Source organism: Lissotriton vulgaris, chromosome 8, assembly GCF_964263255.1.
Source record: "Lissotriton vulgaris chromosome 8, aLisVul1.2, whole genome shotgun sequence".
Taxonomy (NCBI): Eukaryota; Metazoa; Chordata; class Amphibia; order Caudata; family Salamandridae; genus Lissotriton; species Lissotriton vulgaris.
Window position 1 is genome coordinate 875,165,776 of NC_141696.1, and position 72,089 is coordinate 875,237,864.

At 46.4% G+C, this 72,089-nt stretch overlaps 1 long non-coding RNA gene across 1 annotated transcript; it reads right to left on the reverse strand.

Annotated features, from left to right (window-relative positions):
* Window positions 1–19,071: 19,071 nt before the first annotated feature.
* LOC147698127 (uncharacterized) lies at window positions 19,072–20,183 on the reverse strand. The gene is made up of 3 exons (XR_015299179.1): window positions 19,946–20,183; window positions 19,460–19,844; window positions 19,072–19,185 (listed from the first exon to the last, which is right to left on the reverse strand). It is a non-coding gene; the product is annotated as an uncharacterized LOC147698127 (long non-coding RNA).
* Between the last annotated feature and the right edge of the window lie 51,906 nt (window positions 20,184–72,089).

Genomic DNA, 72,089 nt, shown 5'->3' on the forward strand with positions numbered 1-72,089 from the left:
TCTTCTCGTTACTCATTACCTGTTCCACTTTTTGTCCGCATCTTCTTCTGAAAGTGCGGGACCACAGGGCAGCCTCTCCTGTCAATCAATTTTAGAAGTAACTGTGAGCAATCAGCAAGCATGTAGTCAGCAATTCCAGTCCCACTTGAGGGGACTTGTCTACGAGTACGAAGACAAAGTTTCTTTATTCTGCATAATCCAGACATCTGCCTTGAGGGAAATGGATAGGGGGAGTTTGGAGGAGGAGGATAGAGGAGCATGATTGAGTTGTGAACTTGTGAACCTCAGGAATGCAGACTGCGGCACCTTCAAATCAATAAGGAAAGAAGATGAAGACAGTGCTGCTGATGGACTTGTTGTGATTAGGTGATTAGAGTTTTGTTGTGGTAAAAGTTGCAAAACAAAGAAAGACACACAGGAATAAAAATGAATTAAGCCGAAAAAAAGGAAGTCATTTTCAGGCCTCGGTGTCAGGGAAGTAGAGCTCGTCCTCAAACTCTATGAATTGAGATGGGAGTAGGTCAGCTAACAGAGAAGAACTTCCGTCACCTAAGTCGGTGTCCTCTTCTTCCTGCGCGCAGTCACGTATTTTGTAATCTGGTGGTATGAAGTGATGATTCATCTTGATCAGTGATAACCTCTCCACATTTTTGGGTGAGAGGCGGCTCCTTTTTGAAGTTACAATGGCACCAGCAGCACTGAAAACACTTTCAGAAGACAACTTGCGAGTGGGCAAGACAAATAATTTAGAGCCAGGTTGGTGATCAGTCGCCAATGAGGCCTTTTCCGATAATAATACACAAATGGGTTCTGATTAACAAAGACCTCTGTTGGCTGTTGGGTCATCCAGATAGGCCTGCACCATTGACTCAAGGTTCTCCAGGGTTGCTCCACTTTGCGTACCATCTGTGGCCTTCGCATCACTGGAACGAGCAAACCCTTGATGAGTTAGGCAATCTGCTTCCGACAATACTATGGCTGGGCCTGGTGCAGGTGAGGATGATGATACGGTTGCTGGTGTCATTAACGGCTGTGAGGGAAAGTGACTCCCTTCAGCCACAGATTCAGAAGTGGAACTTGACACCGGATGGCCTGCTGATTCAGTTGTACTTCTACCGGCTCCTTCAATTTTCTGCCGCTCTTTTTTGAACCGAGTGGCTGACACAGCTGGCCAATGTTTGTACTTTGAAACATCTTCTTCATCAAAAGGAATGAATGCTTTGCTGGCCACTGCCTTTTTGTACCGTGGATCCAGAATAGTGGCACAAATGTAATGTTGTTCTGTATGTATGTTTTGAAGCCTTTCATTGGCAACTAGGCGGCTTAATAACCTCTCCTCCAACTGATATGCGTCTTGCTTTTCAGCATCATCTCGGAACGTTGAAGACACTGCCTTCAGTTGGTGCTCTAGCATGCGCAACAATGGGATAGCTTTGCCCAAAGAACAGTCCTCCCTGCTGACTTAACGCGTGAAGACCTCAAAAGGACGAAGCAGGTCTATCAGGCTTGCAACTAGCTTCCATTCCTCCAACTCTAGCCTCATGTCTTTCATAGTAGAACCCAGTTTATAGACATACTCATTGATTACCCCCTACTCCTCAGACAGACGCTCAAGCATGTAAAAGGTTGAGTTCCAATGTGTTGCCACCTCCTGGATGAGGCCTTTGACTGGCAGTCTACGTTCATGTTGAATGCTCCTCAGCTCCTTCCGCGCCTTAAAAGAATGGCTGAAATGTGTGCAGGTTCTTAGGCAGGTGGTCAGAAACTTGCTGGCTGTGTTTTCTTTTTTCAAGAAATCTTGCACCACGATGTTAGTACTGTGCGCCAAACACAGCACTCTGAAGTAGTTACCATTTTGCATGGCCTTAACTATATTACTGCCATTATCCGTGGAAACATAACCAATTATGCAATATCTTGGATGCAGCCATTCATTGACATTCCTATCAAACTCCTCCAAAAGGTTAGGTGCAGTATGAGTGTCCAACACCTATTTTTAACTTGTCTTTAACCCCTGCAAAAGAGACCCAGTGTGCAGTGATGCACATGTAATCAAATGCTTGGCAACTGGCCCACATGTCTGTTGTCAGGTGGATAGTATGAACAGCACTATTCTGAAAAGCTGCACCAATCACCTCCAGCACATCTTGATATAGTGCTGGAACAGCAATCCTGGCAAAATAGGACCGGCTAGGAACCTTCCATTTAGGGCAGACTGTTGCCACAAATTCTAGAAAACCCACCCCTTCCAAGAAAGAAAAAGGGAGAAGGTCCAGAGCTAGCATTTTAGCCAGCTTTGCGTTATACAGACGTACCGTTGGGTGGTTGCATTCAAATGGCGCATCCGACCAAAACATTCTGCTAATGGTGGTCTGGACCGTTTTACGTGATGATGATGATGCAGACTTCTTCAAACCAGTTAGGCTCATTGATGTACTTTTTTGCATTGGTGTCTCTCCCAGACTCTTAGTGAGCCTCATTCATGTTGCAGGGGTAGAGGGTGTGGGTGCTACCACTGCAGTGCTGCTGCCAGGGGTACTGGGTGTACCAAAAAAAATGTCTGTCGCTTCTTCACTTCCCCCTGCATGATCAGCCACTCGTCATCATCAGATGCAATATGAATGGATACATTTGGATTTGTTGTACTTTTGGCTCCCTGGATCTTCCTTAGGTGCGCCTCCCAAATGAGAGTATGGAGTTTTTGGAGATGACCTCTCTGGCCTCCGGTACCATAGTTGGTACCATGCTTACCCCGACTAACTACAGTTCTACAAATCAAACAAACAACCATGTTTTCCGCCTTTTGGCCAACACTAAAGAAGTCCCAAACTGGGGACTGGAAATGTCTGCTGGTGGTGAAGGTGCTACTTTCAGTTTCAATGCCAGATGAAGTGGAGGATGGGTGTGGCTGAATTCGACTCTGTTGTGCACTTACAGCACCACTACTTGAGGTAATGGAGGTCGAGCTGTATGGAGGTCCGTTGCGGCCCTTCTGAAGAGAAAATATGGAAGCTGTAGTTCATGTTGGTGAAGTATTTAAATGCGTTGGTGATGGTACCAGTGCCACACCGCCCACATCCCGCTCAGCAGCAATTCGGGATAGGGTAAAAATGTCTGTCTGCTGCATGCCCGCTGGGGCTGGAGTAACATCTGTGATGACTGGGTGGTAGTCAGACTGTTCATCAGCAGCATACACCACTTCTTGCTCGTCGTCATCATCAGCCATAAGTGAAAGCCTTGCGGGAGACTTCCTTTTAGGCTTAGCAACCTTTGTCAGCTCATGGCGTGCCTCCCTCTCAGACTGCATTGCTGGGTTCCAATCAAGATCAAGGTCATCAGAAGAAAGGGTGCTTGAAGAAGAACGTGTAGTGGACCTCCTTGACCTTTTTCTTGCTGGGGATCTGGAAGACAATGGATCATCCTCAGGAGGAGTGGCTTCCTCAGATAATACCCCCGCTTGAATCTCGATTTCCTGATGTGCCCCTACTTCTGGAGGAACAAGCATTGTGGGCAGTTGTGCCGCTCCATGTGCCTCTAGTTGCGCCTCTCCTTGCGCCTCTCCTTGCGCCTCTTCTTGCGCCTCTCCTTGTGCCTCTCCTTGTGCCTCTACTTGCGCCTCTACTTGCACCTTTCGTGCGCCTCTCCTTGCGCATGTACTTGCGCCTCCCCTTGCCCATGTACTTGCGCTTGTACTAGTTGTACCTGTAGTTGTCGTTGCGGCTGTGGTTGTTGAACACTCGTCAGCTGAGTTTCACCCTACGTTGATTGGGTGCTACTTTCTTGCGATGAGCCAACATCACTGGTCGATGGTGATTGAACAACCAAAGTGGCTGCCTCTGCAGCACTCATGGACTTGGACGTAACTTGGAGTGGTGGCACTGAACCCAATGAAGCGGAGGTGCTGCTCCCAGCTTGGTCCCCGGCGGACCCCGCTGCTGCAGGCGTTGTTTTTTTCCCAAAAAAAGTGTACGTGGGCACACCAGTCTCCTTGGTAAGTGGCACCACTTGCTTCTTCTGCTCCTTCTTACTGGCAGTGGCAACTTTCTTTGTAGAGGAGCTACAGCCACCTTTCTTTGGGCCCATCTTCTTCAGATGTCAGAACAGCAGGCCGCAGTTGCACGAGTTGCAGAGTTGTCTGTGGCCACATGTGACGTTATGCTGCACACACCGCTGAGGGACTTGTTTCTGGCACTGGTGGTTCTCTTGTGCACCTAAAACCAAGGGAAGCCAGAGGAACATCAGTTAAACACCCCAAAAAGTTGAAAAACACACAAAAATCAACACAATCCAATGCCATCCATGCCCTCAATGATGTTTAAATTCAAGAGGCCCCACAGAAAGACTTGGTCCATGCACCACTCACTACCCCTGGGCATAATGGGTGAAATCAGGGCAGGCTAGGTGCAGGCCTATGGCTCAAAGCACACTGCCTGGCTTCAAAATGGCCCCTTGTCCCCAGCCACATGGCCAGGCCCTGACACTGAACTACTGATAAGGGACAATTATTGGATTTTCACATTGTCTAGCATTATTATTATTATTATTATTGCATTTATTGAGCGCACAGCTACCCGGAGGTTTCCCGGCGCTTGCCTTGGGAACCCGTCCTGGCTTTTCCCTGTGAGATAGCCCCTACAGGGCATCCCCAAGGTGAAAGCCAGGCATCCCGCCGCAGGGGGGCCGTTGTGGAGATTAAGCAAGCTTATTGCCCAGAGTTGCAGAGTGAAAACCCATGATTAGAGCAGGTACCGAAGCGAGAATTATCGAGTCCGTGGACATTTGAGCTCAAGACCCTGCCGCGTCGGGAATTGAACCCTGGTCCCGGGTCTGACCTCAGCTTCCGGGTCTGCCTGCTCTACACCTTGAGCCACACTTCTCCATGAAACCACATGGTCTGAATGATCGTGTGGAATACTTATGTTACTTGTAATATGCAGTTTTTTCACATTGTCTAGCATGAAACCACATGGTCTGTATGATTGTGTGGAATTCTTATGTTACTTGTAATACGCTGTTTTTTCAGCCAACTGCTCCCAGTAGGCGAATAGTGACTAGCTCAGTCACATCACGATCACACCTTATTATGTCAGTATTGATGAGACTTTTCTCATGATATTTTCTTTATTTTAGTGTATTTCAATACAAATTCACCATGTGATTAGCGGTTTCACTTTAAGGTTACCCCTCATTGTGTTAGCATTAGTTATGACTTTAAGAATTTTATGATATTATGTTAGTTTAACGCTATATTCCCAGTGGCCACCCTCACCAATGGATTGGTGTCAGTACAACGCGTTGTGTTACAACGCATTCCGTTACAACGCAGCTATTACGTCGCAAATACCATTACAATGCATGTCATTACAATGCATGGCATTACATCGCAGATGCTATTACAACGCATGGCATTACATCGTAAGTATAGGTAAGTATACCTTTTTTAAAAAATGTTAATAAATTATTTTAATTAATTTAATTTAATTAATTTAATTAAAATACATTTTAAAATAGCCATTAATTTAATGTAATAAAATAATATCTATTAAATAAATGTAATTTTAATAAAAAAGGAAATAATGTATTTTAATTTAAATAAAGTAATTAATTTAATTAACATATTTAAATAATTGAAATTAAATTAAATTAATTGAAAAAATTTAATTAATATAAATAATTTAATTTAAAAATGTAATTAATGAAATAAAATTAATTTAATTTATTAAATATATTTTAATTAATTTAAAAATGCTAAATATTATTTAATTATCCCAAAACACAAACCTACCCCTGAACCCTACAATACACCTTTACCCCAAAACCCAAACCCTGCCCTAAAACCTAAAAACACCCCTGTACCCCAAAACCCAAACACTGCCCTAAAACCTAAAAACACCCCTGTACCCCAAAACCCAAACCCTGCCCTAAAACCTAAAAACACCCCTGTACCCCGAAACCCAAACCCTGCCCTAAAACCTAAAAACACCCCTGTACCCCAAAACCCAAACCCTGCCCTAAAACCTAAAAACACCCCTGTACCCCAAAACCCAAACCCTGCCCTAAAACCTAAAAACACCCCTGTACCCCAAAACCCAAACCCTGCCCTAAAACCTAAAAACACCCCTGTACCCCAAAACCCAAACCCTGCCCTGAAACCTAAAAACACCCCTGTACCCCAAAACCCAAACCCTGCCCTGAAACCTAAAACACCCCTGTACCCCAAAACCCAAACCCTGCCCTAAAACCTAAAAACACCCCTGTACCCCAAAACCCAAACCCTGCCCTAAAACCTAAAAACACCCCTGTACCCCAAAACCCAAACCCTGCCCTAAAACCTAAAAACACCCCTGTACCCAAAAACCCAAACCCTGCCCTAAAACCTAAAAACACCCCTGTACCCCAAAACCCAAACCCTGCCCTAAAACCTAAAAACACCCCTGTACCCCAAAACCCAAACCCTGCCCTAAAACCCAAAAACACCCCTGTACCCCAAAACCCAAACCCTGCCCTAAAACCTAAAAACACCCCTGTACCCCAAAACCCAAACCCTGCCCTAAAACCTAAAAACACCCCTGTACCCCAAAACACAAACCCTGCCCTAAAACCTAAAAATACCCAAACACCCCAAAACATATACATCAGTACCCCAAAACACATACTCCTATACTCATACTTATTAAAAAAATTACTTAAATTAATATATTTAATTTATAATATTTAAAAACTAAATAAATATTTTTGTTGTAATAAATAATAATTAAATCAATTATAAAATATTAAATAAAATAAAAAAAAATTAAATACTTACCAATACTTACGATGTAATGGTATGCGTTGTAATAGCATCTGCTATGTAATGCCAGGCGTTGTAATGGCATGCATTGTAATGGTATTTGCGATGTAATAGCTGCGTTGTAACAGCATTACGTTGTAATAGTTGCGTTGTAAGAGTAACACACCTCACCAATGCTCCTGATTTGGTATATTCTCATAGATTTACCGTGATACCATGTTTACTCTTCCATGTATATATTTTTTTACATTTCTCTTACATCTTTCTTGCAGAGTGTTTCTTTTTTCTTTTTTCCTACACTGACCAAGTCTTTCTTTAGTGTCACATTATAGACACCCTGCACCTTTAACAACGTGTTTCACGTTGCTCCGTAACCTTTCATTTTTAAACACATCCGGGGTTCAGTCACGCCCAAACCCGGTCGAGAACCACAGCACCCTTGGTTAATACCTTTCCTGCACGTTACGGTAAGCCGCGTACCATTTCAAGTAACTTTTCCTTTTTCACGCTTTGTAAGCAGCATGTATTTTATAAACTCACTATGCTTGTATTTTCACCGGAGCACCTCGCATGTATGGCAGTTTGAATAACCGCATTGATATTCCACTGCGGGGTCCGCCGCGTATCATTACTTTCTTCCGTCCAACTATCAGCACGCGTTTATATACTCGTCTATTTACAACTTTACTGGAGCACCTTATACTTCGCTTTCACCGCACGTTAGTCAACCGCAGATCTTTCACTCTATATAATCACTTTTTGAATGCGCAATACACACCGTTTTAAAATGAAACTCGTGGTCACACCCTTTAACCACCGCTCATTTGCATGGTTTCACACTTTAACCATTTTTTGAAATCATTCAATACCTTGAGAACATCTATATTTCTTCTTTGTTGACAGAACATGTCCCCAGAAGAAGGCATGATCTATATGCCGAAATGCATTGGGATAGTTTGAGTGCATTTACGAACTGAGATGTTATCACTGAATGTATACTTGTGAATACAACGAGGTGCATTAAGAACAAAAGATTAAAAAAACTCGAGTATCATCAATAGTTGAATTTGTCTACTTTTTCTACATGAACTGTTAGAAACCTTTATACAAGGACACTTGAGGAGCCCGGAGGACATTTCTCAAGTTTGAGAGTGCTACCCCCACATATTTACCACGCCTCTAGCCAGAAGGCGATTCTCTGGAGCACCTTACAGAAAATAAACTCTATTAAAACAGCTGTGCGTCTAGTAATAACCCTTTTCATACGTTTTCCAATCTGTCTCTTACTGGACAACATGCATACAAAATGGATGAAATATTCAATCTTACGGAAACTAGAGCAGAAGCATTTGCGTATTCTAATGATGAAGCCAGCAGAGCTTATGCACTCATCAACGAAGAAACCACTGAGCTATCCACGAACCGCACAAAGGAGCAAAACATAAGACAATTGCTATACTTATCAAAGAAGTTAATAAATCAGCGCCTGCATGCGAGCACCATGGTCAAGTACCACAAAGCACAAAGAATCCCAAGGGGTCTCAGGATACCACTAAAGCCCTTGTTGTGTAAAAATGTTCAGAAATTCAAAGACCGATGGTATGCCATCCTAAATAAATGCAGCCTCGACCTTATACTATTAATAATTGAGGAACAAGCCAGCATTCTAGAAGAATTATCGACAGACATATCTCGAGTCAAGGCAGAACTGGAAAGCAGTTATACCACAGAAGAACTTAACAAGATCATGGAAGACATCAACCAACAACTAGCTAAGCACACTGCTGAGGTTAGTGAGCGTAAAATCAGGAAACTAAGGAGAGACACCATAGATTATAAAATGGGAGAGGTATATACATGGGCAGATATTTACGCCAAACGTCAGAACAAACCTTACACGGCTAACACTGAAACCTCATCTTCAGAAGATGACACAACCAACCAACAAGGGAGAAGAACCAGGTTTCCACCACAGAAACCGACATCCAACCTTCAAAACATTCCAGCAACTTCCGAATCTCCTTCAACATCCACTGAGCCTTTTTTAGAGTCAGGCCAAGATTTACACGAAGACCCAGGAGGGCAAAAAGAAAAAAACAAAGAACCTCTGCAAACGAGAACAGTAACGAGCAGGAAGGACAAACCCAAGGCGAAGTAACCGACAATTTGGTTATCAATATCTCTGACTTTCATTTTAGCAAAATACAAATAAGAACCTTACAAAAAGGAACCTCATTCATTCCAACCGCCCACACCAACAGACTGGAGTTGGAAATTTCATTTTACAAACTCATGAGGAAACTCCGTTTAAGGCACTTTTTTCAAAACGTAACACAAACATCCATTGATGTTCAGCCAGATCAACTCAGGGGCCTACGCCCCAAGAGCAATTTCTTAGCACCAGTCTCACACAAGACCCTTGACACTTACGAGACTCTCGTCAGGAATGACTTATCTAAACTCAACTGCAATTCTAGACCCAAGAACAAGAATTATACCATTAAAGACATCAACACCCTCAAATCTATTTCAAACAACGACCAGATCACCTGCGTGAAGGCAGACAAAGGTGGCGCCATTGTTATCCTCAACACATCTTACTACGAAGGCCAGGCATCCCTCCACCTCTCGGATACCAACACATACTTGAAATTACAAAATAATCCTACCACTCAGTTTAAGGAAAGACTAGACAACATACTGAGCATGGCTCTTGAAAACGAAGTTATCACTGATAAAACTACCAAGTACCTTACCACCAAATATCCAAAAAGTCCCAAATTCTTTTTGGTTCCCAAAATACACAAGAATCTTCAGACACCACCTTGCAGGCCCATAGTATCTACGTGTGGCAGCATTCATGAACCTGTGGGGAAATTTCTAGATAAATACTTACAGCCCATTGTCACCTCTTTACCCACGTTCATCAGAGACACTACAGACTTTCTTAATAAACTCAGCCAAGTAAAAATAGAGGATCGTAGTAATCTATCACTGTGCACAGTTGATGTATCATCCCTGTACACGTCTATCCCCCACACCATGGGCATTGAAGCAGTTGAATACTGTTTGTTGAGAACTGAATTGGATAATGACTTGAAACCCTTGTTAATGGAACTACTACAATTCACCCTATTTCACAGTTATTTCACATGGAAAGACAATTGGTACCAACAAATGACCGGAACCTCTATGGGCAATTCGGCAGCACCAGCCTACGCAAACATTTTCATGCATAGATTTGAAGAAGACCACATCCTCAACAAGACAGAATGGACCGATCACCTGAAAATGTTTGTAAGGTTCATAGATGACATCTTTTTAATCTGGCAGGGCCCACAAAACGTTCTGCAGGAAAAACTGTTTCAACTCAATACCATTGACCAGCGAATTCAATTTACTCACGAAATTCAAACAGAATCCATAACCTTTCTCGATGTCAAGATCACCAACACCACCACAGGATTTAAGACTAGTTTATTCCGAAAGGAAACCGACAGGAATAATACATTACATTATTCGAGCTTTCACCCACAACCTTTGAAAAACCACTTGCCATACAGTCAATTGATCAGAGCCAAAAGGATTACATCCGATGTCAATCAATTTGAGAATGAGATTCGCACCACCATACAGAGATTCAAAACCCGAGGGTACCCAGACCAGATCCTCGAGCAGGCCAAACAACGATGTGAGACTAAATCCAGAGATGAGTTACTGTCTAACATGACCACACCCAAAAGGGATTCAATCACCGTTGTTTCTAAATATTCAACAGTCAGTAACAAATTCAAGCAGATCATCAAAAAACATTGGGAGATCCTTAGGATAGAACCCGATTTCAACAAGATTTTTGACAACGATCCTATCTTTGCTTTCACTAGAGCTAAAAATCTAGGAGAACTCTTAGAAACTTCTTACCCCACTATCACTGAATTCAAAGGAACGATTCCATGCAGAAACTGCAATCACTGGGGCGGGCAAGATGGCGGCGTCAGGCTAGACGCTGGTAGCAGCCGCTAACCAGAGCAGCGGAGCATGCCGCTATACCAACCCGCTACTCTAGAGAGAAAGTTGAGATAAGAACTCTACTGCCGAGATTAATATATATCCCTTAACTACTGCAAGAAGATGTCGAGCTCAGACCAAGTTTCACAAGTATCAACACAAGGTGGTTACTCAAGGACCATACCTGCGGATTGCCTGATCCCCGCAAGGGCGACGCTCTCCCTCCTAGCCTCGGCAATCGGTTACTCAGTTCTGCGGCTGCTAATCGGTAACCGCCCCTCATCAGATGATCGCTGGCTACCACGGCGGCTGAACTCCGCGTACTCTGCAAACTCCGAGAACTCTGAAGCCAGCTCCGATCTCGAAGCACCAAGGAACTCCGTTTACTCCGCTGGCACTCAGTGCTCGCAGTGCTCGCAGCACTCACAGTGTTCAATGGCCCCAAAAAATGCATCTGCCGTAGCTTCTGCAGCTGCCAAGACAAGGGCAGCACGACAAGCCTTGCGGGATCAGGAAGCAGGCATTAGGCGTGGTGCTACGCGTGGAGAACAGCATGACACCACAGCTGAGACAGCACCTGAGAAGACACCGGTCCGAAGAGCTACCTCCAGCAAAACTCCAGCAGCGCCTCTATCAGCAAAATCCGCAACGGTGATTACAATGCTACAACGCGCTGCCAGTCAGAAACAAATGACTAAACCGTTGCAGCAAAGTAACCAGAAGAAGCCTTCCTCCATCCCTACTGGAGAAGACACGAGGACAGCAGTCGAAGGGGTTGTGGAAAATAACGTGGAAAATAACGTGGTGGAGGTAGATGTAGCAGATTTGACAAAGACTAATGAGCAAAATGTGGCTGAGCCGCCTGAGTCGCCTGAAGAGCAAGCGACTGATTCTATTCTCGAGAGACCCGAGAGACCTGCTACTACGACCACGGAGGTAAGCCGGGCACTTCATCTTGCTCCTGTTTCTTTTGATACACCAGCTCTGTATAATCAGGGGGTTGGCGGTATTTCCATTGATACTACAGCGAGCGTCGACCCTCTAGAGAGGAAAATAAAAACGCCCGCGGCTACAGACATTGCTGTTGACATTGTTGATGTTATTGAACTTGCTGGGTCAGCTAACACTCCCACCCCTACTGGCAATGATAGCAATAGAGACGCTAATTATGACCCCGAGTTGAATGCAGAACAAAACAGCGAAATGTTCTTAGATACTCTGCCTTTGAATGCGGCATCTGATTTAAATGTGGACCTTAATATTGACCTGCACTTAGAATTACAAGCACGGCCTGATAAACCACAAGCTACTGCTAAGGGGACCGAGCTTGTAGAGGATATCGCAGAGGCCGCAGAGGCTGCAGAGGCTTCAAAATCACACGTATTGCATGAAGATACATCAAAAGCCAGTTTGGTGGGAAATGATCATCCATTAGACTCTAATGAGGTATTGGAAGCCGACAGGGATATAACTGATTTCTACTCCTTTTCAGAAGACATTAGTTGGTCTGGGGACATGGATGAACTCGATGAAGTAGATGAAGTTGAGAATGATATAGACTCCAATATAAGTTCTGACTCAGACCATACCCCCCCAAAAGAGCAGCGCGATAGGAGAAGAACTATACTCAAAAAGAAGAAGGCTGGACATCATGGAGCTAATGAGCTGTCATGGGACTATACCCGACCATTTTGACCCTTAACCAGACTCAAATCCCTGTCACAAAATCTTTAACATTAGCCGCAGATCAGATTCCAAATAGAGAGCAATCTGAGCCGCCAGGAGCTACACTGACACAAGTGATGGAAACAGTTTTGCAAGCTATAGCATCTCACCGGAAGGAGACTTCAAAAGACAGCCGCAAAGCCCGAGCAGGTCTGCAGAAGGTTCAGAGTGTAATTCGTAAGCTCTCTAAGACAATGGGTGCTTTCACAGAAAGACTAAATGACATTGAAGATCGGATTGTAGTAAACTAAACAGAAGCAGCCGCTACAAATGAGCGAGTTGAAGCAAATGAAACACAGCTTCACGATATTAGATGGAAGCTAGAAGACTATGAAAATCGACTCCGTAGAAATAACCTACGTGTTCTTGGGGTGCCAGAAAAAGTGGAGGGTGAAGACTGTCGCTCCTTTATTATACAACTCTTTCGTGACACCCTTCCTGAGCTTAATACATGGGACTGGAGCTAAGAGGTGCAGCATGCTCATAGGGTTCCTATATCTATAAAACTTACGGCACCTACAGGCAAATATCCACGAGCAATCCTAGTATATTTTGGGAACTTCCTGCTGCGACAAGCCATATCAGAAAAAGCTACACCCGATAAGCATCGTAGCAAGGATTCTATATCCTACTTTGTACGCCCTGACTTTTGCCATTGGACAGTTGAAAGGAGATGGCGTCTCAGACAGCTCATCAAGCCCTTTCAAGAAAAGAAGGCTGTGGTATACTTGAACAATCCAGCAAAGTTAAAAGTAATCTACAAGGGTCAAACAATTTTTTTTTACATCTGAGATCAAGGCTAAAGAGTACTTAGAGAGTTTATGAAAGATTCAAAAACAACACATCAAGCACAATTAGTCAATGATGTGGGGATATTACTGGATTATTGTAATGTTTTCTCTGGCTCTAGTAACCATTTATGAATTAGCTAAGATATGATTCATGGTATTATCTTCTCTTTCTCTTATTATATTTTTCCTCACTTTTGATTTTTTCCTATATTGTTATATTGAACACTATTGATTGCATGCTTCGCGGGCTCTGGTTGGAATATGCTATTCCATCACTACAGACTCTTATGGAGTCTCATTGCCCTGTTTGGGAGGTCTGGGAGTGTAAGGGGGGGAGGGGTAGGGAAGTGTGTTGGGTGGGACACAGGGTGGACAGGCTAAGGGGGGAAAAAAGCAATTTAAAATGAGCAGGCTCGAGTTTACTAAAGGAATATTGAGGAATAACCCAATACTATGTAAGGTTCACAAATACAGCCCAAATCATAAAACAATTAAATGGGGAAGCTAAACTTAGGATGCTGGAATGTGGCAGGTCTCAACGACAGAGGAAAAAGGGCCCAATTTACCCAGCTAATGGTCCAAAGCTCCTGGGATATCATATGTATACAGGAAACCCATATTCCCATAGGAGAGATAAACCACCTAAAAATACCAGGCTTTAATTTATTGGTTTCAACCACACAAACTTCGAAAACCAGAGGAGTGGCAATTTTAGCAAGAACAAGGCAAGGCACCGCAACACTCAAAAAAGCTGATATCCATGGTAGATGGGCCATTGTTCAACTAGATGTGGGCATTACTATTTGTTCTATTTATGGCCCTAATCCTAATGATCCTGCACTATATATTGAATTAGAATTAGAATTAGCATCATGGTCAGGCACTTTAATTCTCTGTGGAGACTTTAATTTAACATTCACTCAACCACAATACCATCAGAGTCATCACAACTATACAGGTCGAAAGCCGAGAGTATTCAGGGCGGTACTAAATTTGATTCGCAGTTATAATCTTCGAGACATATGGTCCTTAAAAAATATAAATGACCCGGGATACACCTACTTCTCGTATCCCCACAGGAAATATGTACGCATAGATTTTATATTCACAACCATGGATATTGCCCTGAACGCTCTTATTTTTAAAGCCCCCAAGACAATTTCAGATCATAATTCTCTCCATATTACATTCGAGGCTCCTGGATATAACCGAGTTTATCCACAATGGACATTTGATCGAAAACTACTGGCTAATCAAGAATACAGAGCACATATTACACAATGGACACAGGAGTTTTTCAACATAAATCAATATAGTGCTTCACGTATGATCGTCTGGGACACCTTCAAGGCTGCATTAAGGGGGGAGACAGCCACTTTTGTTGCCAGCCATAAAAAACAACGTAAACAGATACATACGCAGCTAACTAATAAACTAATAAATCTAGAACACATACATGCCAATCAACTACACCAAGGAGTACAGGCTGATGATACTCTTATAAAGATCTTAATACTCAAAGCCGAGATAAATAACGATCTAACTCAAAAAGCAGCGGAAACTCTCCAAGCCAATCGAGATAAAATCTATGAGACTGGGGAAAATGTAGGGAGACACCTTGCTTTAAGAACTCGACAAAATCAATCTCGAAACTTCATACAAGGTATTGATTACGGTAATCAGAGATACACCACCCAGAAAGATATAGCTACATGTTTTCAGGATTATTACCAAAAACTATATCATAATGAAGATAAACGATCGATTGATGAAACTAAAGAGTTCCTAGATAATTGGCTCAGAGAGACAAATATGGTAGAAACCCTAGATAAAAACTCAAAGAAAGAACTAGATAAGGAAATAACCAGAATAGAGGTAGAGCTGGCAATAGCCGAATTAGCCGCAGGGAAAGCAGCGGGACCAGACAAGATACCCCTAGATTTATATAAAATACTGGGCAAAGTAATTATCCCATTTCTGTACGATCTTTTTTTAGGGATTCAGTGGCACGGAAAACCCCCTGAATCATGGAAACAAACCAATATAGCTATTTTTTTGAAAAAGGATAAACCACCCGAATTAACAACATCATATCGGCCAATCTCATTGATTAACTCTGATTCAAAAACATATGCCAAAATTTTTGCCAACCGCTTAGGTAAAATTATTGAACATCTAGGGGCCGATTAGGATGGCGGACGGAAACGTGGTCCGTCCGCCGTGGAAGGTGTCAAGATACTCCGGACCTGGCCGCGGAAAAAACGCATTAGCGATTAGGATCAAATGTGACCGAAACGCCGACCGCGGCGGACGGAGCACAACAATCCCCGTCCGCGGCGGTCGAAGTACACCTGATTCCGCGGCATGCGGACGGAACCCACAAAACACCGACCGCCGCGTACGCACATGACCAGGAGAACAACAACCTCCCCCGCGATACCTGCGTACTTTCCGTGTCCGCAATTAGGATAACTCCGCAAGTACCCCGGTAGCCACCGCGATCCACGTCCGCGGCGGTAGCAATGCAATGAGAAACGGGGCACCATAGCGGAAGTCCAACATCCCTACAGTCATTCAAATGGCATTCATACCGACAGAATCCATCACCAAACACAGCAAAATGGATGACAACCCACCTGACACATCTAAACCAAACACAAGACACAAGTACCCACCCCCAAGAACTGCATAGACCACACCTTACAACACACCCACCTATCACCTGACTGCCAATCAACATTCACACAGGGCCAACACACAGACTATAAATTGACTCCCACCCACTCCTGAAATCCTCTGCATCCCAGCATAGCTGACAGCAGGAGACAATACTTGACTTACAGCAAACTATTTGATTCAGACACATAACCCACACCCAAACACACCCTGCACACAAACACCCACCACACCACACCCAAAGACACCCTGCACACAAACACCCACCACACCACACCCAAACAGCACACACCAGCACCTCCGCACTCCACACAAACACACCCCCCGAGCACCATGGCACCCAAAAAGAATCCCAAATTCTCCGACACCGAGCTCAAGGTAATGGTGGAAGAGATCCTTCGTGTGGAACCCCACATCTTCGGGTCCCTCGTGCAGCAGACGAGCATAGCTCGGAAGAACAGCCTGTGGGACCGCATCGTGACCAGGGTCAATGCCTCCAGGAGCGTTCCGCGAACCAAGGCTGACATCCAGAGGCGGTGGCACGACCTGAAGACCCGGGTGAAGTCTATAAGAGCCAAGAACTTCCTCCGGGCCAACCATACCGGCGGTGGAACCCCCCCGGAGCCCCTACCATACACCGAGTGGGAGGAGAGGGTGCTGACCATCCTGCACCCTGACACCCTCGATGGACTCCCTGATGGAGAAGAGGCTGGTAAGTACCAACCAACCACCACAAACACAACAACACGGTGTGGGCCACACAACTCTGAAGACACATCCCACATACCCCAGCCTTGCATGCAGTCCACATACTCACCAACCTCTAAAGCACTCCAACAGGCCCCCATGTCCATAGAGAGGGTGGTGGTGGTGGGTGGGGTGTGTGAGGGGTCGGAACTACAACTTCCAACAGGCCCCCATGTCCATAGAGAGGGTGGTGGTGGTGTTGGGTGGGGTGTGTGAGGGGTCACTAGTCCTACTTCAAACAGGCCCCCATGTCCATAGAGAGGGTGGTGGTGGTGGTGGGTGGGGTGTGTGAGGGGTCGGAACTACAACTTCCAACAGGCCCCCATGTCCATAGAGAGGGTGGTGGTGGTGGGTGGGGTGTGTGAGGGGTCGGAACTACAACTTCCAACAGGCCCCCATGTCCATAGAGAGGGTGGTGGTGGTGGGTGGGGTGTGTGAGGGGTTGGAACTACAACTTCCAACAGGCCCCCATGTCCATAGAGAGGGTGGTGGTGGTGGGTGGGGTGTGTGAGGGGTCGGAACTACAACTTCCAACAGGCCCCCATGTCCATAGAGAGGGTGGTGGTGGTGGGTGGGGTGTGTGAGGGGTCGGAACTACAACTTCCAACAGGCCCCCATGTCCATAGAGAGGGTGGTGGTGGTGGGTGGGGTGTGTGAGGGGTCGGAACTACAACTTCCAACAGGCCCCATGTCCATAGAGAGGGTGGTGGTGGTGGGTGGGGTGTGTGAGGGGTCGGAACTACAACTTCCAACAGGCCCCCATGTCCATAGAGAGGGTGGTGGTGGTGTTGGGTGGGGTGTGTGAGGGGTCACTAGTCCTACTTCAAACAGGCCCCCATGTCCATAGAGAGGGTGGTGGTGGTGGTGGGTGGGGTGTGTGAGGGGTCGGAACTACAACTTCCAACAGGCCCCCATGTCCATAGAGAGGGTGGTGGTGGTGGTGGGTGGGGTGTGTGAGGGGTCGGAACTACAACTTCCAACAGGCCCCCATGTCCATAGAGAGGGTGGTGGTGGTGGTGGGTGGGGTGTGTGAGGGGTCGGAACTACAACTTCCAACAGGCCCCCATGTCCATAGAGAGGGTGGTGGTGGTGGTGGGTGGGGTGTGTGAGGGGTCGGAACTACAACTTCCAACAGGCCCCCATGTCCATAGAGAGGGTGGTGGTGGTGGTGGGTGGGGTGTGTGAGGGGTCGGAACTACAACTTCCAACAGGCCCCCATGTCCATAGAGAGGGTGGTGGTGGTGGGTGGGGGGTGTGCCAATGCCGACTGAATGTCAACCATAAATACATGTACACGTATAGGCAACATTACTCATCATCACATTATTCTTTTGCAGGGGATCCTAATCTGACTTCCGCCATTGACACCAGGCCTCCAGCATCCCCAAACTCCGAGCACTCATGGGACGATAGTGCAGCCAACTCCGGGGCAGAGGATGGTGCCGGACCAAGCACCCAGCCAGGGACCTCTGCCACGCAGGTCACACCTGCAACTACAACAACGGGCACTGGCATCACAACAACACCGGCGACTCGGACCTGCACAGCTGCCTCCAGCACCACCTCGACCACCACCACTACTACCACCACATCTGCCCCTGCCACCCTGCCCAACCCCGCCGCCAACGCTGGGCCAGCGCCATCCCAGCCACGCCGGGAGACAGTCAGGCAACCCACCACTGCAAGGGCAGATCCTGCAGGCAGGAGCAGGGCGGAAAGAAGGGCAGATGACACAACACTGATTGCTGTGCAACAGTGCCATGAAGCACTAGTCCGGGTGGAGGCGGGCTATGCACGTAGCAAGGAACATGCAGACCGGGCCCACCAGGACTTTGTGGAAAACACCGCCATGTTGGGGGCCATCGAGAGGCGGCTTGGCCAACTGGTCGACATTTTCAGCGCCAGGGCATCCGCCAACACCACCCCCCCCCTCCCCCCCTCAAACATCGGCACCGGCCACAACACCGCCACCGCCGACTGCGCCCCTGGCGGCGGATGTGGTACCGGATCAGCCTGCGCCCCTAGCTGACCCCGTCCCGGCACAAAGACGGAGGGGCCGTCCGAGGAACGAAGTCGCCGAGAGCAGTGTTGGAGCACATGGCACACGCTCCAAGAAGAGCCGACAGTGACTCTTTGGAGTACGTGAGCCTCCGATCCTACCTGGAAAGTATCCGGTCCCACCTCCCACAGGCCTGCTGCAGTAGGCACACACCACCCTATGTGGTGTCTGCACGGCCATTTCATCCACCATTACCTTGGACAGTCACTCCCCCACCCCTTCACTCCTTTGTAAATATGCACCTACCCCTATGCACAATCTGTAAATAAATACCACTTACTCACTCAATGATGTGTTGCCTCCATGTTTATTCACATGATTGCATCAGAAACAGACGTAACCAGGTTCAGGGATCCAACAGGTACAGAATCATGCCGCAACGGAGTGACCTAGGGAAACATAGAACCCGCAAACAGACGTTAGTAAACAGCATCACACTCATCCCAACTCACTGCAGTGCAACTTACAACAAACCACACACATCACTACACGAATGGCTGACACTACACACATCATGGAGAAGTGCATGTACTCATAAATGAAGACACACACACACATGCATACATCACATAACAAAACACATAGATGATCCCCAACACAATGACACCAGAGCAGCAAACCTACACAGGGCATACACAAGCAGCACAAGAGGGGCACACTCACAGTCAAGGGAAGTAGCGTTCTATGAGCTGGCGCCTCTGGTCCACACCTTCCTCCTCACCACTATCCTCATCAGTCGACATGGCTGGGTCGGGAGGGCGAGGAACTTGCTGTTCATCTGGGTCCAAGATCAGTGCAATGTTATTTCGCACAGCCAGGTTGTGGAGCATGCAGCAGGCCATCACAATCTTGCATACTTTGCCAGGTGCGTAAGGCAGGGCCCCTCCAGTCTTATCTAGGCACCGAAACCTAGACTTAAGCAGGCCAAAAGTTCGTTCCACCACTCGACGTGTCCTACCATGGGCATCGTTGTATCGCATTTCTCCTGCTGTGGTGGGATTGCGAATTGGACTCAGAAGCCAAGGCCTGTTTGGGTAAGCCGAGTCGCCTGTGTATGTGGGAATTAGAGAGAGAGACAGACATCAGTACTTGAACATGTGGCCACACCAAGCCACCCAGATATCACTCCAGTCACCACAGCATACTCACCAACAAGCCAGGCTTGTGCCGGACGCAGATTTGCCATCAGTCGTGGGACTATGCTGCTCCGCATGATGTGGGCGTCATGTGCAGAGCCAGGAAATCTTGCACACACATGTGAGATAATGTTGTCGGCCTGGCACACCACCTGCACGTTAAGGGAGTGGAAGTGCTTCCGATTCCGAAACACCTGCTCACGTGCCCGTGGCGGGATGATCGCAATATGCGTGCCATCAATTGAACCCACAACGTGTGGAATGCGACCCAGTGCATAAAAGTCTGCCTTGACCGCTGCCAACTCTGCCGCCTGTGGAAAATGTATGTACTCATGCTTGTACAGCATCATGGCTGTTAGCACATCCTTGAGTACCGTGCTGAACATGGCCTGTGACATTCCCCCGGCATGTCCTATAGTGTACTGGAATGTGCCTGTTGCAAAAAAATGGAGTGCCACCATCACCTTTTGGGTGGGTGAAATTGAGCCTGGATAAGTTCTCCGCGGCTGCAGGTGAGGAGACAACTTGTTCACTAGCTCCAGCAATCGACGTCGATCAAGCCTGAATTTCCGGACCACCTCCTCGTCCACCATGTCCTCCAGCACAGTATATGGGCGATGGACATTTTGAGCCCTCCTGTGTGGGAGTAAATGGAATGGAAGTCAATTCACATACAACACATGTCTGTGCAACTCACTGACATGTCACCGCACTCTATCCAACATGTAATTGTCAGTGTACGATTTGCCTATGTGTGACACCTCTGATTGTCACAACAACATGGATTGACGTAGCAATGTGCACCCACCAGCTACATGATGTGTTGCAACATGTCCAATGCGCTCTGTTGCACCTCAACATCACTGCCAACAAGGCATGTGACATGACCCAAAAGTGACGGTCATTAGTGGCACACCGATGGGCATGGTATGGAAACCATGGGATAGAGCATGAAGTGTGGAATCACGCAATCACGCACACAACCCTCATCATGCAGCTGCAGACAATTAAACATAGTGCATCGTGCATCGTCAGCTGACATGCACTCATTGACGCCGCCATGGCGGTGCACTGCTTCCGCTGTTGACGTCTGGCCATACGCGGCCCGCGTTCAACATTCCAATTGTCTGCACGTGCTAGACACCGGGACGGATGCATCATTTGCAACAAACTTGTAAGAGTGGCGCCACCATGGCGGGGCACGTATTCGGCGGGGGAGGTGGAGGCCAATACAGCCATAAGCTGATGTCCATGCACATGCCAGTTCATGACCCCCTTACAGTGACATTGCATCAGGCAGCCTACACCGGCCGGCCCAGCTCTACCCACTACCGCCGTGCCAGGCCCAGCCCATGACCGCCGTTGCGGCCGTGCCAACTACCGCCGCTTCAGGCCCCCTCCACTACCGCCGTGTCAGACCTAGCCCATGACCGCCGTTGCGGCCGTGCCAACTACCGCCGCTTCAGGCCCCCTCCACTACCGCCGTGCCAGACCTAGCCCATGACCGCCGTTGCGGCCGTGCCAACTACCGCCGCTTCAGGCCCCCTCCACTACCGCCGTGCCAGACCTAGCCCATGACCGCCATTGCGGCCGTGCCAACTACCGCCGCTTAAGGCCCCCTCCACTACCGCCGTGCCAGACCTAGCCCATGACCGCCGTGCCAGGGCTGCCAGGGCACGGCGGTAGTGGAGGGGGCCTGAAGCGGCGGTAGTTGGCACGGCCGCAACGGCGGTCATGGGCTAGGTCTGGCACGGCGGTAGTGGAGGGGGCCTGAAGCGGCAGTAGTTGGCACGGCCGCAACGGCGGTCATGGGCTAGGTCTGGCACGGCGGTAGTGGAGGGGGCCTGAAGCGGCGGTAGTTGGCACGGCCACAACGGCGGTCATGGGCTGGGCCTGGCACGGCGGTAGTGGGTAGAGCTGGGCCGGCCGGTGTAGGCTGGCTGATGCTATGTCACTGTAAGGGGGGTCATGAAGAGGCATGTGCATGGACATCAGCTTATGGCTGTTTTGGCTTCCACCTCCCCCGCCGAATACGTGCCCCGCCATGGTGGCGCCACTCTTACAACTTTGTTGCAAATGATGCATCCGTCCCGGTCTCTAGCACGTGCAGTTGCCGGTGTGTGAGCGTGACGGTCTGTGCAAGTGCAGCCAATGGGAGGTGTGGACATGGGCCACGGATGGCCAATTGCAAGTACCGTATGGTGTTCACCGCAACACCAGGGCCAATCATTGGCCCAATTCCAAACACGCTCTCACGGCGGACCAATGGCTGGCGCCGTATGCCACTGACATGGCCACTGGGCCCTATATATGTGTGATGTGCAAAAGCAAACTTTCTACGATGACCACCGACTGCTGCCTGTGACCATCACCTCCACCTGCTGCTGCGGAGCTGACCACCGACTGCTGCCTGTGACCATCACCTCCACCTGCTGCTGCGGAGCTGGCCACCGACTGCTGCCTGTGACCATCACCTCCACCTGCTGCTGCGGAGCTGACCACCGACTGCTGCCTGTGACCATCACCTCCACCTGCTGCTGCGGAGCTGACCACCGACTGCTGCCTGTGACCATCACCTCCACCTGCTGCTGTGGAGCTGACCACCGACTGCTGCCTGTGACCATCACCTCCACCTGCTGCTGCGGAGCTGACCACCGACTGCTGCCTGTGACCATCACCTCCACCTGCTGCTGCGGAGCTGACCACCGACTGCTGCCTGTGACCATCACCTCCACCTGCTGCTGCGGAGCTGACCACCGACTGCCGCTCTAGTGCCATACTCCGTGACCTTGCCATGTCGGGAGTCAAAGAGGTCCGGTCTCGTCCCTTCACCGCCGCGGAGCTGGATGTCCTGGTGGAGGCTGTGCTACGCAACTACGGACGCCTGTACGGCGCACCCGGACAGGCGGTAAGTGTCGTGGGGGATGAGTTGTGGTGCATGAGGTGTGATATGGCACCTGGTCTCTGGGAAAGTTGGCGGTGTGATGTGAGAACAACTAAAGTATCGATATGTGCATGGCTGCTGAGAGTAATGTGTTGCTCCTATCTGTGTGACTGGCCAACTGTCCCCTGACTTCCACCCTTTTGTCTCCCATCATGGTAGGTAAAGCTGCACCTTCGCAAGGACGTGTGGAGGAGCATTGCACGTGAAGTACGAGCAGCGGGGGTGTCCAATAGACGACATACACACTGCCACAAACGCTGGGACGACATTTCCAGACTGAGCAAGAATGTAGCGGAAGTGACACTAGGGCTGATTCCACGGACGGCACGTCTGGCCCGACGCTCAATGACCCCTCTCATGCACCGTATCATAGCTGTGACGCATCCTGACCTGTCCGAGCGGTTGCGTGTGGATGAACAGCAACGTGGCGGTAAGCGTACTGTCAGTGTATGTTGCTTGTGAGTGCAATGCATGTAGGGTTGCCCACACACATCAGGGTCTTCCGTCTATCGTGAGTCTATTACCAATGGCATGTTGGTGACATTGCCACAGTTAACTTTTCACTTGCACATGCGGAATGTTGAGACGCCACCTGCTAAGCTGTTCAGTTGTCATGCACATGCTGTAGTGCTCCGTCACCCCTTGGCAACACTTGTGTGCTGATGTAGTTCCTCATGCCCAGTGTGCATGCTGTACATGTATTACGGCCAACGCCACAGAATTCCTGTGAGGATGACTGCTTGGGGTGGGCTGTGTGCAGGTTGGGGGATCGATGGACAGTGTCATCAGTGGCTTAATGGATTCCGCAGCAGTACTGTACGTGTGTGTGCCCATTACTTACACCCATTTCCTGTGCTTTTCAGCTTTGGCAGAGGGCACTCAGCCACAGACGGCGGAGATTACAGAAGGCAATGCATCCGGATCAGACGTGGCGCACACGCAGACTGACACCGAAGGGGGCAGCGGCGGAGAGGGGGACAGAACCGTCCCGGAGGACTCGCATGTGGAGACAACATCGTCATCATCTTCCGACAGTGTTGGTGAGTCAGCACTGTTGTCACAGACTGGGAGTGGGCAACCAGCACCTTCGGTCGGGACACAGCACACAGGGCCCACCCTGCCGGCAACTGCACCATGTACTGTTCGTGCCCGCAGGAGTAGGGGGAGAAGAGTGGCGTTCGGTGTCGGCACCGCTGCCCCAGCCTCGGTGACCCAAAATTCTCTCTGTGCAGAGGCTGTTGATCTGCTGCGACAGCTGTGTGTGGGCCAGACCAATATGATTAATGCATTCCAAGACCACGATAGGAAGTTGGGGCAGGTGGTGGCATTCATGGAAGGTATGCATGGTGATCTGGCTGGTGTACACAGGACACTGCAGTCATTGTCTAACAGTGTGTCGTCTGCCATTGCACAGTCGCATGGACTGGGTGGTACTTCTGTTCCACCATCTACAACTCTGGATGTGTCAGGGGGGAGTGAATTTTCTGATCTGGACTCTAATACAGGTTATTGCACTAGAAGCAGCGTCAGCCAGCACGTCAAGGCACGTAGGCCTCAGACCCCATCCCCTAGGTCAGGTAACTCTGTTCACAAGGACAACGTCAGATATAGTGGAGTACACACACGTGAGGCAAAAGAGGGGTTTGGTGTAATGGCTACACATGCTGCACAGCCATCCCACACACAAGGTACTACCAGGCCAAGACTCACTCCCGCTTCCATTGACACTACCCTGTACGAGGACAGTGAGAAGACTAATACATCTCTTGAGGGCTCGCATACTCCCAGTGCCAGGGACACTAGGAAGGGAGGTGCCACTCCCAAGGGCAGGGACAGCAGGAAGGAAGCTGACACTCCCAAGGGCAGGGACACTAGGAAGGAAGGTGCCACTCCCAAGGGCAGGGACACTAGGAAGGAAGGTGCCACTCCCAAGGGCAGGGACAGCAGGAAGGATGTAGGCACTCCCAAGGGCAGGGAGACTACGAAGGTAGCTGCCACTCCCAAGGGCAGGGAAAGCAGGAAGGATGTAGGCACTCCCAAGGGCAGGGAGACTACGGAGGAAGGTGCCACTCCCAAGGCCAGGGAGACTACGAAGGAAGGAGCCACTCCCAAGGGCAGGGACACTAGGAAGGAAGGTGCCACTCCCAAGGGCAGGGACAGCAGGAAGGATGTAGGCACTCCCAAGGGCAGGGAGACTACGAAGGAAGCTGCCACTCCCAAGGGCAGGGAAAGCAGGAAGGATGTAGGCACTCCCAAGGGCAGGGAGACTACGGAGGAAGGTGGCACTCCCAAGGCCAGGGAGACTACGAAGGAAGGAGCCACTCCCAAGGGCAGGGACAAGAATAGTCACAAGACAAACGCACCTAAGAGGAGCACGGACAGTCCCAGGGGCAGGGACACATACGGGCAGAAGGGGTGTCCAGCTGATATGTACACCACAGACGACAAGTCTGCTGCCTGGAAGAGGGCACCATCCAGGGAACAGGGCAAGTCCGCAGAGTACAGTACTCCTACGGAAATGGAACATCCAAGGCCCAAGGACTCGCCCATGCACAGTGGCGCTGTCAGGGACAGGCATACATCACCCATAGTTGCTCTGAGACAGCTGTTTTCTGGCAAACGGAATACAGAAGACTCAGCAGTGGAGTCACCCCTTACATCCACTCCCATCATGGCCCGTCAGGGACGGATGCAGGTGGACCCTGTCGTGGCATCCCCCATGACACATGTTGCAGAGGCCACAAGGCAGCCACACAGCAAACGACAAGCAGGCTCCAGCACGTCCCCAGAGACCATTCCCCCCCCAGCACATGCACCTCCCATGGTGGGTGAAATTGCTTCTCAGTCCGGTCGACTTGTGAGTCCTGTCCTGTCCAGGGTGCAGGCACATGTCCAAAAGAAGCGTAGACACACAGCATTGACACATGCCCAATCCGATATCGGCCAATTGCAACTATCCCCCGCTCCCAGGGCCACCCTGCCTCCTGGACCATACAGCCCTGTGGCTCATCATTTCAGTGGTCACAGTGGCGCTGGTGCAGTTGACTCGCATGTGTCTGTTAGTGGCAGGGTATCCGTCGAGACATATCCTGTATCAGGTGCTGCCAGTGTATCTGGGTCCATGGGCCATGTGTCAGTCACTCGGGCTGTGTCTGTGTGTCACACTCCTGTATCAGGTGCTGGCAGTGTATCTGGGTCTGTGGCTCACGTGTCAGTCACTCGGTCTGTGTCGGTGTGTCACACTCCTGTATCAGGTGCTGGGAGTGTATCTGGGTCTATGGGCCATGTGTCAGTAACTCGGGCTGTGTCGGTGTGTCACGCTCCTGTATCAGGTGCTGGCAGTGTATCTGGGTCTATGGGCCATGTGTCAGTAACTCGGGCTGTGTCGGTGTGTCACACTCCTGTATCAGGTGCTGGCAGTGTATCTGGGTCTGTGGCTCACGTGTCAGTCACTACATCTGTGGCTGTGTGTCACACTCCGGTTTCTGGTGCTGCCAGTGTGTCCGATGCGGGTACTTCACGCAATCCACCTGATAGTGTGCTGTAAGTTGCTGTACTGTGCCCTCTGATGTACCTGCTCTGGTGTCCACACTGCCCTGTTGCTGTTCTGATACTGATGTACTGCCTCTGATGTACCTGCTCTGGTGCCCACACTGCCCTGTTGCTGCCCTGTTGCTATCCTCATACTGATGTACTGCCTCTGATGTACCTGCTCTGGTGTCCACACTGCCCTGTTGCTGTTCTGATATTGATGTACTGCCTCTGATGTACCTGCTCTGGTGTCCACACTGCCCTGTTGCTGTTCTGATACTGCATTGTGCCCTCTCATGTACTGCATCTGATGTACCTGCTCTGGTGTCCACACTGCCCTGTTGCTGTTCTGATACTGCATTGTGCCCTCTCATGTACTGCATCTGATGTACCTGCTCTGGTGTCCACACTGCCCTGTTGCTGTTCTGATACTGATGTACTGCCTCTGATGTACCTGCTCTGGTGTCCACACTGCCCTGTTGCTGTTCTGATACTGCATTGTGCCCTCTCATGTACTGCCTCTGATGTACCTGCTCTGGTGTCCACACTGCCCTGTTGCTGTTCTGATACTGCATTGTGCCCTCTCATGTACTGCATCTGATGTACCTGCTCTGGTGTCCACACTGCCCTGTTGCTGTTCTGATACTGATGTACTGCCTCTGATGTACCTGCTCTGGTGTCCACACTGCCCTGTTGCTGTTCTGATACTGCATTGTGCCCTCTCATGTACTGCCTCTGATGTACCTGCTCTGGTGTCCACACTGCCCTGTTGCTGTTCTGATACTGCATTGTGCCCTCTCATGTACTGCCTCTGATGTACCTGCTCTGGTGTCCACACTGCCCTGTTGCTGTTCTGATACTGCATTGTGCCCTCTCATGTACTGCCTCTGATGTACCTGCTCTGGTGTCCACACTGCCCTGTTGCTGTTCTGATACTGATGTACTGCCTCTGATGTACCTGCTCTGGTGTCCACACTGCCCTGTTGCTGTTCTGATACTGCATTGTGCCCTCTCATGTACTGCATCTGATGTACCTGCTCTGGTGCCCACACTGCCCTGTTGCTGCCCTGTTGCTATCCTCATACTGATGTACTGCATCTGATGTACCTGCTCTGGTGCCCACACTGCCCTGTTGCTGTTCTGATACTGCATTGTGCCCTCTCATGTGCTGCCTCTGATGGACGTTTTCAGTGCTATGGACTGTTGGAGCACTTGGCCCCTCTCATGTACTGGCTCTGATGTACCTGCTCTGGTGCCCACACTGCCCTGTTGCTGTTCTGATACTGCATTGTGCCCTCTCATGTGCTGCCTGTGATGGACGTTTTCAGTGCAATGGACTGTTGGAGCACTTGGCCCCTCTCATGTGCTGCCTGTGATGGACGTTTTCAGTGCTATGGACTGTTGGAGCACTTGGCCCCTCTCATGTACTGGCTCTGATGTACCTGCTCTGGTGCCCACACTGCCCTGTTGCTGTTCTGATACTGCATTGTGCCCTCTCATGTGCTGCCTGTGATGGACGTTTTCAGTGCAATGGACTGTTGGAGCACTTGGCCCCTCTCATGTGCTGCCTGTGATGGACGTTTTCAGTGCTATGGACTGTTGGAGCACTTGGCCCCTCTCATGTGCTGCCTCTGATGGACGTTTTCAGTGCTATGGACTGTTGGAGCACTTGGCCCCTCTCATGTGCTGCCTCTGATGGACGTTTTCAGTGCTATGGACTGTTGGAGCACTTGGCCCCTCTCATGTGCTGCCTCTGATGGACGTTTTCAGTGCTATGGACTGTTGGAGCACTTGGCCCCTCTCATGTACTGGCTCTGATGTACCTGCTCTGGTGCCCACACTGCCCTGTTGCTGTTCTGATACTGCATTGTGCCCTCTCATGTGCTGCCTGTGATGGACGTTTTCAGTGCAATGGACTGTTGGAGCACTTGGCCCCTCTCATGTGCTGCCTGTGATGGACGTTTTCAGTGCTATGGACTGTTGGAGCACTTGGCCCCTCTCATGTGCTGCCTCTGATGGACGTTTTCAGTGCTATGGACTGTTGGAGCACTTGGCCCCTCTCATGTACTGCCTCTGATGTACCTGCTCTGGTGCCCACACTGCCCTGTTGCTGTTCTGATACTGCATTGTGCCCTCTCATGTACTGCATCTGATGTACCTGCTCTGGTGCCCACACTGCCCTGTTGCTGCCCTGTTGCTGTTCTGATACTGATGTACTGCCTCTGATGTACCTGCTCTGGTGCCCACACTGCCCTGTTGCTGCCCTGTTGCTGTTCTGATACTGATGTACTGCATCTGATGTACCTGCTCTGGTGTCCACACTGCCCTGTTGCTGCCCTGTTGCTGTTCTCATACTGATGTACTGCATCTGATGTACCTGCTCTGGTGCCCACACTGCCCTGTTGCTGTTCTGATACTGATGTACTGCCTCTGATGTACCTGCTCTGGTGTCCACACTGCCCTGTTGCTGCCCTGTTGCTGTTCTCATACTGATGTACTGCATCTGATGTACCTGCTCTGGTGCCCACACTGCCCTGTTGCTGTTCTGATACTGATGTACTGCCTCTGATGTACCTGCTCTGGTGTCCACTATGGCCATGCTCCATCCTAGACTGTGACTTTGCTCCGAATCTGCGTAAATAAAATTGCGATTCATGTGTCGTGCTTTGTCAGAGTCATTCTTGCGTGTGTGATGCTGGTGTGGATTGCTATTTTCTTGGGGGCGGTGGGTTCTGCTCAGGACCCAAGTCCTGCAACAAGAAGTGGGGTGACGCTGAAATCACGACAGGAAGTGACGACACAAAAGGTGGCTTCCACTCAGTTGCAGTTTATAGTTATCATGCTCCCTGTTAAATTAGTGGGGGGACGCCGTCCACCCGCGTGGTACCCCGACTTGAGCCCTGGTTGTGCTACGTGTCACTCTCCCCTACCTGGGTCACGGCCCTTGGAGGCGTTGCCGTACACAGGCATTTGTGCATTTTGGGACATGTCCCTCCCCCCTCCCTACGTCACCGCCCTTGCCGGTACTCCTCTCCAGCCAGCGAATGCTTAGGTGCCTACCTGCGTCGTCGTCGATGGTGGGCCAAGACGAGGACGTACTGGATCGCGTAGAGTATCGGGTAAGCCTGTAGTGCAGGGTCCATGTCGGCGTGCGGCTCGTGGTGGGTATGGTCGCTGTGGAGCATCCGCCGTGTTCAGGCAGGTTGTTTATCCGCAGCGCTTTTATGTGTGTTTTCCGCCATCTTGATTTGGAGGACGGTCCTAGTCGTCAGTCCGTACGGCGGAGTCTCTGGTACGGTTACGTCTGCCGCGTAGTTGGGTGTGGTGGTGCGGCGGACCTTGTTCTACCGCCGCGGACGGATTTTGCCACGTATTTTGTATCCTGATTTGGCGGACGGAGTGTCCGCGACGGGCGCACGGAAAATAGGCCTGTTCCGCATACTCAGGGTATGCGGAGGCACTTCCGTCCGCCATCCTAATGACCCCCCTAGTGTCTCCCTGGCAGCATGGGTTTATACCAGGCAAAAGCACTACAGACCATACGCGCAGAGTAATTTCTCTTTTTGATATCATGAAAGTAGAAAGGGGTCAAATGTCGATGATTTTACTAGATGCCGAAAAGGCTTTTGACCGGGTTTCCTGACAGTATCTTTGGGAAATATTAGCCACCAATAACATCGGCCCGGGATTTATAAGATCAATAAAAGCCCTTTACGTCGATCCAAAGGCAAGAGTTTTGACTGGTGGTTATGAATCCGAGAACATAAACATTCAGAGAGGCACGCGACAGGGATGCCCGTGCTCTCCACTGTTATTTGCGCTCTATATTAACCCCTTAATTATTAAACTATTAACATCAGCAGCGATTATACCAATCAAAACTGGTAGCTATAGCACTAAAGTCCTTGCATATGCCGATGACGTAGCGGTCGTAACAGCTAGCCCTACAGAGGCCCTAATTGAAATAGAAGAAACCACCAGATCTTTTGGGCACTATTCAGGATACTCTTTAAACCAAGATAAAACTATGGTCATATGCACCGAGAATACATCATTTATAAGTCCATACAGAGTAACAAATGCAAAATACCTAGGAGTGAATATTTCATCAAATACCAACGATATCAATACATTAAATTACGATCCACTAATTAAAAAAATAAAAGCTGACCTACTTAGAGTAAACAACCTTCACTTATCCATAATTGGTAGGAGCAACTACGTCAAAATAACAATATTCCCAAAGATATTATACTTGTTTCGAGCCATTCCCCTTTTAATTAATAATACCTCTGTGAAGACATTAAACCAAGCAATATCCTTGTTTATTTGGAATTACGGAAAGATAAGAAGAGCCCTACCTAAGCTAGCATTACCAGCGTCTAGAGGTGGTCTGGCGGTCCCAAATTTATCATATTATCTATGGGCAACTATCTTACAGCAAATGACATTCCTGCTCACATCTAGTCGCAACGACCATAATGAATTACCACAACACATACCAACCATCTATGAATTAACACTGGGAAGTACAGCTAGAGGCCTACTTCTAAGACAAATTGAACCATCCTATTTCAAAAAGATAAAATTTAAAATTATTACAGATGCTTATAAAATTTGGACTAAAATTACTAAATCAATGACTATCCCTAAATATACCAAATATACACCACTATGGCACAGTTCAGTAATACCCCAACATCTCAACGACAACATTACTAAACGTTGGGAGAACTTAGGCCTAATTACTATTGGGGACTTCTTAAATCTAGATGGCAGAATAACATTTGACGAACTACATGCTAAATACCATATCAACTCTACAGACTACCTAAAGTATATTCAAGTCTATACATCACTGAGACAAAATTTTTTAAATATAGACTTAAAATCCATACCACTTATGGATCTACTACAAAAACAAGCAACCAGGATAAGTGATCTATATGACATTCTTCTGAGTAATCACCCCGACGACCTAGAAACTATAGAAACTAGCTGGGCCAACAAATTAAATAATTCTAATGTCGACATAGATATGTTTCTACAATTATCCTCTAAAGTCATATTAGCAAGTAATTTAAAGGCCCAAATCTATAAAACCATATGTAATTTGTATTATACACCCTCCAAACTGTTTAAATGGGGTAAAATTGCTCAGGATAAATGCCCCAGATGTACACTTGGTCCTGCAAATTTGATACATATGTTCTCTGACTGTCCAGAACTAGATCAAATCAAGGTAAGTATTACAAAATACTGGGCTGAGATTTTTGGCCATGACATCAGAACATCAACAACTTTATTTCTGCTAGGATATGATAGCTCTCTAGATTTAAGCAACCCAGAAATCTTCACTACTTACATAGGTACCGCTATCTATAGGATCATCCTAGCAGCCGGATGGAAGGACTCTGAAGCCCCAGCATTTCAGTGATGACTTAATAGACTTCTAGCTATATATAAACAAGAAGTGGCCATCTACAGAACTAGAGGGAAAAAATCTTGATTACTTGGGGAATTAATTTGGTCACCAATATCTAACTGGTATGAACAACTGAGGGATTAATATCAAAGTCAGTATAATGCATGTAAATGTTAGTATTTTTTAAAATGTGTTTTGGTTCTTAAGATTCAAAAAATGAATGTATCTTATGCTGATCATTAACCGTTATTATGAATTTTGCTATTTTTTTGCCCTTTGTTATCCTTAACACAATACTATCTTTTGATTATGTAACTCATTATGTATTTAATTTTGTATTTCTCGAACCTGCTCAATAAAAACTTAAAAAAAAAAAAAAAGAAACTGCAATCACTGCAACAGTGTAATTCAGGGAACCACCATCAACCACCCTATGAGGGGTAACAAAATTAAGATTAGAGCCACAGCGACCTGTGATACTGCCAATACCATTTACATGCTGAAATGCCCTTGCGGCAAAATTTATGTTGGACAGACGGAGAGGAAATTAAAAATACGTCTTAACGAACACAAGTCCAACATCAGAACCAAACAAACCAAATCATCTGTCGCACAACATTTCTTGGAAGCAGGTCACGGTATCAGCCAAATACGATATTGCGTGTTTTAAACAGTCTCTAAACAAGAAGGCAAAGACAACCACACTGAACTACTGAGAAGGGAAAATTATTGGATTTTCACATTGTCTAGCATGAAACCACATGGTCTGAATGATCGTGTGGAATACTTATGTTACTTGTAATATGCTGTTTTTTCACATTGTCTAGCATGAAACCACATGGTCTGTATGATCGTGTGGAATACTTATGTTACTTGTAATACGCTGTTTTTTCAGCCAACTGCTCCCAGTAGGCGAATAGTGACTAGCTCAGTCACATCACGATCACACCTTATTATGTCAGTATTGATGAGACTTTTCTCATGATATTTTCTTTATTTTAGTGTATTTCAATACAAATTCACCATGTGATTAGCGGTTTCACTTTAAGGTTACCCCTCATTGTGTTAGCATTAGTTATGACTTTAAGAATTTTATGATATTATGTTAGTTTAACACTATATTCCCAGTGGCCAACCTCACCAATGCTCCTGATTTGGTATATTCTCATAGATTTACCGCAATACCATGTTTACTCTTCCATGTATATATTTTTTTACATTTCTCTTACATCTTTCTTGCAGAGTGTTTCTTTTTTCTTTTTTCCTACACTGACCGAGTCTTTCTTTAGTGTCACATTATAGACACCCTGCACCTTTAACAACGTGTTTCACATTGCTCCGTAACCTTTCATTTTTAAACACATCCGGGGTTCAGTCACGCCCAAACCCGGTCGAGAACCACAGCACCCTTGGTTAATACCTTTCCTGCACGTTACGGTAAGCCGCATACCATTTCAAGTAACTTTTCCTTTTTCACGCTTTGTAAGCAGCATGTATTTTATAAACTCACTATGCTTGTATTTTCACCGGAGCACCTCGCATGTATGGCAGTTTGAATAACCGCATTAATATTCCACTGCGGGTTCCGCCGCGTATCATTCCTTTCTTCCGTCCAACTATCAGCACGCGTTTATATACTCGTCTATTCACAACTTTACTGGAGCACCTTATACTTCGCTTTCACTGCACGTTAGTCAACCGCGGATCTTTCACTCTTTATAATCACTTTTTGAACGCGCAATACACACCGTTTTAAAATGAAACTCGTGGTCACACCCTTTAACCACCGCTCATTTGCATGGTTTCACACTTTAACCATTTTTTGAAATCATTCAATACCTTGAGAACATCTATATTTCTTCTTTGTTGACAGAACATGTCCCCAGAAGAAGGCATGATCCATATGCCGAAATGCATTGGGATAGTTTGAGTGCATTTACGAACTGAGATGTTATCACTGAATGTATACTTGTGAATACAACGAGATGCATTAAGAACAAAAGATTTAAAAAAATCGAGTATCATCAATAGTTGAATTTGTCTACTTTTTCTATATGAACTGTTAGAAACCTTTATACAAGGACACTTGAGGAGCCCGGAGGACATTTCTCAAGTTTGAGAGTGCTACCCCCACATATTTACCACGCCTCTAGCCAGAAGGCGATTCTCCTGAGCACCTTACAGAAAGGAAACTCTATTAAAAAAGCTGTGCGTCTAGCAATAAGCCTTTTCATTAGCATTAACAGAAGCCATCCTGTATTTAGAAGTTATCTTATCCACTTTGTGAATCCATTTTGTATTTCTGGAAGCCATTTTGTTTGCCATGTGCTCTGTCCTACCTTTCTGTTAACTGCTTTTGAAATCTGCCTAGAGACAAACTATATTCAGCATCTTCCACCTTCGCACATGCCCAGAAGGACCTAGATAGGAGAATGCACCTGCTTCTCTAGTATAATTGTCAGGCTATTTTTGCTGCTGTATGGAGAAGTAACTCTTCTCCCACTTTGTTGAGCAAGCAGATCTTGTATGCCCATCTTAGTCATTTTGCCAAAAGGAACCTTTTTTTGATTTCTTCAGTTGGCGCTCCAACGTGGACCTCATCAGAGAAGTGGCTATCTGAGGGAGTGATCTTGTCAGGAGACAGCAGTCTACTGAGGAGGACAGGACATGACTCTACTAAAGAGGTACTCTCTGCACGGAGATTCTGGGGATTCTCTGTCTCTGCAGCCCAGTATATTTCTGATCTTCCTGATTTTGATCCTCCACATGAGGTCACCCCTGACTGAGAACCTTTTTGGCATGAGTATTCTAAAAAGACCGTTAGGTCATTCAGAACTTGGCAGTTAGAATTTGGACAACCTTTTGATTGGTAAGAGTCGTTCTGCGGCACTTGCTGTGGGTTTGATGCCTTGGATTGGTAAGGTAGTTTAGTAACACTTACTGTGGCTTTCGAATTTTGGCATTTGTGTTGGCCAACTTTGGATTTGTATGGGATAGATATACGAATTGCAATTTGTGTAGGCAGGTAAAGAGGAGACTTTTCTCTACTTTGTATAAGATTTAAACGGCGCAACGTACGAAGAGTACCTTAAGCACTACTTTGATTATAATATTTGCATATTCTGCAATATTTTCGGCATGCCTGTTTCAAGCACACATGGAAGAATGTGTTGCTTTTTGGAGGTACCATAGTGAGATGTAAAGTGAATTAGTCGGCTCCCTTCAGGGAATAGCTATATAGGTTTAGGTATAAAAGCATATTTCTTCCTTGGTGATTTTGTATCCCCATGGAATTCAAATATGAAAATACTACAAACAAGGATCCTTTTTTATGCGCAATTTTATGAATGGAGATATGCAGAGCGATTTTTTACTGTTCTGCCAGCCAAAGCTAGTGAATTGAGTGTATTTTGGCTTCTTGGAAATAAAACAGTTTGTTGGGCTGTTTTTTTTGCAGCCTTTTGGAATATTATTGAGAAGCGCTGCTTGTAAATATGACTTACAACTAGTATTTACAAATGGTTTGGTTTGAGTACAAGAATCAAAAAAAGGGGGGGGGTCCCTATTTTCCAAACCTTGGAAATGTCATGACCGTTCCACCTTTAGCGAACACTCAATCCCTCGAAAATAAAGTAAAAACCACAATGTTTTACAATCATATTCAGTTAGATGAGATACTCAAAAACCAATATCCAAAAGTGATTATTTTCTTAAAAAATTGTACAATTTATTCAATATAAAAATAATACATTCATTAACAATTTTAGTGCCTTAACAATATAGTGTTAAAAATAACATGAAGAGCAGGTTAAAAAACTTTTCAGTAAAAAGTTGTTGACGCAGCGTTTCGGTTTTATTATATCACATTCATCAGGACAAAAGCTCTGGTCAGAAAGAAACATACATACCGTTAAAATCATATACTGTTTTATCTTACTTATATATTGTTAGTCAAACATTCACATTAGTCCATAAGGGATTTTTATACAGTTGACACAAAACATCTGGGGCACTTTATTTATATCAGGAACATGTGGTTTTCTAGGGTTGAATTGTCGCGGAAGGGGATGTGGTCATTCAAATTTAAATTGGGGGGAAAAGCGCTTAAGGTTTGCACAGCCCAGTTATTATCAATGGGCCCGATTCACAGAATGAACTTAAGACTCATTCCTAAACTTACTACTGTTTTGGTATTCACAGATTGCACTTACTACTTTTGGTATTCACAGAATGAACTTACTACTTGTGGCATTCACAGAATGCACTTACTACTTTTGGTATTCACAGAATGAACTTACTCATTTCGGTATTCACAGAAGTTAGGACTCCTAACTTTAGGACTCCTAAATGCCTTCTGTGAATACCGAAAGTCCTAAAATTTAGATTTTTCTCAATTTAGTAGTAGTAAAGTTAGGACTACTAACTTTAGGACTCCTAAATGCCTTCTTTGAATACCGAAAGTCCTAAAATTAGGATTTTCTCAATTTAGTAGTAGTAAAGTTAGGACTACTAACTTTAGGATGCCTAAATGCCTTTTGTGAATACCAAAAGTCTTAAAATTAGGATTTTTCTCAATTTAGTAGTAGTAAAGTTAGGAGTCCTAACTTTACTACTACTAAATTGAGAAAAATCCTAATTTTAAGACTTTCGGCATTCACAGAAAGCATTTAGGAGTCCTAAAGTTAGTAGTCCTAACTTTACTACTACTAAATTGAGAAAAATCGAAATTTAAGGACTTTCGGTATTCACCATTGGATTATTGTCACACGGCAAGGCAACAGGATTAATAGTTTCTGAGATACCAAATAGTGGGAGGCTAAATTCCACAAAGAAATAGAGCTCTCCTTAGAATACTCCGAGTAGAAATTATACAAACATTATCTGAACATCGATCAATGTACTAAAAACTCTAATAAGAGTAGAACCTTGTTGGTTTATAAACTCCATATTAATATTTTAGATCCGGAGTATCAAATATCCTGTATCCAATAGAGACGGATGAAACAGAACGCGTCAATTTATAACGCAATTATCATCAGCATCCAGTCGCATGCCGCCACATTTTTCCACATTTAAGGGTGAGTGAGATTGATGTATCCCCTTTGGGCATAGTGAAACAGCCCGTGTATGTTTAAAGTCAAACAGTAATCATTTCCCGTTTTTCTATTCAGAAACTCCAACCCGGCATTATTAAGGAAACGGTGGCTCCCTCAACTCTTTAAATATAAGAATATATTTACACTTAAAAGGTAACAAACAATCTACCTTTTTTCCTTAATCCTTCATTAATTGGGAGTTCTTTGATAAGATATTTAATTAATTTTTTTGACTCTCTTCGACCCCTAGAAATTCATTCTGCATTACATAGAACCTAGGGACTCCTGTTCTCATGACGAATGCTACTGAGAAGAAAACCTCCTCGAATTGATTACAGAGGATTTTAATTCAGTCCTTTATACTTTAAGGTATGGAAGTATAACATTGATAATAACTGGGCTGTGCAAACATTAAGCGCTTTTCCCCCCAATTTAAATTCGAATGACCACATCCCCTTCCGCGACAATTCAACCCTAGAAAACCACATGTCCCTGATATAAATAAAGTGCCCCAGATGTTTTGTGTCAACTGTATAAAAATCCCTTATGGACTAATGTGAATGTTTGACTAACAATGTATCAATAGGATAAAACAGTATATGATTTTAACTGTATGTATGTTTCTTTCTGACCAGAGCTTTTGTCCTGATGAAGGTGATATAATAAAACCAAAACGCTGCGTCGACAACTTTTTACTGAAAAGTTTTTTAACCTGCTCTTCATGTGATTTTTAACACTGTATTGTTAAGGCACTAAAATTGTTAATGAATGTATTATTTTTATATTGAATAAATTGTACGATTTTTTAAGAAAAGAATCACTTTTGTATATTGGTTTTTGAGTATCTCATCTAACTGAATGTGTTTGTAAAACATTGTGGTTTTTACTTTATTTTCGAGGGATTGAGTGTTCGCTAAAGGTGGCACAGTCATGACATTTCCAAGGTTTGGAAAATAGGGACTTCCACCCCTTTTTTTGATTCTTGACCCTACTCCTTGTCCCCGATTGGAGCCATAAGGAGACCTCCCTTATTCCTTTAACTTGGTTTAAGTACAGTCTGTGGGCTGTCCTTTGTTTCTGTTTTAAGTGTTGATCTGTGGGTTAAATGTGTGTTTAAATGTCAATGTGGTTCGTTGTTTCACATAAGTGATACTTCTGTAAGTAAATAGCGATTGCGCTATTTATGAAATAATGGCTATTAAGTGAGCTGTATTATGTGCCCTGAGTGTTTGACCCCTTCTGTATATGTCTAAAATGAGCTCAATGTGTGTGTTTGTGTTTTTCTTGTTGTCATCAGTCTGTTATGCAAAATGTAATTTAATTAATATTGAATAAAAATTAAATAAAAATCCAGAAATGAACCATATGATATGCTAAATAACTGTGTTATTATTAAATTGATAAGAGTAAGCAATTATGCACATGTACAAACTGCCAATGCTTAAAAGATACAATTAGAATTCACATTCAATAGTAATAAAAAGGCCTCAAAAACGAAATTGTGTGTTTTGTAATAAATAAACAATTATAAAGCATTTTCCTTAGATACATTGTATTAGATATTAACAGGCAAACACTTCATCTGAAGTAATTTTTTGCTGAACTAAAACGCATATTATAGAACATGTTTTGAAAGGCCTCAGTTTTAAATAGACAGTCACCATGCTTCAATTTCAACACTAAAAAAAGCTTAAGCAGCAGCTGTTGTTTTGATTGTAGGCCACGGAGAGGCAGGAATGTTCCCTCAGTCAGGATTTTGTCAGTTAAAACACCGGGTGAAATACTGCATTTCAGACTACTGTTTTTAAAAGTTACAAAAATTAGGTTCATTGTTTTGAATAACAGGAAAACATTTAACAGGATTTTCTTTTTTAAAGTCTTTTACATAAGCACATTCTTGGTTCTGATGTTAAATAATAACTGTCCTTTTAAACAATTGGCGCATAAATTTGTCAAGTTTCAAGTTAGGCTTCTGTGCTTAGGCTTGTGAATGAATGCGTCTAAATATGATAGGCAAGAGATGCAGCTTGATTTTCCTATTTGGAATTATCAAAAATGATTGGTTTTTATTCAAATTTGTTTTTATTAATTATTAAAAATTATTAAAAAAATAAGTGCTTTTAAATTTGTTTTTTAATATTTACAAAGCGTATTACTCATACTGTGACCTCCTAGCATTAACATTAAATTTAAGTTGTGTTGTACCGCATAATGAGGATATTTGAATATGAAATATCACTCTAAGCAGGCGTAATAAACTCATTTTGTAAAGGGTAATTATACTATATTTCAAATTTTTCATTTCTGGGCTATCTAAAGGACATTCTGATAATGAATATTATGCAAAAACATCATAGGATATTCAATTTTAAGTGCCCCAAATATCAAAGTCGAAATTGGGTAAAATGCACTATTTAAACAGCATTTTTTCCATTTACAGTAGCTTTTATAGTGCCTTAGGCTTCAGTAAATGCATACATTTAGGTATAAAACAAAGAGCTGACATTTATATTGCTGCAAAAGTATACTGCAGACTGCTTATAATTGAAAATATGTATAAAAAACACGGCAGAAGTTATTAAACTGACAAACAGGGGAATGGGTCAGCTTTCTGTTTTCAGGGTGATTTTGAATAGAGAAAGCTGCATGGAAAATTTGCACACAGAATAGGACAGCTGGGAAGAGTTAAATGTCAGCTCTATATTTAGAAGCATAGCATGGCTTCCCGAGCAAAGTTTCCTTTGACATTTGGACCTCTGACATTTTTGGAAAGAGGACAGGGGAAAAAAATAAGCACTTTATGCACTCATGTGATAGACAATGATATAATGGTATATGTGAACTTTGATTAACAGATAAGCTTTGCCATATTTCGACAGCACTAATGCTTAAAAGCTGAGGGTTTTGGGTATTCATGTGTTTTAGCCCTTTCAAAAGTGCTATGTACCTCCTAAAACTTTGTTTATGGCCAGTTGCTACAAATAGGGGTTGATTGTGTTGACAGAAGTGAAACCTGTTTCAGGTTTCCTACTGTCAAAATCGGAAAAGGAGGCTAGCTCCTCTACAAATTAAGGCTAGGTAATATGTAGTTCTACAAGTCTTAGGAGATGATACCATTATTGTAGTTTTGCAAGGGCATTGCTAGTTTTTTATTAGCTAGTCTGTGTAAATAAACTGACAGTCCTTATAAGAGCTGATGTGGCATAGTGTGGATCATGAAAAGTAGAACGTAGGGAAGATGCCCATGTGATCCTTAGCAAAAATGTTTTGAAGAAAATGTTGTTTTATAGATAAGAGCCACTGTGAAATTAGCAGTTTTAGATTTTTCCTGCTGCTCCTATAACATGAGAGCATGGTCCTAAAACGTACAATTTAGGTGCTTTTTATTAAGAAGAATCATGTTATAAGTGTCTGCAGTCCTGTACAAGTAATGTAAATTTTTTTAGCAAAAGTGTAGAACATTTCCTTTTTTTTAAAGAGTTTTCAGAAGATGACTTCCCATGTAGCTATCTACCCTTAAATGGCAGAGGATAATGCTCTCACATTGAAGTTAGCGAGGATACCCAATTGAAGAGACTAGAAGTACTGCCTTCTCCTTTGAGAGTGACAGTGCATTCTAGACCGGAGTTGTCTCACGGCTTCTGGCCACTCCTTTGAAGATTGCAGGCCATCTGCCTGCAGTCCCATTGTTAAATACAATTAATTGTTTTTGTACTATATTGAAGGAAACTAACAGCTGTGTCAGGTTCTTATATCACCAGGTTCTGCAGGATCTTCCAGAATAAAAGGAAGAGTCATAATAACCTGCAGAACGATGATTAAGATGAGTCCTAATTCCCATCAGTGACAGCTACAGATGAAAGGCAGACGTCTTGGACCTACAGTCCCAGCACCCAGAAAGTAGCAAGGCTCGACAGCAATCGCCAGCGCGCCATCAATGGCCTCTCTAAAGCATCGTGCTTGCTCCATCAAATGGAGTTGGACATCAGTCAAGAAGGAGGAGCTGGTTCCCTGTTTGCCACAGAACCAGAGTTTCAGTGCAAAAAAGCGAAAGAGAAGGATCCCTGTTGTTGAGGCAGGGCTGGTTTGAGGCTTCAGTTTTCTACCTGTCATGTGCTGGTAACCTCTGACAGCGCGCGGTCCCTTTAGCCCCTTGGCCTGAGTTTTGGCCTTCCCCCTTTTTCTTTGCTTCAACGGAAGGGCTGTGCACCGGAGGATCCAAGATTGGCAAAAGGCACTACATTGTGGTACCCATGTTGAAAGGAAAAATAAAATGAAAGAGCAGCTCGAGAGTTCTCTGACACTGAATAATGAGTGTTGGAGCCTGAAAATATAGCTGAACTAGAAATTGTATTGCTTTTTCTGTTTAAGCAGTACCCGGGTCTGCACGAGATGATCTGTGCCCACGACCAACGAAAAGCACAACATCTGTAGTGCCTGCCGCAGAGGAGAGACACTGGTGCACTGCATTGAGACATTGAGACTTTCGAGTCAGCTGTGAGTGTTTGCCAGGAGGGAACTCCAACAGATACTGAGAAGCATTATTTTCATGGAAGGCCTGGATCGAGAGACCCAACATGGAAGCAGATTTGATGGACGATAGAAGCCTACCAAAGAGGCTTAGAACGGACTTTGGCATAGTTGCACAAGTGATTCCAGTGCAATTGTATAAAGTGGGTGTTGGATGTGTTCCCATTTGACTGAATTGCCATGGAAGAGGAATAGCCTGTAGTGGCTCCGCCCCTAGCATCCAAAATGGTCCACCAGAAGTGAATTTGTGTGACTGTTCTTACTGTTCTGCTGGCATCGTTTTAAAGTAGTGTTCTGTCTGTACTCTGATAAAGGATATTCCCATTTCACCTGAGAGCATTGATAAGGATCGCCACTGTCTCACCTGAGTATATAATTGTCACTGAAATGCAGCGGGAGCCCTGAAAATGTTTACTAGATGAATTTAGGATTTGCTTTTGCTTCTTTGTTGGTTTAAAAGGACCAAGTATCAGTGGGACCCCTAGGAACCTTTTTTTGATTTATTCAGTTGTACCACCAGTGTGGTGGTGCCTGCACCGTCACTGTGGCTACTGTAGTCATAATTAGGCCCTACGTGATCTAGCAGTGCCAGTTCAGTGTATATTGTGCATTTTTTGCCTACAGTTTCATCGCTGTGTAGTATTAATTTGCATAGATGTGGTTTTAAGGTTTTGGATATTTGCATTCTTTTTGAAGAACATCTATGAACTGATGCAGTGTTACATGATGTATGCTTATTGTAGCTTGGAATGAGTTGAGTCAGCCTTCATCAGAGCATTTGGAATGAACTTCTTTCATATGGTGATGATACTCAGCTTATCATCTCCTCTGATAAAGATACAAATAATGCAAAAGCCCTTTTTGCAGCCAGGATGAAGACCATTGCAACCTGGATGACAGAAGATTGCCTCCAGCTGAACCCCAGCAAAACAAAAATTATGATGTTTGGCAGTGCCCAACAGCTCCGGAACCATGACGGACGGCCTCCTAAATTAGGCTCTGTGGCCATTCCCAAAGTGGTAATTTGCAGAAACTTTGAGAAATGCACTAAAGTGAATCTTTTTAGGGAATCGCAAATTAGGAAATGCAAAATGGGATGCATGTACATTTTCTCAAAATATTTGAGAATCGGTAAAAATCGCAATTTTTACCGATTCTCAAATATTATGCGATTAGCAAAGTGCGAATTCGCAATTCCCATTAATTCCTATGGGCTAAAATGCCCATAGGAATGAATGGGAATTGTGAATTCGCACTTAGAATATCGCAAATCCTGATTGCATTTCAAAGGTGGAGAGGGGGGTTCAAATGACCCCCCTCTGCACCCATGAAATGTTGTTTTCCCATCATGTTGCACACACACATGTCCTAAGGACATGTGTGTCCGTAACATGAATGTGTAAAAAATGCTTTTGCAGCGTTTTTAACACTTTTTGCAAATTTACCGAGTGGTTCAACCACTCGGTAAATTTGACACCCTAATTGCAAATTCACAATTATAAAAGTAATCATGCATTGCTTTTAAGAAATCGCAAATTTGCGATTTCTTAAAAGCAATCGCATTTTTAGAATTTGCAAAAATGTTGCGATTTCTAAAAATGCTTGATGCATTTCAAAAAGCATTTTTCGAATCGCAAACGGCCGATTTTAAGGAATCGCACCGTTTGCGACTCCAAAAATGCTTGATGCATGTGGGCCCTTGTGTTTGTGCGGACACACAGCACATCTTAAAATCAGATGTTGACAAGCTGCCCTGCTCAAAGAGGAGCACCAATGTCTGTTTCTGTATTTAATTTAAAAATGTAAAAGAAATAGAAAATATATTTTTGTATGTGTTAGTTTAAATAATCATTCATATATTTAACACTTTTTAAATTATGGTTACTTACAATTTAGAGTTTTCTTTCTTTAGTTTTAGTTGCTCTACAGTTTGGGGCATTCATTTAGTTATTTTTTTCTTCATTTTTTAAATGATAGAGAAAATATATTTGGTGTTATTTTGTTGATAATTATATTTTAGAAATAGGTTTGTATATTCTTTGGCTAATTGCACTTACTTTTTGTAATGGATTTCTAGTTATATTTGGGCAGTTTGGCAGACTTCTGTATTTTTGGCAGAGTGCAGGCACAAATGCTATAATTTTGCCAGGTTCAGTTCAGTTCATAATACACTTTATTCAGCCAAAAGACCATAAACGCAAAGCATCAAATATTGTCATTAATAATTGAAAACCATCATACATAACAGACCGATAGGATTTAAAAAATAATATACAACAAGTTCTAAAAATCATTAATATAAAATGGAAAATACAGTACTTTTAGTTTGATATTAAAAGCTAATCTTATAAAACTTATTTCAGAATAACACAGTTCCGGAGAGTTCAAGGATTGCAAAACTATTAGCCATCTTTAAAAGATCTTACTTTATATTTACAGAGGGCTAAGACTAAAAAGGCACATCTCGGCTAGAGATACAGCCTACAAGATAGAATAAAGTGAATTGTGCTATGGGAAGAAATTCCATCAAAACAACATGCTTGAAGATCCCTACTCCAGACCCCCGTTATAGGAAAGGCAAATTTAAAGTGCAACGTTTTTAGTCTACAACGTATCAGCCAATATCTATGGGTTGGATTTTCTACCCAACATAGGTAAGGTTCTATGCTGCTTGTTATAGAGATGGCAACATATCTAATAATAGATACTTTAGCTTGAGCAAGGTCTAAGCGTTTTTTGAGCAATAGCCAGTTAGTGCTCTTTCATAAAAGATTTATGGTTGCGCTTAACACAAGATGGATTTTTATACAATTCCGGCAGTTGTAATAAACAGAAAGTATTTTTGATATAAGACAGCTTGGGGATCTGCTTCTCTTTATTTAATGACTGACAATCAATTATAAAAGATCTTGTGACAGCAAGTTCGGATGTAACTCACATTGTTGCCCAAAGCAATAACGGGGCCAAAACAATTAGGTCTTCCACAGAGGTAATGCCTAATTTTTCATGGCAAAATAAATTAAAAGTACTGACTGGGACTGGGCGGCGAAGCTTCCCTGACTCCAAGATGAAAGCGAGTTAAGGGAGCTTCACGGATAGCCACCTTTATTCGTCATAATCTGGGTGCATTTTGCAACATTCGCTCTCCTCTGAGGGTGTCTCATCGTGCCAACTGTCAAAGTGACTCAAGGAGCCCGACGATTCTGGGACCAGTGCATGCTGGCAACCACGAATGACAGCAACAGCTGCGTGGCGCTTGCTAACCCGGGGCCTAAGCACTGACGTGAACGAGAAGAGCGCTCCTCCAGGTACCTGCATACCCAGGGACTTGTGACCACGAACTGTAGCTCAGAAGTCTCAAAATAGGTCCCCCGGGAACTGGCGCTGGGTAGGAGATCCCACGGCGGCCGGCAGCTGCCCAGCCCACAACGGAATCTGGAAGGTACAGGGGCTGGAAAGGAAGAGCGCTGCCCTCTCTAGAGACAGTCAGGACTGAACAAGTGTTGCGCAGAGTTGGCCAAATTGAGTCATTGGGGACTACAGTTGAGACGACACAGACAGTGCGCGCCAGCATGCCAGGGCATGTGAAGAAAACTGCAGTGCCCATACTGGTGCGCTCAAATGCGAATGGGCAGTGGGGCGCCCACCCTGAGGTGAGAGGAATGAGCAGCAAGTGCCGCAGCATTAGCTCGATGGGCCCGACTTGGGCAGCAGCTGAGGTCCGACTAGTGTAGTGGTTTGGTGAGGGAGATGCCGAAGACGACAAGTAGGGACTCTCCAGGCTGTTTAAGAAGTTCTTGCCTTCTGGTGGTGATGAGGTCTGGGTGTCTCTCTGAGCATCCCCTTGCTGAGCTGGGTCCTGGAGTGCACCTAAGGTGGGAAACGCACAACATACCCATCTAGAGCGACCCCCTAGTGTGGATCCTGGGTGGCCTCATGGTGGATCATACCAGATTTGGGGGCCCTGTATTGATGCCCTCCCTGTGATGCAGCACTTTGGACCTGCCTAGAAACCCTCTATTCTAGAGCTTTGTGTGCCACAAACCATAGTAGCAGCAAAGTGCAGGGGTTGATTAAGGTGCAACTAGCCACTGGAAGATAAGCAAAACAGACAAACTTCATAAAAAACTACAATTTGACGTACGCAAAACAACCAGAACATGCGAGCCCATCCTATCAGATCCTAGAGCTAGATCAGATGACTAGGAGGCATCAGCTGATGCAGATCTGAAACAAATACTGCGCACCATACAACAAAGCCTATCTAAAATAGACAGCAAAATAGATGCTTTATTGTTCCTCATGGACAGGGTCAGAGCTGATTTGCATATAGCCAGTGTCTAACCCAAAGTGGTGTGGAGTGCAAAAAAATTATGGATTTAGGCCCAGATCCTTGTACTGGGGTGAATGTATGACTTTGTTCTACATTCTGTCCATCAACTGTGTTTTTTGCAATTTTCCCCCTGAGTGTGCTGGGTATACTTAGACGTGAGTCTCAGGCTCTCCACACCACTGGAGTCAAGCTATCCAGGCTGATGAAGGCTGATAGCCAGAAACCGGTCCTTGGATGCTTGATTCCGGTCTGGGAAAGACATGGCTTGGTAGTTCGGACTGGACTGTTCCAATGAGGCACAGGGTCTGCCACCCTCTCTTTCACCCATGCCACCCTCTGTTACATCAATGCCACCCTCTGGTTCATCATCACTGTAGAAGATGAGGGGGAAAAGCAAGCACACCTGCCCTGCTTCAACTGACATGAATTAATTTGGGGTTAGTTTATTAACAACACCTGCCCTGCCCCAACTGACAATAATGAATTAGGGGCTAATTAATGTGTCACTGAATTTGAAGTTCCAGCCTGGCACCTGCTTGTCTGCTCCCTTAGCTGTAAATCAGGACCTTTGTGGCATACAGTTAAGGTCAGAGCAGGGTCACACAATAGTTGCAAGTAGGCAACCGAATTCTGGAGGGCCCCCTCAGGAAGCACTACAGGGAATCGTTACAAATCATGAGATTGAGTTTTGCACCTGCTCATTGGTTTTGCTTTTGCAAAAATCGTTTTTCGGTAATTTCGCGCTATTCGCGAGTCTCTGCGTCATGCGAAACCGACCGCGGAAGCCGCCAATTCGTGCGAATGAGCTTTATATTTTTTTGCGGCGTGTTATTTCGCGATGTTTTTTGCAGTATTCGCGAGCCGCTTGCAGCGCAACACGCGAATTTACCCCAAGGTCGAGTACGGGCGCGGCCATTTTGTTTGCGTGACGTATTTCCGTTTCCGCCCGCTATGTATAATCTCGCGAAGTAAGCGCATTGCGAGTACAAGTTCGCACAAGATTGCGAGGAAAATCGCGTGCGAACTTACTTTCGCGCTCGTGAACGGCGGCCATCTTGTTTTTCATTCATTTCCTGTGTCTGGGGATGGTGTTTATCCTCTTGCTATCTTTGCCATCCTTTGCTTGTTTTCAGTTTTTTTTCGAACGATTTTGCTTCTTATCTATCCCTCTCTTTTCCTAGCTGTATATTTTTGTCTTTTCTGCTATTTTTGTTTACTTTTAAACTACTTTTTTAAACTCTTTTCTTTTCTTCATCCCTATCCTATTCCTTCTTAATTTTCTACTTCCTAACTTACCTGCCCAGACCATGGTGAAGCCAGGCGCCGTGAAGCTGCCCAGGCACTTGAGGGCCACAGCGGCGGCGGGGAGGAGGAGTCCTGGACCCCGTGCCAGGACAGCATGCGGGCGATTGAGGGGGGAGCAGGTGACGCGACGGGAGATCTTCAGCCCGGAGGAAGTGGGCGCGCTGGTCTACTTCGTCCAGCGCCGCCTGCCCAGGACCATCGCGGGAGGCGGCAGGATCGCGGCCGGCTACAACATCCGGGAGCGCCGGAAGCAGTGGCAGAAGGTGTGCTGGGCCATGTCCCAACTCTCCGGGGTCCAGCGCACCTACAGCCAGGCCACCTACCGCTGGACGGACCTCCTGGACCGGGAGCGCGACCTGCTGGACCAGCTCGGCTTGGAGATCCCCGGGCTTGGTGAGTAGTAGTAGCTATTTCATCACTCACTACTATGTTTTCTCCTGCTCTGTGTTGTTGTATTGCAAATATTTGTTTTTTACATGGAGCAAGCCAATAATGCTGCTGACGATTACATTGTAGTTAAATTATATTTCAAAATCTTCTGTGCATTTCAGGTGCACTGCTCTCCTTCTCATTGGCGTTGCTACTATGCTTATTTGTTTTCTATTTTGTGGTCTCATTGGCCTGAGTAACTATTTTGTATGAGTGTACTTTACAGAACTGCGTATTGCTAGACACTAGGGGGCAGATTACATTTACAAGCCCCTTGCGCCACGTTTACGTTGCCTTGCGTGACGCAACAGCGGCGTAAACATGGCGCATCCCTGCGGGTCATTTACAGCGTGACGCATCTAGGGAGATGTGTCACGTTATAAAGCCATGGGCCTGCGCCACAATGGGTGCATTCCTAGTACGCAGGGTGGGCGGTCCGGCGGCTGTGCGCCTCGCAAAAGTGCCTGCGTGAAATCTACAAGATTTGCTTGAAGCAGGCCTAAGGACTGACACAGCATGTTAAGTATTGGGTGGCCCTGAGCATTACTGGAGTTGCATTGCGTTGGCGACGTGACTCCAGAGATGGGCCGCTCTTACGTGACGAGATGCGTCACGCAAGTGCCTACCCTTGCGCCAGGGCGCGCCGCATTGTAAATGAGGCGCATCTGCCATGTCGCAAGGGTAGTTTTGCGTGACGCATTTGATCTGGCGCATCTCTGGAGATGTGCCAGAACGCGTAAGTAAGTATGCCCCTAAGGGGCAGAATTGCAATTACCGTCGCATCCCTGCAAAGTAGCAGTGATGCGCCAGTAATTGTGCAGCCCGCTACCACCACCAAACATGGTGCGCCGTATTTGCAATGCGGCGCACCATGGGCCCAAAACGTCACCAAAGCTTTACTGCTGGAGTTGCATCGCAACGATGGCGCAGCTCCAGCAATGCTCTGGGGTACCCTATCTCCCCAATGCTGGGTCAAGCCGTACGTCTGCTTCAAGCAGGTGCAGCGTTTGTGTGACGCATCATTGTCCTAAAGGTGACTGATTGAAATTTTGTAGATTTCCCTCAGCCACTTTTAGGATGTGTTCCAGTGCAGGAATGCCCTTCCTTGCGCCGGAACGCCCCCTGATGGCGCAGGGCTTTATAACGGGATGCATCTCCCAAATGCGTCACGTTGTTATAATATTATACGCCGCACCATGGCGCCTCTTTTGTTCAGCTGCTGCGTCACAAAAGTCACGCAAGAACGGAGCAAAAGAGCCGCAAGGGGCTTAAATCTGCCCCTTCCTTTGTACCCCTGACAATAAGAAAAATAGTGGCGGTGGATTGATAGTTTGACTATTTAAATGACTGGTTATGTAGCAGGCAACTGTTAGTGTTGTCACTGATCTGACTGAAATCACAATGGAGTTTGTCTGTCACTTTGCGTCTTGCCTGCGGACTGCTGCCTGCCAGTCCTAGGTGAATCTTTCAGTACTTTGTTTAGTGAGTTACGGGACTTTCGAAGTCGCAGGTCCGCAAATCAATGAAAACTAACCCTAATCAATATAATTTCGCGGAAATATTTTGTTATTGTTGTTTTGAAATGTTTGATTTGGTTGACATTGACAAGCAACAATCATCCATGTTTTCTGTTCTTTCTTTCATGTTGTACGTCAGCTCCCCCCAGGGGCGAGGGGACACAGGAGCAGCAGGGGGCGGCGGATGCTGTTGAACAGGGCCAGGATCGGGCAGGCGAGAGCTCCTTTGCTGGCCCCAGTAAGTTTTCATTTTAGACTAGTACCTATTTTTCCTAGGGTTCCTCATTTGATTTTTTCAAAATCGTCTTTGATCTTCTTGTAGACTGTATCTAAATTCTTATCCTGCCTCTACTATGACTCCCTGTGGTATTACTAGATTATTCTTATTAGTCTGTCTGTGTAGCTAACTAAGATTGCACGGTTGGCGAAACTCCCATTCTAGTCAGCAATAGCTCTATCAACTTAGTGCAGTCCTCTGGGATTGTCCATAATGTCTTTTGAAGTGTTCTATCTGCTTTGAAAATTCCCAACTATAAAATGTGAATGACCACCAAGAAAGAATAAGATACTACCTTTTGGTTTGGATAGGAGGACAATCCATACCACTACTGTTGCGGGGACAATTCTTCTGCAGAAACAGAACTATGGACAATAAATAGTGCATTGCTTATCAATTATAATAGGCGCTGTTAGAGTTTCCACATACCTCTGTGATAACAGACTTTGAACCCCCAATGTCCTTACTGACTGACTACATAGTGTGGCACAGTCATTTACCTCCCGAATTCATCGATGATTGATCCCCAATGATGATTATCCAATGTAGCTCAAGAGTACGGAGTCAGAGTCAAGAAGTGTCAGAGGCACGGACTCATGCTTGCAAAAATTGCAAAACCTTTCGCTCAGTCACTCTAGTCTGGACCAAAAAGCACAGAGTCTATTTAGGTTTAAAAGCGTTATTAAAATTAAACACATTTATTAAAATGAAGTCATAATAAAACTAGACGTTTAACTGATAATGGAAAAGTGGTTAGTGCTGACGATTAATTGAAGACATTTCTTGTGGTCGAGCCGAGCTCTCACCTGGTTTCAACTTGATCTGTTGTTAGAAGTCCATCTTCTGTCTGTGTGGAGAAAAATGGTGCGTGTTAAAAAGCCAGCCTTCATCAGTTGTCCCAAAAAGTGCAGCAAGACAACACCCTTCCCTGGAAAAAGGGACATTTTTTTTTACTTTAGAGTAGACAGTCACAAATTACATTGTTTTCACATGTCTTCATTCCTAGACCAAATACTAGTGAGTGGTTTATTCTAACATTCTTAAATGTACTTTGTAGGTGGAACATCTGGTGGCGGGGCCAGCGCGGAGGTGGTGGTGCTCGACACGGAGGCGGAGGGCAATTCTTCAGGGGAGGAGGCGGCGGCTGTAGTGCCACCCTGACAATCATTGCTCGCCCGGCCCCACAGAGCAGAGGCTTTGTTGTATTTCACCTGTTAGCGCCCCTGCATCTCCACTCTGACAATCACTGCTCCCCCGGCCCCCACAGAGCAGAGTGGAGATGCAGGGCCACAAAGAGGTGAAATAGAACAAAGCCTCTGCTCTGTGGGGCCGGGCGAGCAGTGATTATCAGGGTGGAGATGCAGGGGCTCTACAACAAACAAAGCCTCAATAATATGTTAATGGTCTTTTAAAGACCTGTTAAGTACTTTGGTGTGGCTGTCTGTGTGTGCGCGTTGAGGAAGCTGTCTCAGCCCGGGCTGAAGGCTGACACAGACAGACACACACACAGTGAGATGACAGAGGGGGAGGGAGAGGGAGGGCAGGAGGGAGAGAGAGATGGAGAGGGAGGGCAGGAGGGAGAGAGATGTATGTAAATGCTGGGTCTGGTGGCACAGTGGATGAAGGCATCTGCTGCAGGGACCTGTGTGCAACCTCATGGTTACAAGTTTTCGTTTTGCTTTAGCCCCGCCCCCTCTGACTCCGCCCCCACCAGTGCGGCCCTCGGCCACAAACTACACTGTAAATTTAGCCCCCGAGAGAAAGTTTGTGAGTACCCATGATCTAGAGAGAGTAGACGGTCAGTGGATGAACTAAGTGTAACTTTGAATAGCATGTAACACTGCACCCGCACGTCCGTTCCAGTGTAGGAAAGGCAAGGAAAAGAAGTTGTAATTTTGTCCAAATACTACCATCAATAGTAGCAGTAGTTTGTATTGCAAGCACAGCATAGATCCGGTTATTACGGTGGCCACTCCCTACCTCTTTTAATAAGTTTAGTAGTACTCAGTCATTCATGTGTGGATGTATCACTGGTCACTCAATAAAAAGCAAAGCACCTAAAGTCATCCCATATGTAAGCAAAAACATCCCATGTGAAGTGATAGATAATCAGATTATTTATCTTCTTCATTTTCCATTTCTAGTACTCATTTGCACTGTAGGGTGAAGGTTAAATTAATTAAGCAGTAGCCCTTGTAACAGAGTATTCTCAGTGCCACCCGTAATAGAAAAGTAAGAGCTTCACCACCTGCATGTACTGGACCGGTACAGTAACGCAAGTCTAGGTCACTCATCATGGCGTGCGTCTCTTTTTCTCGGGTGCAAGTTCACTGCGCTGGCATTATGCCGGCTTGCAGAAGATAACGTACCAATTTTCCTAAACAAGAGACAAGAAGAAGAATAAGACTGGTGTACTTTCATAGTCGACTCCAATGGAAGTCCATAGTGCTCTTAGAATTTGTTCCTTAAACTCCCACTAATGTTAGAGCAAGGATGAAGAAGTGGGAGGTTAGATAGATACTGGCCTCAATAGTTATGTAATGCGCTTGCAAGTTTCTAGTTGTACTGTAACACACATTTCTGCTGAATGATTGAGTTAATCTTAAAGAGCATTGGTTACAGACTATGTCTTTCTTTCTTCATATAGATGCTCCTTCCAAACCAACAAGGAGGAAGGAGCTGGCTAGAGCGGCCCGGCAACGGAGGATCGATGCCACTGTTGCTGAATATCGGCGGCTGGTGGCCCTGGAGGATGACGAAAGTGCGCAGTCGACCACGACAACAACGTCGGCTGCATCGGCCTCCGTGCCCCCACGGGCTGCCACCCAGCACAGTGCTCCAGCCAGACCGAGCCGGGCTGCCAAAGCCAAACGCCGAGCAGCAAGGACAACAGCTGCCTCTCACAGCCATTGCAACTACAAGGCACGCCTGCGGAGGAGTACCCTGAGGGTGTCCCGCCTTCAGCAGGAGCTCCACCACTTTACCAACGTGTTGGAGGGTCTCCGCTTAGAGCACGCCTTCGTCCGCGAGGAGTTTGATGCCCTGGGCCAAAAAGTCAACAGCATCCACCCATAGTGTCCCTTGCCCCTTTTTTAGAGACTTTTGGGGGTGGGAATCAGGATTTGGGTTTGGGACTTTTAAAGGACAACCGTTGGGGTTAGGGAGGGTCTTGCGGGAGATTATTTTGTTAGGGATATAAATATACTTTTTCAAACTTTATCTGAGCATACCTGTTTTTTACTGCTTTTGAGTCTGGTGGGTGGGGGTTTAACAGTAAGTTTGTTTTCCTGAATAGTCCTAGGACTTTAGTAGTACTACCGTCAATCTCTCGTCTCTCCTAATACTCCATTATACTACCTCCAACCAAACGCTTATCTTACCTGTAATTTGTGTTTGAAAGTAGGGCTAGGCCCAGGGCTGGCTCCACGGGAAACAGCGAATAAGGTTGGCAATCCAGAGCAGATGAAATGTCCTCACTGCAGTGGTACTAGTGGTGTGACACAGTGGCAGTTGCATGCCTATGGAAAAAAAGAAAATGAAACCTGGTTTGTCCTTACTGTAGCATTAAAACGGTACGATAGAGAATATAGCAGGTGACAGTACACTAGACTACAACAGTGCCACAATGTAGCCTAACAAATGGTAAAGTATTTATAGTATAACTTGTACTTGCGTAGGATTTCTTTGACATTGGCTAATACTACAAGAAATAGTACTGAAGCTGAGTAAGTCTAGAATATATCCTCGGATTCCTTCACCAGCCTGTTGCCATGACCTTATCCTCCCCAGCAAGTGTGTGGAATTATTGATGTCAGTTAGTCACACATCAAGCAAAACCACACAACCCGGGGGAAGAGGGTTAGGGTTTGTAAAATGGATAGGAATGGGGGTTTCTTTTTGGGTAGGTTTTGTTGAGAGAAAAAAAGATAAAAAAGCACAGCATGGACAAACAATAATTGAACATAAAGAAATTTTTAGTTACAAAGCTAACCATAAATCTTTTACGTGACATAAAGGAAGTACATGCACTACTGAATGCATTGTTACAGAAAAGTAAGTAGTACTTTCGACAACCGTGAATGCCAGAATGCGACAGTACAGGGCTACATTAAATTAGATTAAAAAAATAGCCGAAGGAAACCATATAGAATGGCTGTAGGGATCAATTTAGAAGCAGAGAGAGATCCAAGAAATGCAGTCACACACACTCATTGAATAAAATAATGGATACTGTATCTGTATTGTTGTAGTTGTCCTGTTGAATTTGGTAAGTAAGTTGCATGCAGCAAACAATTCCTCTTATTAGCGGCACTCCTCCATTCCAGCTGACGCTTCGTCCATCAATGTTGGTGACCAGAAGACACCCTGTACACTGCCTGCCTGGCGGAGGCTGAATTGCGGCTCGCTAATGTGAAGCCTGACTCCATCCTTTTTTCCCCATTGCAGACTGAAACCCGGCCTGTAATTATTGAACAAAAAACAGCACAGATAAATAAATATAAGGTATGTACGCTGTGTAGTGCAAAAAGTCACACTTTGATTTTCCTAATAGACAGTACAACATTTTTGAAAGTGCGTACTCTGTCTGAGTCACTTTTTCAAGGATAAATAAGTATGGGCGAATTAATTTAGCGGATCTTTTCCCTCAAGCTAGGTGTACTGTAAACTGTGTTTTAGAGCAAAATCAGACCTTACCAGCAGTGCTTCCACCCAGACCCTTACTAAAGCCAGTTGCAAAAATGTAGAAGACCCCCAATCAGATCTCAAAAAACGAGGCCTAGCAGAAAACTGGTGACAAAACGTACTTCAAAAGTAAAAGTAGGCCCAAATACCCCCTTACCCACCGTGGATTGTATTCAAACCACTTGCAAGCAAGCAAAAGTATCCGTAGCCAGCATCGCTCCAAGACTCGAAACCCCCCCCCCACCCAAACACATGCAATAGAAATACTGCTAACCCTAACAAGCCCTAAGTTAAGAATAGTGGCAGAGGCTTTCTTTAACTATGCCAAATCCCCCCTTTCCTACCATGGATTTTCTTCAAATGACTTGCAACCAAAATTACACATTCTCACGAGTGCTCTAAGACCCCAGAACTCAGTTGCAAAAATCTAGAACACCCAAAAACACATGCAATCCTGCTGCTAGGGCTAACCCTAACGAACCCTAAGTTACAAAAAGTGCCAAAAGGCTTTTCCTTATGGATTTTGTCACAACCACTTCTATCCGGTATTAGACCTTCACAGGAATGCCCCAAGGCCTGCCAACCCACCCGCCAAAAAGCACAACACACCCAAACAGCCCAAAAGCACAATCTCATACTTACAATATTTCTCGGCCTTCGGTCCAAACGCGCTGTGTAGCTAGGCCATATTTCCGGTTTACCACCACGGATTTCCTGAGAAGCAAATGCAATCAAGATTAGAGTGTCCCAGCAGTGCTCCCAGACCCTGAAACTCACCCACAAACAGCGGGAACCCCCCAAAGAGCTCCTCAAAGGCAAGCAAGTCAGCAAAAACACAAAATAAATTCCGCCTCCGATTTGGTCCAAACCACTTTTATCCGGTATTAGAGCTTCCCAGCAATGGCCCCAGAGCCGTCAACCCAGGAGAAAATGAGTAGAAGGCCCCCAAACAGCCAAAGAGCAAAAGTACAAAAATGGGGACTTAGTCATTTTTTGGCCAATTTTCCAAATCACTCGCCGCGCGCTCTGCAGCTAGGCCCTAACTCCCCTCTGCCACCATGGATTTGCTTCAAACCTCTTGCAAACTAAAGTATCCATAGCCAGCAGTGCTCCCAGGCCCTGAAACCCACCCACAAACACCAGGAAGCCCCCCAAACAGGCCCCCGAAAACGCTACATTGAGCAAAATGTCAGAAATAGCACAAAAAAAAAATCCTTATGGATTTTGTTCCAACCACTTCTGTCCGGTATTAGACCTTCCCAGGAATGCCCCAAGACCCGCCAACCCACCCGTCAAAAAGCACAACACCCCCAAACAGCCCAAAAGCAAAATCTCATACTTACAATATTTCTCGGCCTTCGGTCCAAACGCGCTATGTAGCTAGGCCATAACTCCGGTTTACCACCACGGATTTCCTGAAAAGCAAATGCAATCAAGATTAGAGTGTCCCAGCAGTGCTCCCAGACCCCGAAACTCACCCACAAACAGCCGGAACCCCCCCAAAGAGCACCTCAAAGGCAAGCAAGTCAGCAAAAACACAAAAAAAATTCCGCCTCCGATTTGGTCCAAACCACTTTTATCCGGTATTAGAGCTTCGCAGCAATGGCCCCAGAGCCATCAACCCAGGAGAAAACGAGTAGAAGACCCCCCAAACAGCCAAAGAGCAAAAGTACAAAAATGGGGACTTAGTCATTTTTTGGCCAATTTCCCAAATCACTCCGCGCGCGCTCTGCAGCTAGGCCCTAACTCCCCTCTGCCACTATGGATTTGCTTCAAACCTCTTGCAAACTAAAGTATCCATAGCCAGCAGTGCTCCCAGACCCCGAAATCCACCCACAAACACCAGGAAGCCCCCCAAACAGGCCCCCGAAAACGCTACATTGAGCAAAATGTCAGAAATAGCACAAAAAAAATCCTTATGGATTTTGTTCCAACCCCTTCTGTCCGGTATTAGACCTTCCCAGGAATGCCCCAAGACCCGCCAACCCACCTGTCAAAAAGCACAACACCCCCAAAAAGCCCAAAAGCAAAATCTCATACTTACAATATTTCTCGGCCTTCGGTCCAAACGCGCTGTGTAGCTAGGCCATAACTCCTGTTTACCACCACGGATTTCCTGAAAAGAAAATGCAATCAAGATTAGAGTGTCCCAGCAGTGCTCCCAGACCCTGAAGCTCACCCACAAACAGCCGGAACCCCCTCAAAGAGCTCCTCAAAGGCAAGCAAGTCAGCAAAAACACACAAAAATTCCGCCTCCGATTTGGTCCAAACCACTTTTATCCGGTATTAGAGCTTCCCAGCAATGGCCCCAGAGCCGTCAACCCAGGAGAAAACGAGTAGAAGACCCCCAAACAGCCAAAGAGCAAAAGTACAAAAATGGGGACTTAGTCATTTTTTGGCCAATTTCCCAAATCACTCCGCGCGCGCTCTGCAGCTAGGCCCTAACTCCCCTCTGCCACCATGGATTTGCTTCAAACCTCTTGCAAACTAAAGTATCCATAGCCAGCAGTGCTCCCAGACCCCGAAACCCACCCACAAACACCAGGAAGCCCCCCAAACAGGCCCCCGAAAACGCTACATTGAGCAAAATGTCAGAAATAGCAAAAAAAAATCCTTATGGATTATGTTCCAACCACTTCTATCCGGCATTAGACCTTCCCAGGAATGCCCCAAGACTCACCAACCCACCCGCCAAAAAGAAAAACACCCCCAAACAGCCCAAAAGCAAAATCTCATACTTACAATATTACTCAGCCTAAGGTCCAAACGCGCTGTGTAGCTAGGCCATAACTCCGGTTTACCACCACGGATTTCCTGAAAAGCAAATGCAATCAAGATTAGAGTGTCCCAGCAGTGCTCCCAGACCCTGAAACTCAGCCACAAACAGCCGGAACCCCCCCAAAGAGCTCCTTAAAGGCAAGCAAGTCAGCAAAAACACAAAAAAAATTCCGCCTCCGATTTGGTCCAAACCACTTTTATCCGGTATTAGAGCTTCCCAGCAATGGCCCCAGAGCCGTCAACCCAGCAGAAAACGAGTAGAAGACCCCCAAACAGCCAAAGAGCAAAAGTACAAAAATGGGGACTTAGTCATTTTTTGGCCAATTTCCCAAATCACTCCGCGCGCGCTCTGCAGCTAGGCCCTAACTCCCCTCTGCCACCATGGATTTGCTTCAAACCTCTTGCAAACTAAAGTATCCATAGCCAGCAGTGCTCCCAGGCCCCGAAACTCACCCACAAACACCAGGAAGCCCCCAAAACAGGCCCCCGAAAACGCTACATTGAGCAAAATGTCAGAAATAGCAACAAAAAAAAAATCCTTATGGATTTTGTTCCAACCACTTCTGTCCGGTATTAGACCTTCCCAGGAATGCCCCAAGACCCGCCAACCCACCCGTCAAAAAGCACAACACCCCCAAACAGCCCAAAAGCAAAATCTCATACTTACAATATTTCTCGGCCTTCGGTCCAAACGCGCTATGTAGCTAGGCCATAACTCCGGTTTACCACCACGGATTTCCTGAAAAGCAAATGCAATCAAGATTAGAGTGTCCCAGCAGTGCTCCCAGACCCCAAAACTCACCCACAAACAGCCAGAACCCCCCCAAAGAGCTCCTCAAAGGCAAGCAAGTCAGCAAAAACACACAAAAATTCCGCCTCCGATTTGGTCCAAACCACTTTTATCCGGTATTAGAGCTTCCCAGCAATGGCCCCAGAGCCGTCAACCCAGGAGAAAACGAGTAGAAGGCCCACAAACAGCCAAAGAGCAAAAGTACAAAAATGGGGACTCAGTCATTTTTTGGCCAATTTCCCAAATCACTCCGCGCGCGCTCTTCAGCTAGGCCCTAACTCCCCTCTGCCACTATGAATTTGCTTCAAACCTCTTGCAAACTAAAGTATCCATAGCCAGCAGTGCTCCCAGACCCCGAAACCCACCCACAAACACCAGGAAGCCCCCCAAACAGGCCCCCGAAAACGCTACATTGAGCAAAATGTCAGAAATAGCACAAAAAAAATCCTTATGGATTTTGTTCCAACCACTTCTGTCCGGTATTAGACCTTCCCAGGAATGCCCCAAGACCCGCCAACCCACCCGTCAAAAAGCACAACACCCCCAAACAGCCCAAAAGCAAAATCTCATACTTACAATATTTCTCGGCCTTCGGTCCAAACGCGCTATGTAGCTAGGCCATAACTCCGGTTTACCACAACGGATTTCCTGAAAAGCAAATGCAATCAAGATTAGAGTGTCCCAGCAGTGCTCCCAGACCCCGAAACTCACCCACAAACAGCCGGAACCCCCCAAAGAGCACCTCAAAGGCAAGCAAGTCAGCAAAAACACACAAAAAATTCCGCCTCCGATTTGGTCCAAACAACTTTTATCCGATATTAGAGCTTCGCAGCAATGGCCCCAGAGCCATCAACCCAGGAGAAAACGAGTAGAAGACCCCCAAACAGCCAAAGAGCAAAAGTACAAAAATGGGGACTTAGTCATTTTTTGGCCAATTTTCCAAATCACTCGCCGCGCGCTCTGCAGCTAGGCCCTAACTCCCCTCTGCCACCATGGATTTGCTTCAAACCTCTTGCAAACTAAAGTATCCATAGCCAGCAGTGCTCCCAGGCCCTGAAACCCACCCACAAACACCAGGAAGCCCCCCAAACAGGCCCCCGAAAACGCTACATTGAGCAAAATGTCAGAAATAGCACAAAAAAAAAATCCTTATGGATTTTGTTCCAACCACTTCTGTCCGGTATTAGACCTTCCCAGGAATGCCCCAAGACCCGCCAACCCACCCGTCAAAAAGCACAACACCCCCAAACAGCCCAAAAGCAAAATCTCATACTTACAATATTTCTCGGCCTTCGGTCCAAACGCGCTATGTAGCTAGGCCATAACTCCGGTTTACCACCACGGATTTCCTGAAAAGCAAATGCAATCAAGATTAGAGTGTCCCAGCAGTGCTCCCAGACCCCGAAACTCACCCACAAACAGCCGGAACCCCCCCAAAGAGCACCTCAAAGGCAAGCAAGTCAGCAAAAACACAAAAAAAATTCCGCCTCCGATTTGGTCCAAACCACTTTTATCCGGTATTAGAGCTTCGCAGCAATGGCCCCAGAGCCATCAACCCAGGAGAAAACGAGTAGAAGACCCCCCAAACAGCCAAAGAGCAAAAGTACAAAAATGGGGACTTAGTCATTTTTTGGCCAATTTCCCAAATCACTCCGCGCGCGCTCTGCAGCTAGGCCCTAACTCCCCTCTGCCACTATGGATTTGCTTCAAACCTCTTGCAAACTAAAGTATCCATAGCCAGCAGTGCTCCCAGACCCCGAAATCCACCCACAAACACCAGGAAGCCCCCCAAACAGGCCCCCGAAAACGCTACATTGAGCAAAATGTCAGAAATAGCACAAAAAAAATCCTTATGGATTTTGTTCCAACCACTTCTGTCCGGTATTAGACCTTCCCAGGAATGCCCCAAGACCCGCCAACCCACCTGTCAAAAAGCACAACACCCCCAAAAAGCCCAAAAGCAAAATCTCATACTTACAATATTTCTCGGCCTTCGGTCCAAACGCGCTGTGTAGCTAGGCCATAACTCCTGTTTACCACCACGGATTTCCTGAAAAGAAAATGCAATCAAGATTAGAGTGTCCCAGCAGTGCTCCCAGACCCTGAAGCTCACCCACAAACAGCCGGAACCCCCTCAAAGAGCTCCTCAAAGGCAAGCAAGTCAGCAAAAACACACAAAAATTCCACCTCCGATTTGGTCCAAACCACTTTTATCCGGTATTAGAGCTTCCCAGCAATGGCCCCAGAGCCGTCAACCCAGGAGAAAACGAGTAGAAGACCCCCAAACAGCCAAAGAGCAAAAGTACAAAAATGGGGACTTAGTCATTTTTTGGCCAATTTCCCAAATCACTCCGCGCGCGCTCTGCAGCTAGGCCCTAACTCCCCTCTGCCACCATGGATTTGCTTCAAACCTCTTGCAAACTAAAGTATCCATAGCCAGCAGTGCTCCCAGACCCCGAAACCCACCCACAAACACCATGAAGCCCCCCAAACAGGCCCCCGAAAACGCTACATTGAGCAAAATGTCAGAAATAGCAAAAAAAAATCCTTATGGATTATGTTCCAACCACTTCTATCCGGCATTAGACCTTCCCAGGAATGCCCCAAGACTCACCAACCCACCCGCCAAAAAGAAAAACACCCCCAAACAGCCCAAAAGCAAAATCTCATACTTACAATATTACTCAGCCTAAGGTCCAAACGCGCTGTGTAGCTAGGCCATAACTCCGGTTTACCACCACGGATTTCCTGAAAAGCAAATGCAATCAAGATTAGAGTGTCCCAGCAGTGCTCCCAGACCCTGAAACTCAGCCACAAACAGCCGGAACCCCCCCAAAGAGCTCCTTAAAGGCAAGCAAGTCAGCAAAAACACAAAAAAAATTCCGCCTCCGATTTGGTCCAAACCACTTTTATCCGGTATTAGAGCTTCCCAGCAATGGCCCCAGAGCCGTCAACCCAGTAGAAAACGAGTAGAAGACCCCCAAACAGCCAAAGAGCAAAAGTACAAAAATGGGGCTTAGTCATTTTTTGGCCAATTTCCCAAATCACTCCGCGCGCGCTCTGCAGCTAGGCCCTAACTCCCCTCTGCCACCATGGATTTGCTTCAAACCTCTTGCAAACTAAAGTATCCATAGCCAGCAGTGCTCCCAGGCCCCGAAACTCACCCACAAACACCAGGAAGCCCCCCAAACAGGCCCCCGAAAACGCTACATTGAGCAAAATGTCAGAAATAGCAACAAAAAAAAAATCCTTATGGATTTTGTTCCAACCACTTCTGTCCGGTATTAGACCTTCCCAGGAATGCCCCAAGACCCGCCAACCCACCCGTCAAAAAGCACAACACCCCCAAACAGCCCAAAAGCAAAATCTCATACTTACAATATTTCTCGGCCTTCGGTCCAAACACGCTATGTAGCTAGGCCATAACTCCGGTTTACCACCACGGATTTCCTGAAAAGCAAATGCAATCAAGATTAGAGTGTCCCAGCAGTGCTCCCAGACCCCAAAACTCACCCACAAACAGCCAGAACCCCCCCAAAGAGCTCCTCAAAGGCAAGCAAGTCAGCAAAAACACACAAAAATTCCGCCTCCGATTTGGTCCAAACCACTTTTATCCGGTATTAGAGCTTCCCAGCAATGGCCCCAGAGCCGTCAACCCAGGAGAAAACGAGTAGAAGGCCCACAAACAGCCAAAGAGCAAAAGTACAAAAATGGGGACTCAGTCATTTTTTGGCCAATTTCCCAAATCACTCCGCGCGCGCTCTTCAGCTAGGCCCTAACTCCCCTCTGCCACTATGAATTTGCTTCAAACCTCTTGCAAACTAAAGTATCCATAGCCAGCAGTGCTCCCAGACCCCGAAACCCACCCACAAACACCAGGAAGCCCCCCAAACAGGCCCCCGAAAACGCTACATTGAGCAAAATGTCAGAAATAGCAAAAAAAAAATCCTTATGGATTTTGTTCCAACCACTTCTGTCCGGTATTAGACCTTCCCAGGAATGCCCCAAGACCCGCCAACCCACCCGTCAAAAAGCACAACACCCCCAAACAGCCCAAAAGCAAAATCTCATACTTACAATATTTCTCGGCCTTCGGTCCAAACGTGCTATGTAGCTAGGCCATAACTCCGGTTTACCACAACGGATTTCCTGAAAAGCAAATGCAATCAAGATTAGAGTGTCCCAGCAGTGCTCCCAGACCCCGAAACTCACCCACAAACAGCCGGAACCCCCCAAAGAGCACCTCAAAGGCAAGCAAGTCAGCAAAAACACACAAAAAATTCCGCCTCCGATTTGGTCCAAACAACTTTTATCCGATATTAGAGCTTCGCAGCAATGGCCCCAGAGCCATCAACCCAGGAGAAAACGAGTAGAAGACCCCCAAACAGCCAAAGAGCAAAAGTACAAAAATGGGGACTTAGTCATTTTTTGGCCAATTTCCCAAATCACTCTGCGCGCGCTCTGCAGCTAGGCCCTAACTCCCCTCTGCCACTATGGATTTGCTTCAAACCTCTTGCAAACTAAAGTATCCATAGCCAGCAGTGCTCCCAGACCCCGAAACCCGCCCACAAACACCAGGAAGCCCCCCAAACAGGCCCCCGAAAACGCTACATTGAGCAAAATGTCAGAAATAGCAACAAAAAAAATCCTTATGGATTTTGTCCCAACCACTTCTATCCGGTATTAGACCTTCCCAGGAATGCCCTAAGACCCGCCAACCCACCCGCCAAAAAGCACAACACCCCCAAACAGCCCAAAAGCAAAATCTCATTCTTACAATATTTCTCGGCCTTCGGTCCAAACGCGCTGTGTAGCTAGGCCATAACTCCGGTTTACCACCACGGATTTCCTGAAAAGAAAATGTAATCAAGGTTAGAGTGTCAAAGCAGTGCTCCCAGACCCTGAAACTCACCCACAAACAGCCGGAACCCCCTCAAAGAGCTCCTCAAAGGCAAGCAAGTCAGCAAAAACACACAAAAAATTCCGCCTCCGATTTGGTCCAAACCACTTTTATCCGGTATTAGAGCTTCCCAGCAATGGCCCCAGAGCCGTCAACCCAGGAGAAAACGAGTAGAAGACCCCCAAACAGCCAAAGAAGCAAAAGTACAAAAATGGGGACTTAGTCATTTTTTGGCCAATTTCCCAAATCACTCCGCGCGCGCTCTGCAGCTAGGCCCTAACTCCCCTCTGCCACCATGGATTTGCTTCAAACCTCTTGCAAACTAATGTATCCATAGCCAGCAGTGCTCCCAGACCCCGAAACCCACCCACAAACACCAGGAAGCCCCCTAAACAGGCCCCCAAAAACGCTACATTGAGCAAAATGTCAGAAATAGCAAAAAAAAATCCTCATGGATTTTGTCCCAACCACTTCTATCCGGTATTAGACCTTCCAAGGAATGCCCCAAGACCCGCCAACCCACCCGCCAAAAAGCACAACACCCCCAAACAGCTCAAAAGCACAATCTCATACTTACAATATTTCTCGACCTTCGGTCCAAACGCGCTGTGTAGCTAGGCCATAACTCCGGTTTACCACCACGGATTTCCTGAAAAGAAAATGCAATCAAGATTAGAGTGTCCCAGCAGTGCTCCCAGACCCTGAAACCCACCCACAAACAGCCGGAACCCCCCCAAAGAGCTCCTCAAAGGCAAGCAAGTCAGCAAAAACACAAAAAAATTCAGCCTCCGATTTGGTCCAAACCACTTTTATCCGGTATTAGAGCTTCCCAGCAATGGCCCAAGAGCCGTCAACCCAGGAGAAAATGAGTAGAAGTCCCCCAAACAGCCAAAGAACAAAAATGGTAACTTGGTCATTTTTTGGCCAATTTTCCAAATCACTCCGCGCCGCTCTGCAGCTAGGCCCTAACTCCCCTCTGCCACCATGGATTTGCTTCAAACCTCTTTCAAACTAAAGTATCCATAGCCAGCAGTGCTTCCAGGCCTTGAAACCCACCCACAAACACCAGGAAGCCCCCCAAACAGGCCCCCGAAAACGCTGCATTGAGCAAAATGTCAGAAATAGCAAAAAAAAAATCCTTATGGATTTTGTTTCAACCACTTCTGTCCGGTATTAGACCTTCCCAGGAATGCCCCAAGACCCGCCAACCCACCCGTCAAAAAGCACACACCCCCAAACAGCCCAAAAGCAAAATCTCATACTTACAATATTTCTCGGCCTTCGGTCCAAACGCGCTATGTAGCTAGGCCATAACTCCGGTTTACCACCACGGATTTCCTGAAAAGCAAATGCAATCAAGATTAGAGTGTCCCAGCAGTGCTCCCAGACCCCGAAACTCACCCACAAACAGCCGGAACCCCCCCAAAGAGCACCTCAAAGGCAAGCAAGTCAGCAAAAACACACAAAAAATTCCGCCTCCGATTTGGTCCAAACCACTTTTATCCGGTATTAGAGCTTCGCAGCAATGGCCCCAGAGCCATCAACCCAGGAGAAAACGAGTAGAAGACCCCCAAACAGCCAAAGAGCAAAAGTACAAAAATGGGGACTTAGTCATTTTTTGGCCAATTTCCCAAATCACTCCGCGCGCGCTCTGCAGCTAGGCCCTAACTCCCCTCTGCCACCATGGATTTGCTTCAAACCTCTTGCAAACTAAAGTATCCATAGCCAGCAGTGCTCCCAGACTCCGAAACCCACCCACAAACACCAGGAAGCCCCCCAAACAGGCCCCCAAAAACGCTACATTGAGCAAAATGTCAGAAATAGCAACAAAAAAAATCCTTATGGATTTTGTTCCAACCACTTCTGTCCGGTATTAGACCTTCCCAGGAATGCCCCAAGACCCGCCAACCCACCCGCCAAAAAGCACAACACCCCCAAACAGCCCAAAAGCAAAATCTCATACTTACAATATTTCTCGGCCTTCGGTCCAAACGCGCTGTGTAGCTAGGCCATAACTCCGGTTTACCACCACGGATTTCCTGAAAAGAAAATGTAATCAAGATTAGAGTGTCCCAGCAGTGCTCCCAGACCCTGAAACTCACCCACAAACAGCCGGAACCCCCCCAAAGAGCTCCTCAAAGGCAAGCAAGTCAGCAAAAACACACAAAAATTCCGCCTCCGATTTGGTCCAAACCACTTTTATCCGGTATTAGAGCTTCCCAGCAATGGCCCCAGAGCCGTCAACCCAGGAGAAAATGAGTAGAAGACCCCCAAACAGCCAAAGAGCAAAAGTACAAAAATGGGGACTTAGTAATTTTTTGCCCAATTTCCCAAATCACTCCGCGTGCGCTCTGCAGCTAGGCCCTAACTCCCTTCTGCCACCATGGATTTGCTTCAATCCTCTTGCAAACTAAAGTATCCATAGCCAGCAGTGCTCTCAGACCCCCAAACCCACCCACAAACACCAGGAAGCCCCCCAAACAGGCCCCCGAAAACGCTACATTGAGCAAAATGTCAGAAATAGCAAAAAAAAATCCTTATGGATTTTGTTCCAACCACTTCTATCTGGCATTAGACCTTCCCAGGAATGCCCCAAGACCCACCAACCCACCCGCCAAAAAGCAAAACACCCCCAAACAGCCCAAAAGCAAAATCTCATACTTACAATATTTCTCAGCCTAGGGTCCAAACGCGCTGTGTAGCTAGGCCATAACTCCGGTTTACCACCATGGATTTCTTGAAAAGCAAATGCAATCAAGATTAGAGTGTCCCAGCAGTGCTCCCAGACCCTGAAACTCAGCCACAAACAGCCGGAACCCCCCCAAAGAGCTCCTCAAAGGCAAGCAAGTCAGCAAAAACACAAAAAAAATTCCGCCTCCGATTTGGTCCAAACCACTTTTATCCGGTATTAGAGCTTCCCAGCAATGGCCCCAGAGCCGTCAACCCAGAAGAAAACGAGTAGAAGGCCCCCAAACAGCCAAAGAGCAAAAGTAAAAAAATGGGGACTTAGTCATTTTTTGGCCAATTTTCCAAATCACTCGCCGCGCGCTCTGCAGCTAGGCCCTAACTCCCCTCTGCCACCATGGATTTGCTTCAAACCTCTTGCAAACTAAAGTATCCATAGCCAGCAGTGCTCCCAGGCCCCGAAACTCACCCACAAACACCAGGAAGCCCCCCAAACAGGCCCCCGAAAATGCTACATTGAGCAAAATGTCAGAAATAGCAAAAAAAAAATCCTTATGGATTTTGTTCCAACCACTTCTGTCCGGTATTAGACCTTCCCAGGAATGTCCCAAGACCCGCCAACCCACCCGTCAAAAAGCACAACACCCCCAAACAGCCCAAAAGCAAAATCTCATACTTACAATATTTCTCGGCCTTCGGTCCAAACGCGCTATGTAGCTAGGCCATAACTCCGGTTTACCACCACGGATTTCCTGAAAAGCAAATGCAATCAAGATTAGAGTGTCCCAGCAGTGCTCCCAGACCCCGAAACTCACCCACAAACAGCCGGAACCCCCCCAAAGAGCACCTCAAAGGCAAGCAAGTCAGCAAAAACACAAAAAAAATTCCGCCTCCGATTTGGTCCAAACCACTTTTATCCGGTATTAGAGCTTCGCAGCAATGGCCCCAGAGCCATCAACCCAGGAGAAAACGAGTAGAAGACCCCCAAACAGCCAAAGAGCAAAAGTACAAAAATGGGGACTTAGTCATTTTTTGGCCAATTTCCCAAATCACTCCGCGCGCGCTCTTCAGCTAGGCCCTAACTCCCCTCTGCCACTATGGATTTGCTTCAAACCTCTTGCAAACTAAAGTATCCATAGCCAGCAGTGCTCCCAGACCCCGAAACCCACCCACAAACACCAGGAATCCCCCCAAACAGGCCCCCGAAAACGCTACATTGAGCAAAATGTCAGAAATAGCAAAAAAAAATCCTTATGGATTTTGTTCCAACCACTTCTGTCCAGTATTAGACCTTCCCAGGAATGCCCCAAGACCCGCCAACCCACCCGTCAAAAAGCACAACACCCCCAAACAGCCCAAAAGCAAAATCTCATACTTACAATATTTCTCGGCCTTCGGTCCAAACGCGCTATGTAGCTAGGCCATAACTCCGGTTTACCACCACGGATTTCCTGAAAAGCAAATGCAATCAAGATTAGAGTGTCCCAGCAGTGCTCCCAGACCCCGAAACTCACCCACAAACAGCCGGAACCCCCCCAAAGAGCACCTCAAAGGCAAGCAAGTCAGCAAAAACACACAAAAAATTCCGCCTCCGATTTGGTCCAAACCACTTTTATCCGATATTAGAGCTTCGCAGCAATGGCCCCAGAGCCATCAACCCAGGAGAAAAAGAGTAGAAGACCCCCAAACAGCCAAAGAGCAAAAGTACAAAAATGGGGACTTAGTCATTTTTTGGCCAATTTCCCAAATCACTCCGCGCGCGCTCTGCAGCTAGGCCCTAACTCCCCTCTGCCACTATGGATTTGCTTCAAACCTCTTGCAAACTAAAGTATCCATAGCCAGCAGTGTTCCCAGACCCCGAAACCCACCCACAAACACCAGGAAGACCCCCAAACAGGCCCCCTAAAACGCTACATTGAGCAAAATGTCAGAAATAGCAACAAAAAAAATCCTTATGGATTTTGTCCCAACCACTTCTATCCGGTATTAGACCTTCCTAGGAATGCCCTAAGACCCGCCAACCCACCCGCCAAAAAGCACAACACCCCCAAACAGCCCAAAAGCAAAATCTCATACTTACAATATTTCTCGGCCTTCGGTCCAAACGCGCTGTGTAGCTAGGCCATAACTCCGGTTTACCACCACGGATTTCCTGAAAAGAAAATGTAATCAAGATTAGAGTGTCAAAGCAGTGCTCCCAGACCCTGAAACTCACCCACAAACAGCCGGGACCCCCTCAAAGAGCTCCTCAAAGGCACGCAAGTCAGCAAAAACACACAAAAAATTCCGCCTCCGATTTGGTCCAAACCACTTTTATCCGGTATTAGAGCTTCCCAGCAATGGCCCCAGAGCCGTCAACCCAGGAGAAAATGAGTAGAAGACCCCCAAACAGCCAAAGAGCAAAAGTACAAAAATGGGAACTTGGTCATTTTTTGGCCAATTTTCCAAATCACTCCGCGCGCGCTCTGCAGCTAGGCCCTAACTCCCCTCTGCCACCATGGATTTGCTTCAAACCTCTTGCAAACTAAAGTATCCATAGCCAGCAGTGCTCCCATACCCCAAAACCCACCCACAAACACCAGGAAGCCCCCCAAACAGGCCCCCAAAAACGCTACATTGAGCAAAATGTCAGAAATACCAACAACAAAAAATCCTTATGGATTTTGTCCCAACCACTTCTATCCGGTATTAGACCTTCCCAGGAATGCCCCAAGACCCGCCAACCCACCCGCCAAAAAGCACAACACCCCCAAACAGCCCAAAAGCAAAATCTCATACTTACAATATTTCTCGGCCTTCGGTCCAAACGCGCTGTGTAGCTAGGCCATAACTCCGGTTTACCACCACGGATTTCCTGAAAAGAAAATGTAATCAAGATTAGAGTGTCCCAGCAGTGCTCCCAGACCCTGAAACTCACCCACAAACAGCCGGAACCCCCCCAAAGAGCTCCTCAAAGGCAAGCAAGTCAGCAAAAACACACAAAAATTCCGCCTCCGATTTGGTCCAAACCACTTTTATCCGGTATTAGAGCTTCCCAGCAATGGCCCCAGAGCCGTCAACCCAGGAGAAAACGAGTAGAAGGCCCCCAAACAACCAAAGAGCAAAAGTACAAATGGGGACTCAGTCATTTTTTTGCCAATTTTCCAAATCACTCCGCGCGCGCTCTGCAGCTAGGCCCTAACTCCCCTCTGCCACCATGGATTTGCTTCAAACCTCTTGCAAACTAAAGTATCCATAGCCAGCAGTGCTCCCAGGCCCCGAAACTCACCCACAAACACCAGGAAGCCCCCCAAACAGGCCCCCGAAAACGTTACATTGAGCAAAATGTCAGAAATAGCAAAAAAAAATCCTTATGGATTTTGTTCCAACCACTTCTGTCCGGTATTAGACCTTCCCAGGAATGCCCCAAGACCCGCCAACCCACCCGTCAAAAAGCACAACACCCCCAAACAGCCCAAAAGCAAAATCTCATACTTACAATATTTCTCGGCCTTTGGTCCAAACGCGCTATGTAGCTAGGCCATAACTCCGGTTTACCACCACGGATTTCCTGAAAAGCAAATGCAATCAAGATTAGAGTGTCCCAGCAGTGCTCCCAGACCCCGAAACTCACCCACAAACAGCCGGAACCCCCCCAAAGAGCACCTCAAAGGCAAGCAAGTCAGCAAAAACACAAAAAAAATTCCGCCTCCGATTTGGTCCAAACCACTTTTATCCGGTATTAGAGCTTCGCAGCAATGGCCCCAGAGCCATCAACCCAGGAGAAAACGAGTAGAAGACCCCCAAACAGCCAAAGAGCAAAAGTACAAAAATGGGGACTTAGTCATTTTTTGGCCAATTTCCCAAATCACTCCGCGCGCGCTCTGCAGCTAGGCCCTAACTTCCCTCTGCCACTATGGATTTGCTTCAAACCTCTTGCAAACTAAAGTATCCATAGCCAGCAGTGCTCCCAGACCCCGAAACCCACCCACAAACACCAGGAAGCCCCCCAAACAGGCCCCCGAAAACGCTACATTGAGCAAAATGTCAGAAATAGCAACAAAAAAAATCCTTATGGATTTTGTCCCAACCACTTCTATCCGGTATTAGACCTTCCCAGGAATGCCCCAAGACCCGCCAACCCACCCGCCAAAAAGCACAACACCCCCAAACAGCCCAAAAGCAAAATCTCATACTTACAATATTTCTCGGCCTTGGGTCCAAACGCGCTGTGTAGCTAGGCCATAACTCCGGTTTACCACCACGGATTTCCTGAAAAGAAAATGTAATCAAGATTAGAGTGTCAAAGCAGTGCTCCCAGACCCTGAAACTCACCCACAAACAGCCAGAACCCCCTCAAAGAGCTCCTCAAAGGCAAGCAAGTCAGCAAAAACACACAAAAAATTCCGCCTCCGATTTGGTCCAAACCACTTTTATCCGGTATTAGAGCTTCCCAGCAATGGCCCCAGAGCCGTCAACCCAGGAGAAAACGAGTAGAAGACCCCCAAACAGCCAAAGAGCAAAAGTACAAAAATGGGGACGTAGTCATTTTTTGGCCAATTTCCCAAATCACTCCGCGCGCGCTCTGCAGCTAGGCCCTAACTCCCCTCTGCCACCATGGATTTGCTTCAAACCTCTTGCAAACTAATGTATCCATAGCCAGCAGTGCCCCCAGACCCCGAAACCCACCCACAAACACCAGGAAGCCCCCTAAACAGGCCCCCGAAAACGCTACATTGAGCAAAATGTCAGAAATAGCAAAAAAAAATCCTCATGGATTTTGTCCCAACCATTTCTATCCGGTATTAGACCTTCCAAGGAATGCCCCAAGACCCGCCAACCCACCCGCCAAAAAGCACAACACCCCCAAACAGCCCAAAACCACAATCTCATACTTACAATATTTCTCCACCTTCGGTCCAAACGCGCTGTGTAGCTAGGCCATAACTCCGGTTTACCACCACGGATTTCCTGAAAAGAAAATGCAATCAAGATTAGAGTGTCCCAGCAGTGCTCCCAGACCCTGAAACCCACCCACAAACAGCCGGAACCCCCCCAAAGAGCTCCTCAAAGGCAAGCAAGTCAGCAAAAACACAAAAAAATTCAGCCTCCGATTTGGTCCAAACCACTTTTATCCGGTATTAGAGCTTCCCAGCAATGGCCCAAGAGCCGTCAACCCAGGAGAAAATGAGTAGAAGACCCCCAAACAGCCAAAGAGCAAAAGTACAAAAATGGGGACTTAGTAATTTTTTGCCCAATTTCCCAAATCACTCCGCGCGCGCTCTGCAGCTAGGCCCTAACTCCCTTCTGCCACCATGGATTTGCTTCAATCCTCTTGCAAACTAAAGTATCCATAGCCAGCAGTGCTCCCAGACCCCCAAACCCACCCACAAACACCAGGAACCCCCCAAACAGGCCCCTGAAAACGCTACATTGAGCAAAATGTCAGAAATAGCAAAACAAAATCCTTATGGATTTTGTTCCAACCACTTCTATCCGGCATTAGACCTTCCCAGGAATGCCCCAAGACCCACCAACCCACCCGCCAAAAAGCAAAACACCCCCAAACAGCCCAAAAGCAAAATCTCATACTTACAATATTTCTCAGCCTAAGGTCCAAACGCGCTGTGTAGCTAGGCCATAACTCCGGTTTACCACCACGGATTTCCTGAAAAGCAAATGCAATCAAGATTAGAGTGTCCCAGCAGTGCTCCCAGACCCTGAAATTCACCCACAAACAGCCGGAACCCCCCCAAAGAGCTCCTCAAAGGCAAGCAAGTCAGCAAAAACACACAAAAAATTCCGCCTCCGATTTGGTCCAAACCACTTTAATCCGGTGTAAGAGCTTCCCAGCAATGGCCCCAGAGCCGTCAACCCAGGAGAAAACGAGTAGAAGGCCCCCAAACAGCCAAAGAGCAAAAGTACAAAAATGGTAACTTGGTCATTTTTTGGCCAATTTTCCAAATCACTCCGCGCACACTCTGCAGCTAGGCCCTAACTCCCCTCTGCCACCATGGATTTGCTTCAAACATCTTGCAAACTAAAGTATCCATAGCCAGCAGTGCTCCCAGGCCCCGAAACTCACCCACAAACACCAGGAAGCCCCCCAAACAGGCCCCCGAAAACGCTACATTGAGCAAAATGTCAGAAATAGCAAAAAAAAAATCCTTATGGATTTTGTTCCAACCACTTCTGTCCGGAATTAGACCTTCCCAGGAAAGCCCCAAGACCCGCCAACCCACCCGTCAAAGAGCACACCCCCCCAAATAGCCCAAAAGCAAAATCTCATACTTACAATATTTCTCGGCCTTCGGTCCAAACGCGCTATGTAGCTAGGCCATAACTCCGGTTTACCACCACGGATTTCCTGAAAAGCAAATGCAATCAAGATTAGAGTGTCCCATCAGTGCTCCCAGACCCCGAAACTCACCCACAAACAGCCGGAACCCCCCCAAAGAGCACCTCAAAGGCAAGCAAGTCAGCAAAAACACAAAAAAAATTCCGCCTCCGATTTGGTCCAAACCACATTTATCCGGTATTAGAGCTTCGCAGCAATGGCCCCAGAGCCATCAACCCAGGAGAAAACGAGTAGAAGACCCCCAAACAGCCAAAGAGCAAAAGTACAAAAACGGGGACTTGGTCATTTTTTGGCCAATTTCCCAAATCACTCCGCGCGCGCTCTGCAGCTAGGCCCTAACTCCCCTCTGCCACTATGGATTTGCTTCAAACCTCTTGCAAACTAAAGTATCCATAGCCAGCAGTGCTCCCAGACCCCGAAACCCACCCACAAACACCAGGAAGCTCCCCAAACAGGCCCCCAAAAACGCTACATTGAGCAAAATGTCAGAAATAGCAACAAAAAAAATTCTTATGGATTTTGTCCCAACCACTTCTATCCGGTATTAGACCTTCCCAGGAATGCCCCAAGACCCGCCAACCCACCCGCCAAAAAGCA